Here is a 72,089-nt window from a genome sequence, read left to right as displayed (position 1 = left end):
TTGACAACAGTCACACAATATTGCACCTTAGATTACAGAACTTTATCGGCCAAAGTTCGAAGCTAAAATATTGCACATAGGAGGTTTTGTCCCGGCAGCGACGATATGCTGTTATTCTTCTGAGTTCTTCCTCTTCTTCTACCACTTTTCCCAGACTCTAGCGGAGTAGTGGGGGTGAAGTGTAGAGCAGATGTGAACTTCGCCCCTTTTTACGTCCACATGCCCTTTCTGATGCCAATCCAGTGTGGAGGGATATATTCACTATAGCATGTTTCCTTGGTTGTTTGTAGTGTGATATGGTGTGTGTGTGTGTGTGTGTGTGTGTGTGTGTGTGTGTGTGTAAGGAGGAGAGTGTCGTGATAAACACAAACAGCCAGTCCCCGACTCCGATGAATTGTCCCCGACCCGGCGAGGTATCGAACCGAAGGCCTGTAAGCTGACCGTTCAGACAAGGACGTGGACACCTAACATTATACTTATAACTTTTAAATAATAAAGGATTGTAATACACTGACTGACAGAGCAAATGCAACACCAAGAAGGAGTGGTTCGAAAGGGATGAAAGTTGGGGAAAAAACAGAGACGGTACGGACGAATAATTGATGTTTATTTCAAACCGATATGCAGGTTACACAATGCGCACGGCATCGACTCAGTAGAATGTAGGACCACCGCGAGCGGCGATGCACGCAGAAACACGTCGAGGTACAGGGTCAATAAGAGTGCGGATGGTGTCCTGAGGGATGGTTCTCCATTCTCTGTCAACCATTTGCCACAGTTGGTCGTCCGTACGAGGCTGGGGCAGAGTTTGTAAACGGCGTCCAATGAGATCCCACACGTGTTCGATTGGTGAGAGATCCGGAGAGTACGCTGGCCACGGAAGCATCTGTACACCTCGTAGAGCCTGTTGGGAGATGCGAGCAGTGTGTGGGCGGGCATTATCCTGCTGAAACAGAGCATTGGGCAGCCCCTGAAGGTACGGGAGTGCCACCGGCCGCAGCACATGCTGCACGTAGCGGTGGGCATTTAACGTGCCTTGAATGCGCACTAGAGGTGACGTGGAATCATACGCAATAGCGCCCCAAACCATGATGCCGCGTTGTCTAGCGGTAGGGCGCTCCACAGTTACTGCCGGATTTGACCTTTCTCCACGCCGACGCCACACTCGTCTGCTGTGACTATCACTGACAGAACAGAAGCGTGACTCATCGGAGAACACGACGTTCCCCCATTCCCTCATCCAAGTCGCTCTAGCCCGGCACCATGCCAGGCGTGCACGTCTATGCTGTGGAGTCAATGGTAGTCTTCTGAGCGGACGCCGGGAGTGCAGGCCTCCTTCAACCAATTGTTCTGGTCGATATTGGAACAGCCAGGGTGTCTTGCACATGCTGAAGAATGGCGGTTAACGTAGCGTGCGGGGCTGCCACCGCTTGGCGGCGGATGCGCCGATCCTCGCGTGCTGACGTCACTCCGGCTGCGCCTGGACCCCTCGCACGTGCCACATGTCCCTGCGCCAACCATCTTCGCCACAGGCGCTGCACCGTGGACACATCCCTATGGGTATCGGCTGCGATTTGACGAAGCGACCAACCTGCCCTTCTCAGCCCGATCACCATAGCCCTCGTAAAGTCGTCTGTCTGCTGGAAATGCCTCCCTTGACGGCGGCCTGGCATTCTTAGCTATACACGTGTCCTGTAGCACACGACAACACGTTCTACAATGACTGTCGGCTGAGAAATCACGGTACGAAGTGGGCCATTCGCCAACGCCGTGTCCCATTTATCGTTCGCTACGTGCGCAGCACAGCGGCGCATTTCACATCATGAGCATACCTCAGTGACGTCAGTCTACCCTGCAATTGGCATAAAGTTCTGACCACTCCTTCTTGGTGTTGCATTTGCTCTGTCAGTCAGTGTATATTAATTAATGAATTACACTTTTAAAAATACCCGTAAGGACTTTCACAGACTCCGTGGCTCAGGCGGCAGCGCGTCGGCCTCGTACCGCTGGGTACCGTTGTTCAAATCCCGGTCACTCCATGTGAGATTTGTGCTGGACAAAGCGGAGGAGGGGCAGGTTTTTCTACCGGTACTCCAGTTTTCCCTGTCATCTGTCATTTCAGCAACACTCTCCAATATAGTTTCATTTCATCTGTCAGTCATTAATCATTGCCCCAGAGGAGTGCGACAGGCCTCGGCAGCCGCAAAATGGGGGCTTCATTCATTCCATCCCTGACCCGGTCACTGACTGGAAAACAGGTTGTAGGTTTTCAAGGACTTTCAGGATACCCCATTATAAACGTTGACAAGGGTTCAACTGCTAACAAATTGCCAAAATGCTGCCAACATGTGAGTTAAAATATAATTGAAAATTGTTATTTTAGCAAGCATGATCCCTTCATTACACGGCTGGTAACAGAGAATGCAACCCGACAGTTTAATCATAAGTCGCTAACTTCACTGGTAAATTGGAGAGAGATGGTAATGTTTCTGCCTTAGAGCTTAACATTAGGCGATATCGACCGTATATTGCGTATCCCATAAACAGGGCCTCGAATGGTGAGGGTCGAGCTGAGTGGTTCAGAGGGCAGAGCACTGTTATTCTGCGTTTAAGTTGGCGAGTTCCATCGCAGCACAGTCCGATGTCACTTGAAGGAGAAACATCGTGTCGGTAGATTTATGGGCACTGAAAAGAACGAAATTCCGGCAACTCGGCCGTAAAAGTAATTATTAGGACACAGAACTATTATTATTTCGGTCTATTGTTATTATTAATTTCATTCATGGATGTCGTATCGGCCAACTGTGGACCACGTCATATCAACTGGTTACTTCTGACTTTGATGTCTGCCCAGTAGGCCTACTTTCGCATGCGTTCTCGGTGTCGTTCTTTCCTCTCCTGTGTCCGTGACTTTCCTATTTTTAATTTTGGCTTATCTCGGAAAACCTGGATGTCATTATGTGTGATTCCCACTTCTTCAAGGTCTCTATCCACCTCAATGAACCATGCCACTTTGGTTTTCTTCTGCTGAAAGAAGGTAATGATGCAGTTGGTCAGTCTTGTTTGATGCATTCGTCTCACATGCCTATATAAGGCGATTCTTCCTTATTCGGGCAAAAGGTTAAATTTCACAATGCTCTTCCTATCCATTATTTGCCTTAAGACTGGTCATGCCTCTCAGCCACATAGGAATATGCCGTCCGTCAGAACAATTTTCGTTGTATTCATTTTCGTAAGCTTATGTGTAAAGGAAAGTGAACCTTAAGCATATTATACTGTAGGAGTGCGTAAATAAGTCGTGCAAATATACATTCCTAGAGTGCGGTACGGTAAGGCTCATTTTCCAACACGTAACCAAAGGAAATTGATACGAAGAGCATTGTGAGATATGATCTTTTGCCCGGACAGCGACGAATTCTTCTTTTCCGGATGGTATCGGTAATTATTATCATTGTTGTCCGGCTCAATGGCTAAATGGTTAGCGTGCTGGCCTTTGGTCACAGGGGTCCCGGGTTCGATTCCTGGCAGGGTCGGGAATTTTAACCATAATTGTTTAATTACCCTGGCACGGGGACTGTCGTCTTCATCATCGTTTCATCCTCATCACGACACGTAGGTCGCCTACGGGAGTCAAATCAAAAGACCTGCACCTGGCGAGCCGAAATCCTCGGACACACCCCGGCACTAAAAGCCATACGCCATTACGTTATTATTATTATTATTATTATTATTATTATTATTATTATTATTATTATTATTATTATTGATTCGTTATGCCCAACTAAGGAGCGTGTGTGAACTTATTTAGCACAACGTTTCTTCTTGTCTTCCCAAAATATCTTCATCCTTTTGCTGTGCTTCTTTTCTTTTGTGTGTTCTTCCGTCCATCCAGTAGCTTTAGGTTTTTCAGCAAATTTGTATTTTTTTAATGAGATTTCTGAAATTTTTCTGTCTTGCAAGATTTCTTCATTTATACCAATTTCCTGAAGATTTTTGTTCATTTCTGTAGGCCTAAGCCAGTTGTGATTTCTTAGGTATAGGTCTACTGCGAGATTTAGGATTTTCTGCGTTAGTCTATTGTTATCCATCCTGATCAGGTGACCGAAGAATTCTAATATTTTTTTAATGGTGTCTGTGATTTTTCTGTTACTTGATAGATTTCCTGTGATTTCATTTTCATCCAAATACCATTTCCGCATTTAGGTCCTAGAATTTTCCTGAGAATTTTCCTCTGTTCTTTTTCGATGTTTTTTGTTTGTGAACTGCCACCAACTATCAGAGTTTCTGATTGTTTGAAAACTGTGTTGTATGGTCGTAATTTTGCGTTTTGGGATATAGTTTTGTTGTTGTACCTGCTCCAGATGATTGTGTATATTTTTTGTAATTTTGTATTTTTTTTTGTTTGCTTGCTGATTTATCCCGTTTGGTTGTATAATTTCACCTAGGTATTTGAATTTTTCTACTCGGAAGATTCCCCTTATGTAGTGATTAGAGGATGGTTGTTAAATACTGATTTTATACCTTCCATATACTTTGACATTTCATATCATCCCTGTTTTGTCAAAACGGCGAATGTGACAATGCCCTTCCTATCCATTATTTCCCCTAAGACTGGTCACACCGCCCAGCCACATATTGATAAGCATTCCATCAGAACAATTTTTTTAAGTTCATTTTCCTATGCGCGTGTGTAAAGGAATATGAACCTTAAATACATCACACTCTAGGAGAGCGCAAATGTCATTCCTTCAGTATGGTACAGTAAAGTTCATTTTCCTTTACACAAGCGCATAGGAAAATTAACTCAACGAAAATTGTTCTGATGGACCGCATATCAACATATGGCTGGAAGGCGTGACCAGACTTAAGGGAAATAATGGATAGGAAGAGCATTGTCACATTCGCCGTTTTGCCAGAAGAGAGACGATATGAAATTTGCAGACCCGTTCTTGACGCTATTTCATGAAGTTTATCTACGGACTGTAGAGCTTCTTGTTTGTTGTTGGAGAGGATTGCCCAAGTGATCTGCAAAGGCGAGGCAATCAAGGTGATTTTATTTAGAAGTCTACCAATATTGATCCCTTTAGTTTCATTATTATTATTATTATTATTATTATTATTATTATTATTATTATTATTATTATTATTATTATTACATACACCTTCATTGTAGACTTAACTGAGAGCCTCTTTCCACCATATAAGTGTTCGCGCCAATTCACTCCGCTTCCGTGCATTTTAAGACGGTAATAAACCAAATCCGTCCGCCTCTGTGGTGTAGTGGTTAGCGTGATTAGCTGCCACCCCCGGAGGCCCGGGTACGATTCCCGGCTCTGCCACGAAATTTGAAAAGTGGTACGAGGGCTGGAACGGGGTCCACTCAGCCTCGGGAGGTCAACTGAGTAGAGGTGGGTTCGATTCCCACCTCAGCCATCCTGGAAGTGGTTTTCCGTGGTTTTCCACTTCTCCTCCAGGCGAATGCCGGGATGGTACCTAACTTAAGGCCATGGCCGCTTCCTTCCCTCTTCCTTGCCTGTCCCTTCCAATCTTCCAATCCCTCCCCAAGGCCCCTGTTCAGCTTAGCAGGTGAGGCCGCCTGGGCGAGGTACTGGTCATACTCCCCAGTTGTATCCTCCGACCAAGAGTCTGAAGCTCCAGGACACTGCCCTTGAGGCGGTAGAGGTGGGATCCCTCGCTAAGTCCGAGGGAAAAACCGAACCTGGAGGATAAACAGATGATGATGATGAATAAACCAAATTCGCCTCTGTGGTGTAGTGGTTAGCGTGATTAGCTGCCACCCCCGGAGGTCCGGGTTCGATTCCCGGCTCTGCCACGAAATTTGAAAAGTGGTACGAGGGCTGGAACGGGGTCCACTCAGCCTCGGGAGGTCAACTGAGTAGAGGTGGGTTCGATTCCCACCTCAGCCATCCTTGAAGTGGTTTTCCGTGGTTTCCCACTTCACCTCCAGGCGAATGCCGGGATAGTACCTAACTTAAGGCCACGGCCGCTTCCTTCCCTCATCCTTGCCTATCCTTTCCAATCTTCCCATCCCCCTACAAGGCCCCTGTTCACCATAGCAGGTGAGGCCGCCTGGGCGAAGTACTGGTCATACTCCCCAGTTGTATCCTCCGACCAAGAGTCTGAAGCTCCAGGACACTGCCCTTGAGGCGGTAGAGGTGGGATCCCTCGCTGAGTCCGAGGGAAAAGCCGAACCTGGAGGGTAAACAGATGATGATGAATAAACCAAATCCTTAAAGAAAAGAAAATACATTTAACAGTATATAGGCCTACGTATACGAATGTTTGTGAGTGAATTCATGAGAAATTGCTTTACGCTGCGCTGATAGCGCAACGGTTAAGTCAACGGACTGCGGACTGCAGCAATGCAGGTTCGAATCTGCCTGTTTGCGGCCTTTTGTAACACAGGAATATTGTTTTATCAAGGAAATTTATTACAGTTTAATATTTTGTTAGTGAGTTCAGCCGCTTACAGTTTAAATGAATTGTTTCATCCGTACAACTGGTAAAACAGGGTAGGCGAAAGCAGTACCAGTTCGGCGCGCGCATGCGTCTATGTTTCGAAGATATGTCACTCATATTGACGAAGGAGGCAACTTGCATAATATTGTCGACCAGTAATGAAGTGAATGTGATAGAACTCTTGAGCAATAAGGGTTTGAACCTCGGCAATCCTTGCTAATAAAATTCCTTCTCAGAAGAGTACCAACATTTCATATCAGAAGAACAACGTACTGATGTGTGATATTTCAAGGAGACAGCTAAATAACAGACTGCAGCGCGATAACGTCTTTTTCACGCACACAACATAATGCAGTTACTTATCTAAACATTAATGGTGAAGTGTTGCTACATAACATTGGTTCTATTGTAGGTGACGGTGCGTGTCTATTTAGATTTATTTAGATCTATTTACATTTTCTATTCTACTCATTCTACGGCACAAAGAAGTTCGTGAAGCTATTGTTTCGTAAGTTGTCTCCATTTTGTCCGAAAATCATCTTGGTAATAACTAAGTTATTCCTCCTCAGAAGAGTGCCGACTTTTCGTGTCAGAAGATTCAACTTATGGTGGAACATGTGAGTTAACGACAGCAGGCAAAATATTTCCATTCCGCTTTGAAGTTTATCGTGATCAAAAGTAATAGTGGACATTAAGTGATGAAGCTAATACCGTAAAAATATTGCGATTTAGGGCCTACTGGTAATCTCCTTAACGGACATTTTGAAGAACTGTATATGAATGTCTGTGCAAAGAAACAAGTGCTTCATTCGTTGTTACAGAAGTTTCTGAAAAACGTCGTACTCGATACTCAAATGCTACGAGAAAAGTAAAATTTAAAATAGCAGCAGTCACATTTTTACAGAATAATCCTTCCGCACACATCATTGCTGCAAGTAAATACCAAATGAAAAATCCCGAAGTTCATTGAGCAGCAGCGGACACGTACCAGAAGAATAATCTCAATGTTTATAGAGCAGCGGCAGTCACGTACCAGAAGAATAACCCCAAGGTTCATAGAGCAGCGGCACCGACATACCAGAAAAATAATCCCGAGTTTCATAGAGCAGCGGCAGCTACACACCAGCAAAATAATCGCGAATATCACAGGACAATGTGAGCGATTTGAGCAACATCATCCTCGGGTCCGAAAAGAAAGACGATTGCGTCCATGTAAAATTAAGTTTCGTTTCGGGATATCTTACGATCCTGAAATTAATTAGGAAGATAACAGCTTGATAACCACTGGTACAATGATCCAAAAATGTCAATTCTGCAATGCTCTCAAGTGGAAAGATGAAACACCAGGCATGTGTTGCGATTCTGGCAAGGTTCAGCTGCCACCACACTAATCTCCACCTGAACCATTGTACAGTTACTAATGGGTGCCCATCCAGATCATAGTCATTTTTTGATTGAAAGAAAATATAGCAGCTGTTTTCAACTGACGTCCTTAGGTGCTAAGCAAGTAATCCAACCCAGCTTTATGCCAACTTTCAAAGTACAAGGTCAAATTTAGCATTCCATAGGCAGTCTATTGCCAAATGCTCATCAAGATCCTGGATTTTTGCAGATTTACTTTAATGAGACGGCTAATAAAATAAATGAAGCATTGCTTACATATTTTGATGCAGAAGCTATTTTTTTTTTTTTTTTGCTAGGGGCTTTACGTCGCATCGACACAGATAGGTCTTATGGCGACGATGGGATAGGAATGGCCTAGGAGTTGGAAGGAATCGGCCGTGGCCTTAACTAAGGTACAGCCCCAGCATTTGCCTGGTGTGAAAATGGGAAACCACGGAAAACCATCTTCAGGGCTGCCGATAGTGGGATTCGAACCTACTATCTCCCGGATGCAAGCTCACAGCCGCGCGCCTCTACGCGCACGGCCAACTCGCCCGGTTGATGCAGAAGAAATGGAGTATAAATCGGTCGACACGGTATTACAAACGGACGATGCTGTCAGTTATCCAGTAGAATTCCTAAATACTCTTAATCCTCCAGGATTCCCACCTCGCAAACTTCGTTTGAAAGTAGGAGCACCTGTAATGTTGTCATGTAACCTCAAACCACCTAAGTTGTGCAATGGCACTAGATTACGTGTGACGCGTTTAAAAAAATAATAGAAGCTGCTGTTATGACAGGGTGTTCTCCAGGAGAATTTCACTTAACAGCGAACTCGGAATACACGTGAAACTTTTCAATTCCGGCCGAAGCCGAGACGGGAAAACACATCGTTTACGTTCGTGTCTTACATTTATTACGAAAGTCGATGAACGCATAAGGTTGGTTCGTTGGACTTCAAAAGAAAATGGGAAATAAAATAATATAATGGGACATAACTCAACTATGACGCGAGCGAAGCCGCGGACAAAGCGCTAGTTACGGGATATAAGAACATTATGAGTGGCTGATGATTCCGTGTTTTGCATCTGACAAAACCCTCTTATTTTCTCTAATTCTTCTGACTGCTCTTGCCTTCAAATCGCGATATTAATCCTGCAAGTTAGGAACGGGATCAGAACCAGCACTAACCGGGCGGGAGGCTACTTTGCTAACCCGTAGACCACGGTGGCATCTTATGTACTGTATATTACACTTGAAGATCCCACAGATTAAATAACGCCTCGTATTTTACAAGACCACAATACAATTACTAACTTAACATGAGAGTTTATTCAAGATATTCTATTAAGATGATATAAGCATGATTTATAGTTGGTTTCTCTATTGATATTAACCAGTTCCCTTAATTTCAACTGAAGGTATGAGTGTACAATATTCCCGTGTTAATCCCTATAAATTGTTGTCGGCCCTAATGGACTACTAATATCTGTTATTGAGCATGCCGCAGTAAGCTTCTTATTTATATCTTTAATCTGGCCGCAGCACCGCCTTAGGAATGCCATACATTCAGCTCTGTGACGGCGAAGAATAACATCAAATGAATTGCATAACTGAAACGTGTGTTCGACTCTGATATATTATTTTCAAAGGACTCTTACAAGACAAATAATAGCATAACATATTGCAATTTTAATTTATGACATAAGGAGGATAGACGGGACTGGAAATATCACAGGCACTTCAGAATTAGCGATCTCAGTGTTTATAAACATAGGGAAGATGCTAAATTCACAGCATTAAAACAAAATTGGAATAAAGCAAAATTGGGATGTGACGCATTTGAGAATGATTTATCGTAGACAATACAGTATAATGAAGGGAGCCTCCACAGCTTAGGCGGCAGAGCGCTGGCCTCTCACCACTGGGTTCCGTGGTTCAAATTCCGGTCACTCCATGTGAGATTTGTGCTACGTGATATACAAGGCCTGGATATGCTGGCAAGCTGATGGGGTCGCGGCGAGTTTCAAAATACGCCGCTAGATATCTTCTTTATGGACTGACTTACACAATGCCCTTAAATGGGAAAGAACGCAAGTATGTTGATATTCACCTGATAAACTCACTAAAATGCTATAAAGAAGAAAAATATTTTCCAAAATTAAATCGTTTTAAATTACATATACTTGTTCCATAACTCATCATCATCATCATCTAAAGGCTTCGCCTTGTCGCTGCAACCATTGATCTCTTCTCTCTGCGATCCTTTTCATCTCTCCATAACCTTGGCATCCCATCATCTCAGCTACCTCTTCAATGATCTTCTTCCGTGGTTTCTCTCTGCCTTTCTTTCCCATCACCTTGCCTTCGAACAAGTTCTTTATGAAGTTATTATGCCGGAGAATGTGACCGAAAACTGATGCTTTTTTCCTTTTTATCGTTGTTATTAAATGTCTCTGGGTGTTTATTTCTCTAAGCACTGCTTCATTAGTTTTCTTCTCAATCCAGCTAGTTCTTGTCATTTTCCTCCATAGCCCCATTTCCACTGCCTCTAGTCGTTTCACGTCCTCCTTCAAGAGAGTCCATCCTTCACAGCCGTATAGCAGCACACTCCAAATGAACGTTTTGATAAATAGGCTAATTTCTTTTGTTCAGTATTTAAGGATTTATTAGTTAAGAGCTGCTTCTTCTCCTCAAAGGCTTTCTTACATAGGGAAATCCTTCTTTTTATTTCCACAGTGCATCTGTTGTCATCGGTAATAACTGATCCTAAGTAGCAGAACTTGTGCACCTGTTTTATTAAAATATTTCCAATTCTGAGCTGTGCCTCTGGCTTCATTTTAGATTTGCTTACAACCATAACATTAGTTTTATTTACATTAATGTTAAGTTGGAAATCTTTTAAGATGGATGTTAATTTGTTGAGCATGATCTGCATGTTCTTCTCATTGTCAGCCAGAAGTGCAATATCGTCGGCAAATCTAATACAGTGTACAGTTGTTCCATTTATTTTAATGCCAGGTGTTTTGGATTTTAAAATGTTCATGGCCTCTTCAATGTACAGAACACAGTTCCATAACTGTCGGTCTGAAATATTTTGAAGAATCGTTTACATTTTCAAGATGTTCTAGCCGCTCCATTAGTGCAGCGAAGGTAATTTTTGAATGTATTCCTGTGTGGCAGTTTTAAGTGACCATTTAATTAAAAGGTAACCATTAGGTGCTTTTCTATGTCACAAAACCTTTTTTTCAAAGTAGTCTTGTGACTTCCCCTCTCGGAGAACAATCATTGAACGAGAAATGCAACCATGCAAGCTAAGGGCGCCAATCTTTAAGTTGATGACTTAAAGATAAAAATTTATAATCAAGCTTGCACGGACTCTTATCACAGGGGTGGGGTGATAGTGCACTAATCATTAAGCCGGAGAATTAGAAATCAAAAGGCTAATTAAGGCAGATTGATTAAAGTGAACTAGAAAAATACTATTTATTATATTGAATATAAATGACGACGGTTTAACGAGAACTGAATTTAAAATAGGAAATGAATTTAACAAAAAGTTGAATGACTCTACTTCGCGAAAACTTGCAATATTTTTAACTCGCTTGCTCACCATGTAGTCATGTTCTGCTGGTCCTTGGAAAGCTTCCATCCTTGTAGCTGGAACATCACCGGTCGTCTTTGAGATCTCTTCATCTGCAGCTAAGTACCATTCCTGCCTTGCTAAGTGCACCGACCACTAATTTGGAAGATGGCTTCGACACTAACACTCCCTATTATGCTCTATCCCATATATTGAAGATGAGCCCTAAGTCATAGTTAGAAAAACCTCCTTGGGTTATGTGGAGAGGATACACAATTAATAATCCTTCCAACTTTACTGAAAATGTGCCCTGAAGTTTCATTTCTATCTAGTTTAATACTACCTATTGTCTTAGACTGGTACAAACCGGTCTAGTAGCCGAGCTGTACGTACTTCCTGATGAGAGTGGCTATACACCCCTCATTCAGAAATTCCTAAGTACCACGTCGTGGTAACGAAGTAATTAATGTAGAAGTGATAAACTATCACACTAGTCCACTATGGTACAACAACCATAAGACAAGTTCACGGACCTACAGCGATATACGAGATCGAAGAATCAAGAATCCAGAAGAATAATAATAATGAATGCAGAATCAAGAAGAATGAAGCCAAGAGCTCCAACACGCCCTTTTATAACCTTCTCTGGCTCTAATTACAGGTCGCTACACGTGGTCCAATCAGTTGACACGTCTCTCCCCACTCCAGATATTAGAGTTGATGGGTCTTAACCATGATATCAACTGTTCTTCTATTAGCCCTTTCACTCAGTATCCATGGCAACATGACGCTCCTTTGAAAATATAGGCGGTGATCAGTTTGAATTATTCTGGTCGAAATACGGTAGCTGTCGTTATAACGCTTGAACACGTGCTCGCTTTTCCCAGAATTTGATGTCTAAATTTGTCCTTCCTTCTTCCTCGGTGATGTGGCAAGATAGAGGAAATCTACTGCAAGTTAAATTTAAACGAATGTCGCAAGAATCTAAGTGAATATTAGGATATTCAGCCCTCGTTTACAAGTCGTAGTTACAAAGTAATGAAATGATAATGAGCAAATGATCAACCATGAATTATAATACAATTACATACCAAGATAAATATCATGACGTTAAATTCCTGAATTAATTACATATAATAAAATTAACATAATTACACTGTGACGTCTGGAACGTTACATACGCCCCCATGAGTTCTTAACAAATATCACATGAGTTGAGAACTCACACTCTTACTCCCACATTGACTTGAAATACCTCTATTACCTGCCCATTACGAGCGACATTATTTTCATACAATTAATTATATCTCACTGTTTCCATATCTCTCTTAGACTGCTTACCATTGCGAATGTCTGTTATTTCAGTTCATCTTGAGGTTTAGATACTAAATTATGCCCAACATGAGCAACTTTCCATTTTTTTTAAAAACAAGATTATCTTTGAGAATATAACATAATATATATACAATTCAGATTACAAACTCTCCCGAGTGTCTAATAGTCCTTTTACTCTCCATCTTTCCGACATTCTTTGCTAGATAGCAGTAACACGTTCTCTTCCAATCTTTTACATTAAAACCATGGAAAACAAATGATACAATCAATTTACACCTTAATCACTCTCTCGAATGTTTCAACCTTATCTTGAAGCAGGATGCAATACACTTCACACGAATACACACGCGATTTAAGCTCACGGTAAAATTATTGCAAGTTAGAAATGCACATACGGGAAATTTAATTATTTGCCATCGTCAGCTTTAATTAGCCTTCGGTAACATCTCAGAAAACAGATAAGATATAACATTTCATGGCGTCACATACAGAAAACAGATGATCTATCGTCAATGAACGAGCGTAAATCTACCGCTACACACAAACACCTCCCTTGTTTACAAACACAACTAGGAAATACCACCACAATTGAGACGTAAACTCATTCCGCTCGTAGTCTGACATAACAGGTAGCAACTTCCCCGAGTTACTGACCTATATCTCACAATCCGGTTCAGCCACCTCACACGACAGGTATCTCCGTAAACTACTAATGTTATATGAACCATTCACTACGCTCTCGCATTCAATACACAGACGTATTGATCCATCACACTTAGGCACGACAATTAAGGGATTAACGTATTGACTGTTTGATAATTCAATCACATCGTCTGCTAAGATAGCTTGAATTTGATCCTCTACGGCTATGTCATATTTGTGTGGTATCGGATACCGCGGTCCGCTAAATGGACTCTTATCCAGCACAGAAAAAGAATGCTCGTACAGATGGGTAACACCAGGTTTCTCAGAGAAAATCTCCATGTGTTCACATAACACTTCAAATAACTTGTCCTTCTGGACTTCATTTAACTGATTTCTACCTACGGCTTCTTTCAAGCCACATATTTTATCCTCATTAATCCACAACTGGCACAACTTCAGGCCCTCACTAGCCTCTTCATTAACTTTAGAAACCTCTCTCATTCTCCACACTGTACTAACTTCCGTTTTCCTTTGAATTTCCTCCTCAAACTTGACCTTGATATCCTCATTATTCCACCTCAAATTTAGCACTGCATCATAGTAATTTAACTGAGCCAATTTTAACGTTAACCAGTCAGATCCCAAGATAAGATCAAATATCAAATGCGGAATTACCAAACATATCTGAACGCTAATAAAATTATTAATACAGATCGGAACAGCTACTTGTTTACAAATTTGCTTAGACCTCTTTCCAACAGCCGTAATGATGAAAGTAGACTTAACAGGCATTTCCTCCAACTGAATACCCTGTTTCACTAATGACTCATACCACTGAGAACTAATACATGATATTTGGCTACCAGAATCAATCAAAACTTTAACCCACGCCCCCCAAACTTTCAATTTAACAACGGGATTGACTACTTTATTACTTGAATCTCCATTATTCTGCTCGGGTTCATACAACAAATCGTCTCTAACATCTAGGTCATATGGTAACACTTTCATGACAAGACACTTCGCTACCTTCGTACTAGGCTGGAATTCTGACCTAAGATTACAGCCTCTAGTTAGTTTAAAGGTTCCCTTTGTGTATTGACGTTGGACTCATTAGTACATTGCTCTGGCCCCCGTTGGGAATTTCCTGTCCTATATTCAAGTGCTCCGCTCCTACTGTTATGCTGAGGTCTGAAATGATTGCGAGCTTCGTGATTCTGTGTTCTTCCGTTATGTCTCATTCCGTTGTGATGACTAAAGCTCTGTATATTCTCCGTTCTACTCCTAAGGTTACCTAAAGCATCAAAACTGCCTAGTAGGTTCTCCATCTCCTGAATAGTACCAACTCTTTGCATGCAGGCCGCTTCTCTCACCCTGTCCGGAAAATGTCTCAAAAGTAGTCTTACTACATCAGACCCCTCGGTTATACCATCTAAGTTCTGACAAATCATGACATGGGCCAGGAAGTACTCGGTCATAGTGACTCCCTCATGCTGTTTGTACCTCCCAAATACCACCCTTTCTTTCTCCCGAGCTTGTATCGCTTCATTCCAGAATTTATCTCTAAACTTATTTCTGAATTCTTTCAGGTTCGTCATCGTTTGCCTATATACCATGAACCAAGACCGAGTTTCTCCTACAAAAGCATGGTCAATATTTTCCATAACGTCTTCCCAGTCCATAGACCCTTCCTCTAGACGCTTTTCAAATCGTTTTTCTATCATCTTAAGGAAATCTAGCGGGTTCGTTTGTTTCCCATTAAATTTTGGTAGTTCAATTTCCCTAATGTAGCTATTTCCTAGACATTGCTTTCCCGTGAAAACCTGTTTATCCTTTGCCACCTGTTTTAACTGATTTTCTGCTTTCTCCATCCGGCATTCTACATCTTTGTCTCTCCTATCAATTTCGCTCTCCAAATTAACCTGCTTCTCTTTCAATGTTCTAATTTCAATCTTATTCTCTTCAGCTATCGCAAACCTTTCTTCACTTGCCCGCGTCTCATCTTCTATTCTAAGCTTTACTGTGTCTATCTCTTGTTGGACGTGGTCTTTGAATACCCGTATTTCCCCTCTTTGAGTCTCAACTCTCTTATCAATACTAGTGACCTGCCTCATTACTTCCTCCCTAGTAGAGTTGTTTTCCTTCCCCATTAATTCCAACAACTCACTCCTCTGCTCTACAAATTTCTTTTCTACCTCTTGTTTGTTTTGATTAGTTATCTCTTTCTGTTCCTCTATCTGCTTGTTAAATCTTTCATTTTGTTTAAATAATTCTTGTAACTGTTTGCTATGTTCGTCCATCCTTTTATAAGCTTCTACCTTGTGTTCATTCAATGCCTTACTTAATTCTCGTTTAGTTTGTTCTACTTCATTTTTAATTTCTGATTTAGTTTGTTCTACTTCATTTTTAATTTCTGATTTAGTTTGTTCTACATCTGTTTTCAATCAATCAATCAATCAATCAATCAATCAATCAATCAATCAATCAATCAGTACTGATCTGCATTTAGGGCAGTCGCCCAGGTGGCAGATTCCCTATTTGTTGTTTTCCTAGCCTTTTCCTAAATGATTTCAAAGAAATTGGAAATTTATTGAACATCCCTCTTGGTAAGTTATTCCAATCCCTAACTCCCCTTCCTATAAATGAATATTTGCCCCAGTTTGTTCTCTTGAATTCTAACTTTATCTTCATATTGTGAACTTTCCTACTTTTATAAACGCCATTCAAACTTATTCGTCTACTAATGTCATTCCACGCCATCTCTCCGCTGACAGCCCGGAACATACCACTTAGTCGAGCAGCTCTTCTTCTTTCTCTCAATTCTTCCCAACCCAAACATTGCAACATTTTTGTAACGCTACTCTTTTGTCGGAAATCGCCCAGAACAAATCGAGCTGCTTTTCTTTGGATTTTTTCCAGTTCTTGAATCAGGTAATCCTGGTGAGGGTCCCATACACTGGAACCATACTCTAGTTGGGGTCTTACCAGAGACTTATATGCCCTCTCCTTTACATCCTTACTACAACCCCTAAACACCCTCATAACCATGTGCAGAGATCTGTACCCTTTATTTACAATCCCATTTATGTGATTACCCCAATGAAGATCTTTCCTTATATTAACACCTAGATACTTACAATGATCCCCAAAAGGAACTTTCACCCCATCAACGCAGTAATTAAAACTGAGAGGACTTTTCCTACTTGTAAAACTCACAACCTGACTTTTAACCCCGTTTATCAACATACCATTGCCTGCTGTCCATCTCACAACATTTTCGAGGTCACGTTGCAGTTGCTCACAATCTTGTAACTTATTTATCACTCTATAGAGAATAACATCATCCGCAAAAAGCCTTACCTCCGATTCCACTCCTTTACTCATATCATTTATATATATAAGAAAACATAAACATATAAGAAAACATAATTTGTTCCAATTCATTTTTTATTTCAGATTTACTGCCCTCTATCTTACTCAACATTAACTGCATCATTCCCATTAACTGATCATTATTATTACTTTCATTGTTAGTGTTTACTTCCGCTTCGCCCCCCATCCTACTATCATCTGACTCCATACTGACTTCTTTCTGCTTGCCTTCACTCTCCATACTACTTACACTTCTATCTTCAATTTCCTCTACTAGACTACACAACTCTTCCTCTGAACTCAATACGTTATTGCCTTTTATCGCCCGTCCACTGCGCAACATCCTCTCCTCTTTCGTCTGATCAGCCATGACCCTCCCCACAATCAAACACTCCTAATGCTACGTGGATATTCAAATTTTGCCCATAATACGAATTCTGATATCGTTACTGTCATTAACTGCTCCGTACTTAATGATTTTCTCGCCCTACGTTGGAGCGGCATTTATGTGACTTCCCCTCTCGGAGAACAATCATTGAACGAGAAATGCAACCATGCAAGCTAAGGGCGCCAATCTTTAAGTTGATGACTTAAAGATAAAAATTTATAATCAAGCTTGGACGGACTCTTATCACAGGGGTGGGGTGATAGTGCACTAATCATTAAGCCGGAGAATTAGAAATCAAAAGGCTAATTAAGGCAGATTGATTAAAGTGAACTAGAAAAATTCTATTTATTATATTGAATATAAATGACGACGGTTTAACGAGAACTGAATTTAAAATAGGAAATGAATTTAACAAAAAGTTGAATGACTCTACTTCGCGAAAACTTGCAATATTTTTAACTCGCTTGCTCACCATGTAGTCTTGTTCTGCTGGTCCTTGGAAAGCTTCCATCCTTGTAGCTGGAACATCACCGGTCGTCTTTGAGATCTCTTCATCTGCAGCTAAGTACCATTCCTGCCTTGCTAAGTGCACCGACCACTAATTTGGAAGATGGCTTCGACACTAACACTCCCAATTATGCTCTATCCCATATATTGGAGATGAGCCCTAAGTCATAGTTAGAAAAACCTCCTTGGGTTATGTGGAGAGGATACACAATTAATAATCCTTCCAACTTTACTGAAAATGTGCCCTGAAGTTTCATTTCTATCTAGTTTAATACTACCTATTGTCTTAGACTGGTACAAACCGGTCTAGTAGCCGAGCTGTACGTACTTCCTGATGAGAGTGGCTATACACCCCTCATTCAGAAATTCCTAAGTACCACGTCGTGGTAACGAAGTAATTAATGTAGAAGTGATAAACTATCACACTAGTCCACTATGGTACAACAACCATAAGACAAGTTCACGGACCTACAGCGATATATGAGATCGAAGAATCAAGAATCCAGAAGAATAATAATAATGAATGCAGAATCAAGAAGAATGAAGCCAAGAGCTCCAACACGCCCTTTTATAACCTTCTCTGGCTCTAATTACAGGTCGCTACACGTGGTCCAATCAGTTGACACGTCTCTCCCCACTCCAGATATTAGAGTTGATGGGTCTTAACCATGATATCAACTGTTCTTCTATTAGCCCTTTCACTCAGTATCCATGGCAACATGACGCTCCTTTGAAAATATAGGCGGTGATCAGTTTGAATTATTCTGGTCGAAATACGGTAGCTGTCGTTATAACGCTTGAACACGTGCTCGCTTTTCCCAGAATTTGATGTCTAAATTTGTCCTTCCTTCTTCCTCGGTGATGTGGCAAGATAGAGGAAATCTACTGCAAGTTAAATTTAAACGAATGTCGCAAGAATCTAAGTGAATATTAGGATATTCAGCCCTCGTTTACAAGTCGTAGTTACAAAGTAATGAAATGATAATGAGCAAATGATCAACCATGAATTATAATACAATTACATACCAAGATAAATATCATGACGTTAAATTCCTGAATTAATTACATATAATAAAATTAACATAATTACACTGTGACGTCTGGAACGTTACAGTCTCACCAAATTTGACGTTTTTCTTTCCGTACGGAACTAGCTGATCTACTTTCTTCTGTATTTTGTTGTGCTCACCTTCTTCTCAGATTTTAATTCTTTCGGTTCTGTCATAGCTTAGAAATTACTTTCTTATATCTATTAATTGACTTCCTCAGCAAGACAGATTTCCTTCTGTTTCTATTGAATTTAGCTCTTCGGGATATTTTGGAGTTGGAGTGGATAGCAGAATTGCTACTTTTGTCATGGGAGGTTGAGATGTTTCTACGTGGGTGAAGCTGCCATTGATTGAATTCTTTCTGGTTTAGATGAATCTAATCTGGGATAGGATCACTTATGCGTTTGGCACATATTTGCTTTTGAGTGGGGTAACCAGTAAATTTGGATGATATTTTATTTGAAAAAAGCCTATTTTCTGCGAGGCTAGCACTAAAGTCGGATTGAAGGAAATGCTTGCTATCCACTTTCGACGGTCTTGTTGGTAACCATTTAAAAACCAAGTTTTTTTGCATTACCTCGAAGCGGCAATTTCCCAGTTCTCTAGTAAGGTTGGATCAGTAAGAAACCGATGGAACGTCACATTTTTTCTTTCTTTCCACTGTTTAAAGTACATCTTGGAACGAAGCAGTACACCATTTTTAATACCGGTACTTTACTCACATTCCCATATTGTGGACGAAATATACATTACATGACTTGGCCCTACAATAATTATCCTAGTATTGACAGTAACACCACACTATTCGTCACTGCCATAAAATAAGTAAAGGTAGTCTTGGTGTTTTGGTTCATAAGTAGACGAAGAAACAACCTATTCATTTTTACTGCTTTCAACATTATCCACGCGTCACATATGGACGTATTTTAGTGCCTACAATATTATCTGTCTCAATTCAACACAATTCACTAGAGGCAATAACAAGTGGCCTGCCTTGTCCTATTCACGCTGTCAGCGCTAGCAAATATTTTCAATCTGTATAATATGTTACAGTCTAATTTTAATACTATACAACCACTTTTATTACAACTTTACCATTCTTTTAATATAACGACATTTTTAACCATTTAAATAAACTCAGGCCCCTGACCTTAAGCTTTGTGTATTTATAGCTGATGATTATCTCAAAGACGAATGAAACATGTCCTATTAACCAATGTACCTCATGAATATTTTATAAATAATTGAGTGCATTATTTTTGTATTGAATAGGTGGTAATAAAAAGTTTTAAACTTTAATACATTAATACGGTCTAATTATGAGATTTATCACATGTTATATGAATAAACTACAAATAAATAGTGACCGATGACCCTTTGAACAAGCATCATCATCAAACTACAAAATAACCAATCGGATCGAAGCCAACTTATAGACGGAAAAAGATGTAACATTATTAAAGTTGTAATTAAGGAAGGAAAAACGATAACAGGATGCATCAATAAGGGTTATATTATTCGTACAGCTATATCACGCCAAAATATACCATGAAAACCATTAATAAACTGTAAACATATCACTCATTTAATGCGAATCTTATACGAAGTTACGGCTCTAATTCACTGACAACAGCGCACAACCCTGAGATTTACCGGTAAGACTACAAACCTAACGTGTCCCGCTATTCTGGCCGAAAATCGCCCATTCTTCCAGGCCTTGTATATTACGTAGGCGACGGTTGAATAAAGCAGCGGCGGGACAGGCGTACTCCGGTTTTCCCTGTCAGCTTTCATTCCAGCAACACTCTCCAATATCGTTTCATTTCATCTGGCAGCCATTAATCATTGCTCCAGAGTAGTGTGGCAGGCTTCGGTAGGCGCTCGGCGCTAGATGGGGCTTCATTCATTCCATTCCTAACCCGGTCGAATGACTAGAAACAGGCTGTGGAATCTTAAGAGGATGTTTCACCTTGTCTATAATTTTACAAGTATCCGGGAGATAGTAGGTTCGAATCCCACTATCAGCAGCCCTGAAAATGGTTTTCCGTGGTTTCCCATTTTCACACCAGGCAAATGCTGGGGCTGTACCTTAATTAAGGCCACGGCCACTTCCTTCCCACTCCTAGGCCTTCCGTATCTCATCGTCGCCATAAGACCTCTATGTGTCGGTGCGACGTAAAGCAACTACAGTACCGGTCAGAAGTTTAGGACCACGTAAAGAAATCACGAAATGTCATCTAGAACCTAAAATTGTGCCACGAGATATCTGTAATTTTCTTTCTGGGCTCTCACATCTAATAGGATATATGTCGCCTTATTTCATTGAGTTAGTCCAAATAATGTGGAAGTTATGAATTTTTAACTCTTGGACGGTCACAACAAAAGATCAAAAATTTTGGTTATATAATGTACTGTACACTCTAATTGGTTGTAAGTATCACCGCCGAGATTTTTTGGTAGACTTACAGATAGGTGGGGGCCATTTTAGTATAAATATAAAACTTCCAAAAATATGCGGCACCTTTTTTTTTGCGTGTTTAATTTTTTTCGAACCAGGGCCAAAATGGTTGATTTTTCTTCGCCTTTGTCATGTATGGCCCAAGGTCTCAGGATGAGCTATCGGCATGAAACTTATCTGCCCTGATAGTTCCATTTGCACTTTGTGGATGGCAACCAAGAACACATTTCTGATGACGATAACTCACACTGAGACCTATGACAAGAACAAGGAAAAACTGACCATTTTAGAGCTGATTTGAAACAAAAAATAAAAGCACAAAAGTCGGTGGCGCATTTTTTCGGAATTTTTCTATTTATACTAAAATGACCCCCAACTACTGCTAAGTCTATAAAATAATCTTGTTGGTGATACTTGCAGCCGATTAGAGTATATAGTACAGAATATTTCCAAAAATGTTGACTTTTTGACGTGACCTTCCAACAGTTAAAAATTTATAACTTATACACTACTTGGCGTAAATCACTGAAATCAGGCGACGTATATCATATTAGATGCGAGAGCTCAGGAAAAAAAATACAGAGGTCTAGTAGCAAAATTTTAGGTTGTAGATGGAACTTCATGATTTTTTAATGTGGTCCTAAACTTTTGACCGGTACTGTAGCAAAAAAAGGAAGACCTGTCTGTGTCTATGCGACGTAAAGCAAACAAATAAATAAAACATGAGGGAGGAAGTAATAGAAGTGTACCTTTTTAGAAAGAACTACGTATTATTCAATATATTGAATAAAAATTTATGACAATACCGTTATTGTTTTTGTACGTCCTACTAACTGCTACTATTACGGTTTTTGGAGACACCAAAGTGCCGCAATTTAGTCCCACAGGAGTTCTCTTACTTTTAAGTACTGTAAATCTACCGACACGAGGCCGACGTATTTGAGCACCTTCAAATACCATCGGACTGAGCCAGGATCGAACCGGCCGAGTTGGGGTCAGCAGGCCAGCGCCTTAACCATCTGTGCCACTGAGCCCGGCAATCAAATATTTGATAGCAGTATAATGATAAATCGAAACTAAACTCTGTCATTTCGTAAACTGATATACCGTTGCCATCCTTTACCTCCATGTGCTGACGCTACCATGCTTCTCCTGGAACTTTGTAGTTAAACTAACCACGTGAGCCATTTCTCATTCCATAACATTTCCTTCAATTAAGTGCCTTAACTTGCTATTTTCTTCAATTTAACGAGCATTTTGTATAATTAAACCATGCAGCAGTGCTAACGTATTACATCTAATTGTTAGGCTAATATTTATTATTCATTCTTATATAATCACCACTTGTCATCTGTACGACGTCATCATTCACAATTAAAAGCTGTTTCCACTTGTTCTTCGTTTCTCAAAAGGAAAGCAGCGACCGTACAAGATGAATATCACCGGTTAAGAAATGTGAATGTTTGTTTTATTCACCTTATCATCATGAAATACAATCTTGGTGTTATTATGTTGTCAAGAGATGGATATCTCTCGGCTTGGCTCGCTCCTTAACTCTCAGAGACGTAACTCACAGTTAGCCAAAAGTTACTGCATAAGAAAGCACGGTCTCATCCAACGATACAGGCAGTTCACTCATGATATCATGTACTACAGATCTGTCTAAAACAAGTCGCAGAACACAATGTTATTAAAATCACAAGTCCAAAAAACTGCAAGCTAAGCAATCATCAGGTTCGTATTATAGCTCCCGATTAATGTAGTATAGGGAGCCTACTATTCTATAGGCGAATTGAGGAACTACATAGAACCACCAAGCTTTACACACGAAACGTTCGATTTTGTTGATTTATTTCTTTGTGAATAAAATGCGGCGAAGGATCTAGAAAAGTATTAAATAAGTGGGAAAAGGGGCAGACATTAAGAAAAGGTACGAAAAGGCACTTGCGTTGAGAAAAGGTGTAAAAATGTGCTACGAGAACAGAGGTAAGGGTCTTCATTTCATGTTTTCCTTGCAAGACAAGCTAATTCAGGCATTTTAATAACGAAAAGGAATGAAGGTGCAGCATATAAAATTCCTAGTTCTAGTCATCATTGGAATGAAGCAGCATTGTTTAATTTGAGGACAACTGCCTTCTATACAGTTTTCATTTAGATTTCTACTTGAATAAATTTACACTTAATTACCCTGTTATCAGTCGTATCTCATTTCATATTATATCGACGGTCTAGTTCTAATAATATGTATCTGAAAATGCTTTCCCTATCCATTATTTTCCTTAAGACCGGTCACACGTCTCAGCCACGTATGGACAACAATTTTCGTTGGGTTCACTTTCGCATGCCTTTGAGAAAAGGAAAATGAACCGTACCGTACTGTAGGAATGTTGTTTGCATGGCGCATTTAAGCCAAACCAAACCCCATGGCGCAACTGCCCCAAAGGGCGATGGCCTACCAAGCGACCGTTGCACAGCCCGAAGGCCTGCAGATTACGAGGTGACGTGTGGTCAGCACGAAGAATCCTCTCGGTTGTTATTCTTGGCTCTCGAGACAGGGGCCGCTATCTCACCGCCAGATAGCTGCTTAGGCTATCACGTAGGCTGAATGGACCTCGAACCAGCCCTCAGATCCAGGTAAAAATCCCTGGCCTGGCCGGGAATCGAGCCCGGGGCCTCCGGGTAAGAGGTAGGCATGCTACCAACCATGCGGCCGGCGTATTTAAGCACTCCTACAGCATAATGTATTTAAGGCCACTAGATTGCGTGCCAAAAACCTGGATTCAATTCCAGACCTCTTGGTGTTATTCGAAAGGAATAGGCTATGTGCCGACACCAAGTTTCACCTTCTCCCTACCCCATTATTATCATCCCATATCCAGAAGCGCACACCATCCATGGGAGTCAAAGAGAAAGACCTGCACCATGCGATCCGACCGTGTCCTCCCGGCACGATAAATAAATAAAAGTAAATAGTTATTGATTGAACTTGATATTAGCATAGTTTTCGATAATCCATATTTAAATTTTTCGTACCAGATAACACACGGCAGAGTACAGCAAACGATATTTCGACTTCACTCACGTTATTGGAACATATTTGAACAGAACTACAGTGCATGACATTAGTAGACGAACAAATCAGAGTGGTGTCTTTAAAAGTAGAAGATAAAGTTGTACTTCAAGAGGACAAATTGGGGCAAATATTCGTTTATAGGATGGGAAGTTTGGAATATCTTACCAAGGGAGATGTTCAATAAATTTCCAATATCTTTGAAATCATTCAAGAAAAGGCTAGAAAAACAACTGATAGGGAATTTGCCACCTGGGCGACTGCCCCAAATGCAGATCAGTAGTGATTGATTGATTGATTGATTGATTGATTGATTGATTGATTGATTGATTGATTGATTGAAGTAGTATACAGAACTGCATATCTTTGAACTGTTGAAACTCCCCGTAATCACCTAGAGCCACTCACTGTTTTTTTGTACAGTTTGGCCTTTGGCACCTGGAACCGTTTGAATTTTCTGCGTAAAAATTATTATTACCATCTGAGCCTCTGTGGCTCAGGCGGCCACGCCGGCCTCTCACCGCTGGGTTCCGTGGTTCAAATCTCGGTCACTCCATGTGAGATTTTTGTTGGACAAAGCGGAGGCGGGACAGGTTTCCCTGTCATCTTTCATTCAAGCAATATTATCCAATATCATTTCATTTCATCTGACAGTCATTAATCATTGCCCCAGAGGTGTGCGACAGACTTCGGCAGCCGGCAAAATTCCTATCCTCGCCTGTAGATGGGGCTTCGTTCATTCCATTCCTGACCTGGTCGAATGACTGGATACAGGCTGAGGATTTTCATTTTTCAATTATTATCATCTACGAAATGCAAGGAATCTGCTATTATTTAATTTCTCTCCTCAAGATATGTGGTTGGACCTAGTAATAGAGAATAGTTGGCAGCTATGAAAGCCAAAACACTTCGTACGGTGACCTTCAACAGGTTTTTTTCACTGTGTGAATAGAAAGAGTATCATCGTGTCAGAGGCGTTTAACAATATCGAGTTGGTGGCATAATATGAAGCTACAGAAGGCCATGTACCCCTTTCTTGTCAGTACTGGCTGGCGAGGTGCAGCATCAGAAGGAATCAGAAGAACATCCAGGACATCCTGATGTTTATCTCGACATAATACATTCACTGCAGAGGAAAATAAATGCACTTCGGTTAAAGAATTCACGTGAAACCGGATGGATTCTAGATGATTCAACGTTGACATTTGTACCAAACACAGCATTCCCAATGAACCGGGCACAAAAATGTGTGCTTTTATTGAATGAAACCCATATTGTTTTCCCGTTGATTTCTTCTGTAATTCTATAAGGAGAGATAAAAACGTTTCCATTCGACGGCCGGACAGTCCTGAATCGGGATGCCAATCAGGTAAAATTGCCGTGAGCATTGAGGCACTCATCTCACCGACGCACCAGGTTGAAGATCTCCGTGTCCTGCTGCGTGAAGAAGTCCGTAACCGCCTGCTGCACATCCTCTTCCGACAAGAAGCGTCGACCCTTCAAGGCTTCGAGGGGACCCGAAAGCGTGATAATCGCATGGAGAGAGATCAGGGCTGTAGCTATAGGGCGGGTGCTCGAGTACTCCACCGCCCGCTTGTTGTTGTCCGTAATGGACTTGACTGGCATCCCAGATTGACCGGCGTCTTGTGTCGAAACTGGACCCGCGCAGAACTTGGTGCACCATTCCACAAAGGTGGTTTTCGACAGACATGCTGCCCTATACACGGTCTTCATTCTCCGATGGATGTCTACCAGAGTTTGTCCTTCGGCAGCCCCGAACAGAATGACAGCACATTGGTCCTGTTTGGACGCATTTAGTAATAACGTCACCATAGTTCAAGTGGCCGCATTTAACGCACGCACCTCGGCACGATACGACTGCCACATTAATCCCTTTGCCTACATGTCCGTACTTATATACCCACATCGGAGTCGCGCTACGTTTCATGTCCGCTGCAACAACGCCCTCAAATGGAAACTTTTTGATTACGACTTATATTAACAGGATAGTTGTAATTAAGTCCACATAGTTTTTGCACAGTGTTGTCTCACTTCAAATTTGTTCACCTGTGGACTTGTGTAAGAAATTTGTTAAGGTTGTATTTTGAAGTTACGAGCTGCCTGGCCAAAGCGGTAAAGGCGTGCTCGGTTCACCCGGGAGGACGTGGGTTCAATTCTCTTACCTTACCGTACCGCACTCTAGGAATGTATGTTTGGATGACTTATTTACGCACTCCTACAGTATAATTGTCTGGCTCCATGGCTAAATGGTTAGCGTGCTGGCCTTTGGTCACAGGGGTCCCGAGTTCGATTCCCGGCAGGGTCGGGAATTTTAATAATCACTGGTTAACTTCTCTGGCACGGGGGCTGGGTGTATGTGTCGTCATCATCATCATTTCATCCTCATCATGACGCACAGTTCACCTACGGGAGTCAAATCGAAAGACCTGCACATGGTGAGCCGAACACGTCCTCGGACACTTCCGGCACTAAAAGACATAAACCATTTCATTTTACAGTATAATGAACTTAAGGTTCATTTTCCTTTACACGCTGGTATACGAAAATGAACACAACGAAAATTCTTCGGATGGACTGCATATCGATAGGCATATGTGGCTGGGAGGCATAACCAGTCTTAAGGAAAATACTGGATAGGAAGAGGATTGTGAGATATGACCTTTTGCCCGAACAGCGACAAATTATCGTAAGCAACAACCACTGAAGTGAACAGTTTACATTACTCGTTACGAAATTCCGATAACCATCTCACTCGTAAAGTAAAAGATCACTTCCCGTGGTTGTTCCGTAAATAACTATTATGCTATGATTAATTAATCAATTTATTTATTTTTTATTATGTTCATGACAGGGAGACTTCACCAATTACAATAGAAATAGAAGAAGGGTACTCCGGTTTTCCCTGTCATCTTTCATTCCAGCAGCACTCTCCAATATAATTTCATTCAATCTGTAATTCATTAAGCATTGCCCCAGAGGAGTGCGACAGGCTGCGGCAGCCGGCACAATTTCTATGTTCATTCCATTCCTGACCCGGTCAAATGAGTGGAAAGAGGCTGTGGATTTTTCATTTTATCTTAACACTATGAGCATGTATATTTTTTATTATGTTCATGACAGGAAGACTTCACCAATTACAATAGAAATAGAAGAAGGGTACTCCGGTTTTCCCTGTCATCTATGTCAGTTAAGTACAAATCTTTGACAATTATTACGCACAGAAATTTCACAGATGTACGAATATTAGCCATAATAATAATAATAATAATAATAATAATAATAATAATAATAATAATAATAATAATAATAATAATAATAATAATAATAATAACAATGACGAATAATTACCTGACAGTTACCAGTGAAACAGGAAATGTAAAGAAATAGAAATATATAAACAGACTAAACTATATTAAATTAAATAAACTATTTAATAAGCTAGTATTGATAATAGTGTTTCAAGCTACCGGAAAAGGTCAGTGTCACTGGACATATCTAACGTAGTATCTTCCTTTTTTTTTGTGCGGTCACACTCAATCTCCCCTGCTGATGTCCATTATTTTTTAAAATCGATCTTAGAAGTGGAAATTATATTTAGGAAATGGTACCACAAAGTCAAATTCATTGTATTTCATTGTCTTTGTATTAAATAATTCATTCTAGTAACAGGTAGACTTTCTCATAATAATGATGAGGAAGCAGTGCGGTGGAAAAGTTAACATTTTTGACAATGAAGAAGCTGAGGATTATCATGCTTCAATAACTTTGATATTCATGTTAAAAAATACTGGAGTGACGTCGAAATAAAGCAGTGTTCTTTATTTGAACCTATTTCTAATCTGTTCACTAACAAAACATTAGGGGGACTAATTTTTGTTTATCCTTGTACTATGAACTTGAGAATCTACATAGCCACACCAAATTTGTTTCACCCCTGGTCCCGCAGATGTTGTTTCAATGGATAATGTTCATTACTGCACTGAGTAGGTTGATGAATAACTCGATAGAATGACTCGACCTGGCTGCGGAGAGAGCTGGCAACTTGTGTCTGCCGATAAGAACCAGTAGGACAGCCAAGACAATATTAGTGGCTGGTCATATCAGCAGGAAGTCGTACATCCAGGACTCAATTTGTTCTGTCTATCTGATTAAGTCCTCTTCTCCGCATGGGGACGGAACTTGTAAAGTTAGAAGAGGGGAAGGACAGGAAAATTATTTCTGGGAACTTCTAAACTATCACCATACTCGCAGAGTAATGTATGCTATTGGACCGACAACTTACATTCTGTAAAATTGATAAGGATGAAAACTGGTAGTTAAATATGCAAGAAAACTGAACTTTATTTATGAACATACATGGATATATCAACTGGTTGGTATCTTCGGGTACTTGTTTATCTCGAGGGTAGAAGATATCTTTAATTATATGTTATGATTCCATTAAACCACGTAATTTCGAGATTGGCTCTTATCATAAATTATTTTCGAGTTGCTTTCTGTTAATCGTTATTCTTTTCCAGAGGTATAACGTCGCACTATCACTTTTAGGTCTTTAACGACGACGAAATTGGAAACGGCTAGGACCACCCTTAATAAATTAAGGTGTAGAATTTGCAGAGTGTAAATAGGAAACTACGGAAAAACCTTTCATATTTTGTGCAAAAAGGCCAATGTGAACCCATTGCAACAAGGAATATGCAATGATTTCCTTTCGTATTCCAGTTAAGCCAGCGCTTAGTTGTGTCTGGAATCTTCAAAACAAATACAGTCGACTCACTGAATTGTTCATGTGCAGATTCAAATGTTCTAAACAACGAGAATGTTTTTCGAAGGATATAATGCACCTGTGTGTGAAATTTCAGACGAATTGTTTTTTCACAGAATGTAATTACATTTAAAAGGGAAAATATTTTTCCCGATTTTTTCCAATTTTCTTGTGTTAGTGCACTTATTGCGCAGGTCATTTGTTTTATACATTTACTCACATATTAGCTTTTCTCAAATACAATGTTCCTTTTCTTTGGAATCATTTGCTTTATTAACTTGAAATTATTCCCGAACGCATGTCATGTCCTTTTAAACATTCTGTTTCAAAATCAAATTTCGAAGAAAATTTCGATTCAAAATATTAATAATGAAAAATTAAGCTAACTCGAAAAGTGATTGATTCCGATTGTTAAGGCAACTTATAAGAGAATAAATAATACAGAAGCCCAGGACGCAGGGTTTGTTGGTTAGCTTTTAGTGAAGAGATGAAATATTTATTTTAAAATGTTAATGGTTGTTAGCAACATATGATGTGTAATACACTATTTGTGCACACCATTTTAAAGGCAATTGATTTCTAAGTTAAGTCACGTCCGCCTCTGTGGTGTAGTGGTTAATATGATTAGCTGCAACCCCCGGAGGCCCGGGTTCGACTCCCGGCTCTGCCACGAAATTTGAAAAGTGGTACGAGGGCTGGAGCGAGGTCCACGCAGCCTCGGGAGGTCAGATGAGTCGAGGTGGGTTCGATTACCACCTCAGCCATCCTGGAAGAGGTTTTGCGTGGTTTGCCACTTCTCCTCCAGGCGAATGCCGGGATGGTACCTAACATAAGGTCACGGCCGCTTCCTTCCCTCCTCCTTGTCTATCCCTTGCGATCTTCCAATCCCCCACCAAGGCCCCTGTTCAGCATAGCAGGTGAGGCCGCCTGGGCGAGGTACTGGTCGTCCTCCCCAGTTTTATCCCTCAACCCAATGTCTCACGCTCCAGGACACTGCCCTTGAGGCGGTAGAGGAGGGATCCCTCGCTGATTCCGAGTGAAAAACCAACGCTGGAGGCTAAACAGATGAAGAAGAAGAAGAAGAAAAGAAGAAGAAGTAAAGTCACAATATTTAGTTAGATTGACTGGTAACTTCATTTGTTACGATTTTGTGCTAAATATTGGAATATCTGATTGATGCCCGCCTGGTGGCCATGATCGTTAAGGCGCTGAAGTCTAAACGGTCTTACACCGTGGTTATTCGGTTCGAGTCCCATTGGTCGTAAAATGTTTCACCACTAAAATGTTGCCCGGCAGGGTAACGGAGGTGATGGTATACAATTTCTAACCACTAGATTGCGTGCCAAAAGCCTGGATTAAATTCCATACCTTTCCGCAGTACTCATATGGAGTAAGAGCATATGACGCGCTTGATGGTGATTCGTCCGTCGGATGGAGACGTTAAGCCTTGCTCAGACCCCTTGCTGCTATTCGACAGGAGTAGGCTATGTGCCGGCACCGGACTTCCCATTCCCCGATTATCCCAAAATACAAGATCGAGCAAGATGTCTGTGCGGTTAGGGGTGCACGGGTGTAAGCTTGCGTTCGGGAGACAGTGGGTTCGAGAAAATCAAAAAACAAAATACAGGGTGGTGCTTTTCTGAAGATCCAACCAACCCCAAGACTGTTGTCTGAACAGAAAAGCTTCCCAAAGGGACATAATCGTGTGTTTCATTAATAGAATATAATGGATTCAGGGAAGATAGCCGTAATCTTATTAATAAGATAATTACCGGTATTTAAATAATTCAGGAGAAATCAGCTTCACTTAGAAATTAACAATTCAATTTAGATTAAGGCCACCACACTGAAAGTTGGGAATAATGTGGTTAAAACAACAATAACTCAAGAGAGAGCGGTAACCTAGAAGTGGCAGTGGCTGCGGTTTGTGCCAATTACTATTTAATTGACTGGACAAGAAGTAATTAATCAAGATTATTTCTGAGATTTCACTCACTGATAGAGTTCGTCTCGCTTCATAGGTCGGTGGCTTGCTCCGTTATGCCATTGTTTTATTTTTCATCATCCCATTTTTTTTCAAAGCAGAAGAACTTTTACGAGATAACGATCAAGATGCGTTCATGGCTCGTTCAAGATTTAAACGCTAGGCGCGCTGTGATTTGTGTGTTCGGCCACTGAGAACAATAGAAGGACTTGAAGGAGATACATGGATGCCTACACCAGCAACGCAGTTTTAAATAATATTCGCATAACATTCTGTACTTCTTGTAGAAAATGTATTGTTAGTCTCATGTTCCTGCTTTAACATGATTTCATGGTTAATACACACTGCTTGCTGTTAGTCGCTACTTATCTTGGCTTGATAAAGTAAGACAAAAATAACGATAAGATTAAGTTCTATATGGTAGAAGAAATATGTGAAACTCCTCATGGCAGAGTTGAATACTACACTCAGGAGGCTCATTCTGTATCTATGGGTTTTCACATCTAGCCTTCCGGGAAAAGGAGACAAGAACAAAATAAATCAGTAGGGCCTACAAGCATTTTAATTAATTTACTGGAAGCCAACTTTACACCCTATGCTAACTTATCAGGGGAGCTGGTAGTTAGAAGAGAAGTACAAAAGACTTACTAAGTCCGGCCGCGCGGTATAGGGGGCAACGCGTCCGCCTGTCATCCGACGGCCCTGGGTTCGATTCCCGGGTCAGGGTGTTTTAATTGTAATGATTAATATCCCTGGCTTGGGGAGTGGGTGTTTGTGACGTCCTTAATCTTCTTTTCCTCACACACAACATTCCACGCTACCACCATTCCAATTACACGCAGGTTCATACAATATGGTAATTTAATGGCGTTTGGCCTCCGGAGAGGCCTGGTGTGGGTCTTTTTCTGGTAGACGGCCTATCAGGCGACCTGCATGTCTGTAAAGATGAGGGTCCTACCTAGGATGATTTCTAATGCCGAATACGCCACACACACCCAGCCTCCGAGCCATTGGAACGAACCAATTAAGGTTAAAATCCCCGAGCCGGCCAGGAATCGAAGGCCAGCACGCTAAATATTTAGCCATGGAGCCGGACAAACAATATGGTATGAGTAGGCGCAAAAGATCCACATGGGTCGACGCCCCGAACAAATAGCATTAAAAAAAAGATTCGCCTAGCGAGTTGGCCGTGCAGTTAGGGGCGCGCAGCTGTGAGTTTACATTCGGGAGATTGTGGGTTCGAATCCGACTGTCGACAGCCACGATGATGGTTTTCCGTGGTTTTCTATGTTTACACAAGTCAAATGCTAGGGCTGTACCTTTAAGGCCACGGCCGCTTCCTTCAAACTCCTTGCCTTTTCCTATCCCATCGTCGACATAATACCTATCTACGTCGGTGCTACGTAAAGCAACTTGTAAAAAACAAAACAAAAAACAGAAAGATTATGCGTCCGAAACCCTTAAAAGGAATTATACTGCCCGAATGTTTATTCCTATTAAAAATGGAACTCTACTGAGCCCTACAGGACCCTATGGTTCCGGCCAGGCGAAAGCCGGTCTCGAACCCAGAGTACAGTAGTGAAAGAAATCTCACAAACGTGAGCTTGTGCACATAGTCTTACCTGAACACATATCCATGCTCGGCCGCACAATAGCGCACTTCTCAGGGATAACATGGGTGAACAAAAGGCAATATTAAGATAAAACACTAGGATATGTGACTAATCAGGTAAGAATCAGCTAAAATAAAAAAATCTAACAGAAAACATCGCTGCATTCAAAGTTTTACAATCAGGGATTTATTACATTAAAAAAACTATTTACAAATATAAGAGCTTTCAAAAATGCTTGGGGTAAAGATAATGTTGAGCCGATGACAACCAGTTCACTGCCTTCACGAAACAGCTGGGCTGTAACAAGCATGTTACAATTGTGTAAGTAATGAAATCTAGAAAAATGGATATCTGCTGAAATACACATCTAACAGTAATTCCCATAAAATTTACTATGCCTCGTACCATCGAACCCCGGTGCAAACAAATATAAACACATAATGTACCGTGTCCTGACTCGGTCTCGAACCCTGGTCCCATGAAGAGTAAGGCGTAGAATATACATATACAAACAATATAAAAAACCACAACCCACATGTCCAAGGGGTCAATATCAAACGGGCCAGTGTTAAAATTAAAGTAGAACAAACAGAACAAAAATCTCTCCCTGCGTTCAAAACATCAAGGTCGTCTTCTCCCCCTTACACACTCGACAAGCTGCAGACAGCCAAATAACCGAGTTTCAGGACTGTGACGTCAGACACACCAACCCTCACCCGCCAAGCACTCAACAAGCGGCAGTCCACATAATTTATGAGTCCAGCTGACTGCGTGCTTAAAAACCTCGCCTTTCAAAGCACCTCACGTAAACTGGCTGCTAAAAGCACTCTTTTAAATACACCTGGGCTATCCGCCCTCATCTCAATATCACCAGCAATATAACAAATCTTATTTCCGCCTCCCATGGGCTCAACCTTGATAATACAAAGGCACAAATCAGTAAGCTATAGTCACCTGGCCATAATAAGGCATCTCAAATGCATCCAATACACTCTCAAACTGTGCTGGGGCTTTCTCATATCAATTCATACAGTCAGCTATATGCATAATGCTCACATCTCTCAAACATTCGGACTCGCTCGCCCTGTCAGTAAAGCTAGGTGAATTACGGGGTAAATCCTGGTCTCAACTATACAGCCTACGTCTGCAGAGACAAATGCCTAAACGCGACACAATAAATAGTGCCTGCCTGTTTGACTAACCTACCATGACCAAGGGAGTTCGACCTGACCTATGAAGATAACACGTACGCTAATATAATACTATCGAAATTAAATATAAGCACGCCAACAAGGAATCTACAAACTATCATCTACCCTAATGTACGGGGTTCGAGCTTGAGGCCTAGCTCTGTATTACCAAGAATTTTCCTACCATAAACTAACCTGTTGGCTGACGGCCCCCCTATTCCTATCTAAATTTAAATGACATGCTTGAAACAGAATTGGAAAGCTCTGACCTTATATGATTGATGACATGACGGAGCGGCCCTTCCTGTGGACCACTGAATTTACCACATCATGACCAACTGCGACGCTTGCAGCAGATACTGGTGAACAATTGGAGACATTCTATCTTGCGTGAGTCCTTCGTAGAGCTCCTTAGATGGTTGGAAGATGTCCCCTTCGACGTCGCGCTGATCAGGTACGCCCAACGTTCCTGGATCAATTCCCAATGTCGTGCCGGCTTCAGCTCCCGTTGTGGCTTCCTCGCAATGATGATGTAGAAGCTCGTTCTGGCTTGATGCAGGGGTAATTCCTCGCAGATTCAGTAGTACTAGTTGTATGTGCAGCTCGAAGATAAAATGTTGTTCGCGGTGCCGACTTGTAGCATGACGACTTCGTTCAAGCAGCCTTACGGTCAAAGAATGAGGCTGATGTGCCAGGCGGCCTTGCATTTATAATCAGGTTAGCGTAGCCACGCCGCTTGATCGCGTGCAGGATACGCGCGCCCGCGACTCGAAGTTTTCCCGCACAAAGCACGTCAAGTACCCTACTTAACGAATGCATTTATGATTGCAGCCCTAATGCATATCAAAATTAAGCATAAATTATGCAGGTTGCAATTCTTGTATCAGATCCAATGCAACTCTTCCGTAACCAAAGATATTAATTTAATTCTTCCCTCCGAAGGTTAGTTTTGCCGGGATCCGGGAAGCGTCCCCAATCTTCATTAAGAGGCTTGGCTTGGGACATAACTCCCTTTAATGAGGTTCTGGAGATTTTCATAATGACGCTCTAGCTCTCTTCACACGAGAACGCTTCTTCTGGAATCTTTTATGAAATAGACTAGAAGACAATGACTTCATGGGTGGTCTTATGTAATCCTAATATCCAATACTAAAATCTATACTATTGATCCATGAACAGAATGGTTCACTACTTCGAATCAATTATTCATTAAATAGTTCTTACGCATTTTGTTTTCATCTCCAGCAGTTTCTCAGGGAAAATGCTTTCCCGTAAGAATTCTTCTTCTTTTTTCCTGGGGTGGCAGTTTATATGGATTTAGTCCATTTTCAGTAGCGGCGATTGGAAATTAGAAGTTGGGGTGGGGGTGTGGGTGGGGGGCGGCAAAACATGTACAGGCGACGTAAAGCAACTGGGTGTGTGGGACATAGCAGCAGGAGAGGGAGGGGGATATATTGGCCCCCATCGAAAACAAAGAAAAAAGCTACAAAATCGTTTTTTTGATGCTCTCTGAGCGAATTTCCACAGACAGGTAAAGACTGACAGTTTACCAACACCAGTGTTGAAATAATTGTTTCTTGAGATTTGGATACAACACTATACAATAAAACTTTCACCAAGGGAACAATATTACACGTGTAATAGAATTAAATAGATGTAAGGTGTGATTATTCAATAAAAAGATAATTTAATATTTGACTACTCACTAAGAAACTAACAGACAGTTAAGTGACTGCAGACTGACGAATGCGCGTGGCAAGTAGGTAAATCATACCTCAGCGACCATAGCCTTGGCAAAAAAAAAGAATCTCTACTACTTGCTGTGGCGCTGTACAAATCAGTTAGCCACGACGAACGACAGTTTTTGGTGTTTTTCTGCTAATAATTTTGTAATACGAAGTAATTAAAGAAAATAAATGACAGAATTAGCTGATAAGACAACAACAGGGCTTGTACATTTTAAAAATAATTCCTGTAATTCCTAATTTCAACCGGCTAACATGGACTAAAAATGTAATGTAAATGGTGCAAGTGGTTAGTGTGATTAGCTGTCACTCCGGAGGCTCGGGTTCGATTACCGGCTCTGCCACGAAATTTGAAAAGTGGAACGAGGACTGGAACGGGTCCATTTACTCGTAGCCTCGGGAGGTCAACTTAGTAGAGGGGGATTGGATTCCAACCTCAGACAGCCTCGAAGTGGTTTTCCGTGGTATGGTACCTGACTGAAGACCACGGCTGCTTCCATCTTTCTTCCTTGCCTATCTCTTCCAATCTTCTCATCCCCGCACAAGACCCCAATTCAGTATAGCAGGTGAGGCCACCTGGGCGAGATACTTGGCCCCCACCCCAGTTGTATCCCCCGACCCAAAGTCTCACGTTCCAGGACACTGCCCCTGAGGCGGTAGAAGTGGGATCCCTCGCTGGGTCCGGGAGAGAAACAAACCATATAAGTTAAACGGATAAAGAAATATAAATGAAGATGTGTATTAAGAACACAAATACCCAATTCCCGAGCTAGAGAAATTAACGAGATAAAATTAAAATTCTCAATCCGCGTAGGAATCGAATTCGAGGCCCTCTGAACCGACGACCAGTACGTCGGCCATTCATCCAAGTAGCCGGACTCTTTTGGTGAAAGCAAATTTGTGCAACTCAGCCATTAACGGTCCCAAGCCCGTATGAGAAAGGTGGAGGGGGAGGAGTAACACCTCGTTAAAAAAACCTTGTTTCACCTGTCCCGGGTGGTAGTACCTTGTGAGGGACCCATGCCAGGGTTACGGTGAAGACTTCAACGGCGTCGAAGGCGGAGATGAAGTCCCTTAGTACGGTGGAAACGGCGGAAGAGGCAACCCAAGATGCAGTGGCGGTTCCCAAATAGGGCGGCTGCCATCCGAGTAGTGAGCAGAAGAGGCTCATAAACGTGGTGAAGTCAGCTCTTCTGGAGGAGACAACCTTGATACTAAATTGGGGTAGGTCAGGCTCTTTAGCTGTGGTGGTAGCAACTGACCCCAAAATCAAATGACCTGGTCCTCCAGGTTGGGGGTTGTGTGTATGGCTAACAACCCCACCCTAAAAAAAACTTGCACAGTTACTGAAACCGGACAGATACCTCGTTGATGACCTTTGGCTTGGAAACAAGGATAAGTGTGGGCTTTTGGAATGTAAGAACGATGTTCGAGTCAGGGTAATTGGAACAAATCTCCAGAGAGATGGAACGATGTAAGGTGGCGATACTTGGATTGAGTGAAACACGATGGAATGGTTTCGGAGACTACAGGTTGAGAGATGGCAAGACACTTTTGTACTCGGGGAAAGAAGAAGAAAAATACCGTGAAAATCGGTATACTACTGACAAGGGAATCAAGGAGATGTCTCTTTTATTGGAAGCCGATCAGATCGGATCATCATAGCACGATTCAAGAAGCGAGTAAGAAATATATACCATGTCCAGCGTTATGCACCCATGGAACAAGCAAATGCCCTGGAAAAGGACAAATTCTATGGACAACTGGGGGAGGTACTAGCTAGTATTGAAAAAAAAAATGTGATGGAAGACCTTAATGCGAAGACTGGTAGTGAAAATGAAGGGTTAGAGCGAGTAATGGGAAAACAAGGGGTTGGGGTACAAAATGACAACTGTGAGCGTTTTATCTAAATGTGCGTAAATAACAGGCTGGTTATTGGAGGACCAATGTTCCCACACAAAATCTGCCATAAAATTACACGATTCTCACCAGATGGAAAGACACAAAATTAAATCGACCATTATTAAATTAGTCAGAAGAGAGAAGAGGGTTAAACGCCTTGATCAACCAATGCAGATACGAAGAAGAGTAACAACGCCTTAAGGAAAGGTATAACGAAGTTCATCGACAAGTGAAGAGATGCGCAAGGCTGATACAAGAAATCGGGTGGAACAGCTTGCAGAAAGGGCTCAAAAGGCAGCGGAAAAGGGTGACTCGAAAGAGCTGTATGGTATCACCAAACAGCTGTCCCGGAAACGTTTTAATAAATGTAAGTCAGTGAAGTCAAAAGAGGGTGAGCAATTGACTAACAGCGAGGAACAGTTGAAGCCATGGAGGGAATATTTCAGTGAAGTATACGATAGGACCTTGCTCCAACAACAGGAACAAGAGCAAGAGCAAGAGAAAGAGGAATTTGACCAACAGGAAATACCGGCATTGCAAATCAATACTCACCCTCCCAGCAAGAGTGAAATTATCAAGGGTCTTCAAAGCTGTAAGACTAACAAAGCACCTGATGTGGATAATGTGGTGGCGGAAATGCTGAAGGCAGACTATGAAGTAACGGCAAACATGTTACTACCATTGTTCCAAGAAATTTGGAACACAGAAATAATTCCGGAAGAGGAAGGGAATCCTTATCAAGTTGGCCAAGAAAGGAGACCTGATGAAATGCAGTAACTGGCGTGGCATCACACTTTTGTAGATGCATAGTAAATTATTCTCAAAAGTTGTTCTCGACCGTCTTAGAGTGCTAATTGGTAGTAAAGCTCAAGAGGGAAACGATGAAAATTATCAAAATACTCATTAAGTTGGAAACAGTATGTTAATAAAGGAGTTTTATCCTCTTCAGACAATGGGAACACATGTATACACCTCCGATTCTGAACTATTCGGTCAGTGGGAACCTTTGTCAGTAGGATTATTCAGAATTAATCGTCCTGATGGCTACGTGCGTGTTTGCGGATCCTCATAAACGGTGGATCACCTACTGTTTGAATGTGTTGCATTTGAAAGAAGAAGGCATGACTTGAACTCTCATTTGAATTATTGCAACATTGCATTATCAAAACCCCTGTAACATTTGTTTAAGAAGCCGTGCTGTTACAAATATTTTATTAACTTCATCCACTTCACTTTCCGTCGATTAGATACATGAATTCGTTTTCATTGTAAAACTGAATATGTATTTTAACTACAACCCTAGTATACTATGTAAAATAGGGTTCCAAACTGCTTTGGATATTCAATAATAATATAATAATAATAATAATAATAATAATAATAATAATAATAATAATAATAATAATAATAATAATAATAATAATAATAATAATAATAATAATAATAATAATAATATGCCCTATTTATGGTAATTTGGATTAAAGATTTCTTTTTTGCTATTTGCTATTTGCTTTACGTCGCAGTCGTGATCGAAGTCAATAGTTTTCGTGAGACCAGTCACAGTAAATTTCGCATTGGGTCTACTCGATATCATTACAGATAGGAATTTCTTTCAAATAACAACCTGATCATTTTCCATGAAGAGTATTCTTAAAATGTCCTGCTACGTGGCTAATCGGTTAGCGTGCTAGCGTTTGGTCTAGGGAGGTCTCAGGTTCTATTCCTGACCGGATAGGATATTTTAATTTTTTTTTTTTTTTGCTATTTGCTTTACGTCGCACCGACACAGATAGGTCTTAAGGCGACGATGGGATAGGAAAGGCCTAGGAATTGGAAGGAAGCGGCCGTGGCTTTAATTAAGGTACAGCCCCGGCATTTGCCTGGTGTGAAAATGGGAAACCACGGAAAACCATCTTCAGGGATGCTGACAGTGGGGCTCGAACCCACTATCTCCCGATTACTGGATACTGGCCGCACTTAAGCGACTGCAGCTATCGAGCTCGGTTTTTAATTTTTTTGGTTAATTCCGATGGTTCGGGGCCTAGGTATTTGTGTCGTCTTCAACATTAGAATTCATCATAGGTAGATCTGAACCAGGCCCCTCCGGAGCCATACGTTATTATTATTATTATTATTATTATTATTATTATTATTATTATTATTATTATTACCACCGGGCGAATTAGCCGTGCGTTTATCGGTGCGCAGCCGTGAGCTTGCATCCGGCAGATAGTGGGTTCGAACCCCACTGTCGGCAGCCCTGAAGGTGGTTTTCCATGGTTTCCCATTTTCACACCATGCAAATGTTAGGGCTGCACCTTAATTAAGGCCACAGCCACTTCGTTCCCACTTACAGGGCTTTCCTATCTCATCGTCGCCATAAGACTTATCTGTGTCTGTGCGACGTAAAGTAAGTTGTATATATATATTTGTATTAGAATCATACTTCGATGTAGGTGATAGTATTCGTAACGTTTCCCTCGGTCTTCCACCTTTTAGGAACAATAATTTCTTTTCGTGGGTCATTTGAGATATGGCGACTTGCATGATCATGCAGTGTGCTCCACGTAACCTTATTATCTGCTTTGTACAATCTCCAGTTGGCACCTAGGACATTCTCTACAACATTCATGAGATAAACATTTCCGTACCCTCGGCGGTTCATCTTGCTTTTGACTGTGGACCAAACATCACCTTCTCGCACCAGTAAGAATGGACGTCAATTTCGTAAGAGTTTCATGTGGAAACACTGTCGTGAAATCAGTTGTTGATCGCGTGGGGAAATAATTGAAATCACTTGTTGAACACGTGAAAAAAATGCAAAAATATGGACTATTCCATGTCGCAGGGGAGCAACGAGTCAAAACGTGTAATGTCCATCAATGCACATTTTTCAGGTGAATCGAAAAACTGATATTATTATTATTATTATTATTATTTATTTTCCACTAATTGTAGGTACAATTTATGGATGGTGAATGGAGAAAGGGCATACCCCCACATACACGAAAGTGCCTCCATCATCACTTGAAATTACAATATTCAAATATACAATTACATTCTACATAGTGTGCTTATATACAGTTACCGTATTTACGAGGCATATTTACATAGTACTTACAAGACCTGTTCAACATTCAAGTAATTCGACACACACACATAGTTACAACACCAAATTTCACTATGTGGTAAAAACCTGATGCCCTGCACCTCAATAAAATTTGCTTGGCATTCACATTTGCAGCAATTTAAAATGGAACAAGCATGTAGAGCCTTGACCTCTTCTCACTGATAGCTTATAACTTTGCACCGAGCTCGATAGCTGCAGTCGCTTAAGTGCGGCCAGTATCCTATATTCGGCAGATAGTGGGTTCGAATCGCACTGTCTGCAGTCCCGAAGATGGTTTTCTCTGGTTTCCTCATTTTCATACCTGGCCACGGCCGCTTCCTTCCCACTCCTGCCCTTTCCTGTCCCATCGTCACCATAAGACCTATCTGTGTCAGTGCGACGTAAAGCAACTTGTAAAAAACAATTAAAACTTTGTCTAATGTGGGAAGAACGATGGTGGCGGAGGTGGTGGGGCTTGGAGGGGGGGAGGAATCCTTACCTAAAATACCATTAAAACTGTTGTTCAGCTTCCAATTTAAAGAAAAAAAGTCCTTTTTTTAAGTGTCTGTCGTGCTTCTGCTCCAAGGTGTGTTTGAAAATAAAAACCACTGGTTAACTTATTGCAATCTTATTTCTTGTTGTCAAATTTACAATGCTCTTGCAACTCAGTTTTAGGTGCTTTGAAGTGTATTTGACACTTGTCCATGAACTAGTCAATTCCATTTCTTCTTGTGAACAAATGTCGCTGAATCGGTCTCCTCTCACCAATTCGATGCAATATCTCTCCATTTATGATTCGACCTACCCATCTCACCTTTATCATTCTTCTGTAACACCACATTTCAAAATATTCTAAACCACTTCCTTTCTGAGCTAGTTATTGTTCTTGATTCACTTTCATATAATGCCACACTTCATTGGAAATCAACTCTCTGATGATATTACTATTTGTTGGAAAACACAATTCCTATATCAAAGTTGGAAGTGAGCATATTTCTTTTCTTAAGAAAGGCATTCTTTCTCTGTACTTGTCTGCGCTTTATGACTCACTTATTTCTGCCACCGTTCGTTATTTTACTACCCAAATAACAATATTGATGTACTTCCTTTAAGACGTCACTTTCTGATAAAATATTTCGTGCATCATCCGACTTCCTTCGACTACACTCCATTACTTTTAGTTTAAAAATATTTATTTTATTAATAATTTCATCTCGTACTCTTTCTCCAAGACTGTGCCCATGCAATTCACCGATTTCTTCAGATCGTCTGCATACTCTGATGAAAAAGAGAGGGGGCGAACTGCAACCTTGCCCCTCTCATTTTTGGGTTGCCGATTCTTTTTCATAGCCCTCGATTCTCGTTATCTGATCCCGATCATCTTCAGAATTCCAAATTGCTTGGTTCACTCACCATTATCTAATGCATCTTTTTTATATCTACGAATATCATGTACGTGGGCTTGTTCTTCTTTATTAGATACTCTTCATGTGTTTCCACATTTCTTTTGAAGCCAAAATGATCTCAGTTTCAATATGATCACTGACGGCACCAGAACATCGCTGCATGCTCGCCGTTGTTACATAGGCTGTGCACTGCATGAAAAATGTGTGATTCTGAACAGGAATCCGGTACTTCCCTTTTTATGCTATTAATAGCAGGCACGGTTGTATAAAGACCCGGTCTAGAAAGCCAAGAAAAAACGGCCGAGAGGATTTGTCGTGCTGACCACACGACACCTCGTAATCTGCAGGCCTTCGGGCTGAGCAGCGGTCGCTTGGTAGGCCAAGGCCCTTCAAGGGCTGTAGTGCCATGGGGTTTGGTTTGGTTTGGTTGTATAAAGATGACCAGAATTTCATACTAAATACCTTATCCTTCAATAAAAATGGTACAGAAGTATTACACCGTGCTATTCAGGGTGTTAGGTGTATACGTGCAGATATTTATTGTAGCAATAGAGAACGATGTGACGAACCACTATATATCAAACTTTTAGTAATCCTCGGAAGTTATTTTCGAGAGCAAAGGGGTACGATGTTTTTAGAATAGGTAGTATGCCTTGTTCTTGTGAATGAATAGCTTTCCTTTGATAACAGGCAAGTCACGCGCCATCCCTGCCAAACTGGTTTCTGTTCTGTTTATGTTTAAGAGCAAATCTACTACTGTGACAGCTGAGCGCTCCCTATTCAATGCCACGAGATGTTACGTAATATACTTGCCAAACTGGTTTTATGTTTACGAGCAACTGACCTACGGTAACAGCTGAAGGCTACCAGTCTACAACATGTTACGTTACATTATCGCCAGACTGGTTTGTTGTTGTTAGTATTTAGTTTTCGTCTTAGGGGTTTCAGACAACACTAGTTATCGGTTTCGGACCCTGGAGATGTATTGAATTCTCAGCGTTAATACTGGTTCATTTGCTGTTACGTCCTTTAGGGGATAGGGATATCTGTGGTCGTCAGCCCTGTGATCTAGTGAGTATGGAAATGACCTGAAAACCTGTGTCGGTGCGCGACCTGTACGAGCGTGTGATATAATTATTGGTTGGGATACGCACGCCGGGACGTGAAATGCGGTACGATCCCCGTTGTGCATTGCGTAAAGGTAGAAGAAGGAAGACAGTTCCTTGCGCCAACGAACAAATGCATGGCATAGGATATCCATATGAGTAGAATCAGAATTGAATTATCGAAGCACATCGAACGTTTTGTTTCAAACGAAAAATGGACATATTATACAACTAAGTAAATTAAACGTACCTACATTTCGTGCTTCCTGCCTGGTTGAGTGGCTAAAACGGTTGAGGTGCCAGCCTTTTGACTCCAACTTCGCATGTTCGAACCTGGCCCCGTGCAGTGGTATTTGAAGGTGCTCAAATACGTCAGCCTCGTGTCGGTATATTTACTGGTACACCGAGCTCGATAGCTGCAGTCGCTTAAGTGCTACCAGTATCCAGTATTCGGGAGATAGTGGGTTCGTACCCCACTGTCGGTAGCCCTGAAGATAGTTTTCCGTGGTTTCCCATTTTCACACGAGGCAAATGCTGGGGCTGTACCTTAATTAAGGCTATGGTTGCTTCCTTCCCACTCCTAACCCTTACCTGCCCCGTCATCGCTATAATACCTATCTGTGTCGGTGCGACGTAAAGCAACTTGTCATTCGAGCCAAGACACCACTGTGGTTCAGAATATCCTCTGGTGCTTAAACATACGTTCACGGAGGTCATCTGAAGTGGTTACCTCAGTTCGGTATACTTTGTTTCTCATGTCCCCCCAGGCATAACAATCCACTGGAATAAGGGCTGGCCAATTGATAGTTCCACATCGTCCTGTCTACCGTTGAGGAAATGTCTGCACCATCGTGTAAAATCCACGTGGTTCGGCGTAGTCGAAGCGACACGTCCTCTGAAAGCTCCAGTAACGTACTGTATCTACTGTACAGGAGCAAGATAACATTAATAAAAAGATGTAACCGACCTCCAACTACACCCATCCTGATATTAATTAGAAGCGGTGCTGGAAACTGCCTTGTCCTATTGAATGGGGATATTCCACAGCTCATGAGTGGAATATAGTGGGTTCCAACCCCTCTGTCGGCAGCCCTAAAGGTGGTTTACCGTGGTTTTCCATGTTCACACCAGGCAAATGCTGGGGCTGTAACGTCATGAATGCCACGATCACTTCCTTTCCGATACTAGCCCTTTCCCGTCCCATCGTCACCATAAGGAAAGCTACACCGATCAAATTTATGCAAGTAAGGTGATTGGTACCGGTCTGAGTGTCTGAAACCGTTGAGGTCCTTATCTTCCGACCTCCAACATGGCAGGTTCAATCTTGGCTCAGTCTGATGATATTTGATGGGGCACACATACGTCAGTCTCGTGTCGTAGAATTACTGGCACGTAAATGAACTCCTGCGATATGAAATTTCGTCACCTCAGCGTCTCAGAAAACGGTATAAATAGTATGTGGGACGTAAAGCAAAATAACGCTAATAAAAAGACGATTGGTCAAAGAGACAGACTTCCCACTGCATCCATCCAGATATTAATTGAGAGCCGGTGCTAGAGGTTGCCTTGGTATACTAAATATTAAACACTCCTTCTATAAAAATTGCCTCATGTGTCACTAATACACTTGACAGAAATTCTGGATTGAGTGCTTGATCAATTAACCAGCGGCAGAAATCCAATCTTAAATCATCACCGAGCTTGATAGTAGCAGTCGCTAAAGTTCGAACAGTATCCAATATTCGGGATGTACTGGCTTCGAATCCCTCTGTCGGCAGCTTTAAAGATGATTTTCCGTGGTTTTTCATGTTCACACCAGGCAAATGCTGGGCTGTACCTTAATTAAGACCACGGTTGCTTCCTTCCCGATCCTAGTCCTTAGTTATATCTGTCGCCATAAAACCTATCTGTGTCGGTGCGACGCACCGATACAGATAGGTCTTATAGGACGATGGGATAGCAAAGGCCTAGGAGTTGGAAGGAGGCGGCCGTGGCCTTAATTAAGGTACAGCCCTAGCATTTGCCTGGTGTGAACATGAAAAACCACGGAAAACCATCTTCTGGGCTGCCGACAGTGGGATTCGAACCCATCATCTCCGGGATGCAAGCTCTCAGCCATGTTTCTCTAACCGCACGGCCAACTCGCACGGTAATAATAATAATAATAATAATAATAATAATATTTTTTGCTGCCGGGCAGAGTGGCTCAGACGGTTGAGGCGCTGGCCTTCTGACCCCAACTTGGCAGGCTCGATCTTGGCTCAGTCCGATGGTATTCGAAGATGCTCAAATAAGTCAGCCTCGTGTCGGTAGATTTACTGGCGCCTAAAAAAAGAACTCCTGCGATTCTAAATTACAGCACCTCAGCGCCTCCAGAAACAGTAAGAGTAGTTAGTGGGACGTAAAGCAAATAACATTACCGGTATTATTATTATCAGGTCATTAGGAGCTGAAAGGCAGGGAAGAAAATAGTAAAATATGCGTGGTGTAGGAGGAAACAAAATGAAATGTACTTCACCCGTGCCTACATCGCTCGCAGTAGTTTACTACAGGATAGTATGCGTAAGACCAGAACCAGGTCTCTTTGCGATGAGTCAGGTGTATCTTCGTATTGTGGTTAGCACTAGAGGACAAAGTGTGACAAACAGGTTTTGTGTATAAACATCAAACATGCACAGCAACAGACACACACACGCAATGTACCCAAACCAGTACAGTGTAGAATGAAGAACTGCCATGCTGTGTTCAAGGTCAATATCTAGCGTTTTAACAAGCACGTCTTCCGTGTGTTGTGTTCAGCTTGCGCCACGTACAAGGCAATCGCGAACTGAAACTCTAGATTTATAATTTTTGTTACCGGTACTTCAGTTTTTCTGCTCGGATTTATGAGAATATCGAACTATCGAGACTCAAAATACTACATCGATTGAGAACTGAATTCCAACTCAATACGCTGCAGAAATGGTGTATCATCTGACATACCAATGTGAAACACGTAGCAATTGTTCAAGTGACCTCCCTGGACAACTCTGCAGGCTTCACTTCTCCGTACCCGGCGAGTTGGCCATGCGGTTAGGAGCGCACAGCTGTGAGCTCGCATCCGGGAGATTGGGGCTTCGAACCCCAATGTCGGCAGCCCTGAAGATGGTTTTCCGTGGTTTCCCAAGTTCACACCAGGCATTGCGGGGGTTGAACCTTCATTAAGGCCACGACCACTTTCTTACCATTCCTAGGCCTTTCTTGTCCGATTGTCGCAATAAGACCTCTCTGTGTTGGTGGGACGTAAAGCAACTAACAAAAGAAAATCACTTCTCCGAATCCAGTCTTCCGTAATATCCATTGGAGATCTGGCGGGCCATTTGATGGGTCCATGTAGTTCTATTCGCCATAGACCAAAGGACTGATCCAAATGATCACGCAGTAAGCGGCTTATATCAGGTGGTGGACCATCGTGTAAAAACCACATGTTTCGTCGTAGTCGAAACGGAGCGTCCTCTGAAAGCTCTAATAACGTACCTATGAGGAACTCCAGGTAAGATACCCCTATGAACTGTGCAGGTAAGATGATGATAATAATGTCATTGGCTTTACGTCCCACTAACTACTTTTCACGGTTTTCGGAGACGCGGATTTGCAGGAATTTAGTACCATAGGAGTTCTTCACGTACCAGTCAATCTACTGACACAAGGCTGACGTATTTGAGCACCTTGTCAAGTCTGGACTCAGAAGGCCAGTGCCTCAACCGTCTGAGCCACTCAGCCCGGCAAGATGATTGGTGCAGCACTGCGTAAAGTGCTGGCCTTCTGAACCCAACTTGGGAGGCTTGGTCTTGGCTCAGTCCGGTGGTATTTGAAGGTGCTCAAATACGTCAGTCTCGTGTCTGTAGATTTATTTGCATTAAAAGATACTGCGATAAAAAAATTCTGGCATTTCAGCGTCTCCGAAAACCGTGAAAATTAGTTAGTGGAACGTAAAGATATTATTATTATTATTATTATTATTATTATTATTATTATTATTATTATTATTAGTAGTAGTAGTAGTAGTAGTAGTAGTAGTAGTAGTAATATTATTTTTACGGAAGTTCTAATTAAACGGGTCCATTACAGTCATCATTTTACCTATCGGTACTTGCTGTTCAGTAATAAGCCTTCCGTCCGCCTCTGTGGTGCAGTGGTTAGTGTGATTAGCTGCCACCCCCGAAGCTCGGGTTCGATTTCCAGCTCTGACAAGAAATTTGAAAAGTGGTACGAGGGCTGGAACGGGGTCCACTTAGCCCCGGGAGGTGAAATGAGTAGAGGTGGTCCGATTCCCACCTCAGCCATCCTGAAAGTTGTTTCCCGTAGTTCCCCCCTTCTCCAGGCAAATGCCGGGATGGTACCTAACTTAAGGCCACGGCCGCTTCCTTCCCTCTTCCTTGTCTATCCTTTCCAATCTTCCCATACCCCCGCAAGGCCCCTGTTCAGCATAGCAGGTGAGGCCGCCTGGGTGAGGTACTGGTCATTCTCCCCAGTTGTATCCCCGATCCAATGTCTCACGCTCCAGGACACTACCCTTGAGGCGGTAGAGGTGGGATCCCTTGCTGAGTCCCATGAAAAACCAACCCTGGAGGGTAAACAGATTAGGAAAAAGAAGAATAAGCCTTCTATTAGAAATGCCCGGCGGCAATTCCACAGTAGGTCTTTTTCCTTCGAACAATGTTCACGATGGATGCAACTACGGTTTTTGAAATTTGTCTCATTAATAACAATTTCACTGAATACTTATAGCCTTTTCTTTCAGTGTCCACCGTCCTTTCAATGACCTAAAAAGTTTATGAATAAGCATCGACAACCCGCATTGTCTATTGTCAGAAATTCATCGTAGACTGTCGCAATAACAGCACAGAAATGTTGCGCCCATATTTCATTTACTTATTAACCATTTCCTTTCATTTTGTCAGCTTGGATCACTGAGTAATGCCATTGACGTTTAAAAATCGCACACAAATACACAACACTTGATTCGCACGTATGTGCTTGTACGGATCTTCGACGTCACTGTAAGGATTCTGTGTACTTTTCACACAGAGTACCCTACACCGGTTTTCGAGTACAGCAAGTGACCTGGCACGTGAGTCATCCTCTTCTACTTGCCAAGCCTTTAGGGGAAGTGCACAACAACATGTGTTGGCTTGCGATAAGAAACAGGTTCAACAAGCTCGGCTACTGTACTTCCGCTACGCGTGGACAGAATGACATCACCGGCGTATCCTGCTACGGCCGTTCAAAACACATTAGGTCCTGAAATATTTGGCTCAGTTATGGGCAAACTAATAGGACAAGGTAAAAAGTACATAGCATATATTATGAGATGTATTTTTCTTAGCCGACTAGCTTAATATCTGCACGTATACACCTAACACCCTGTATAATCAAGTACTGTGTTATTAAAAGAGGTTTCCATGAAATTCTATTCATATTTTCAAATTCCATAATCGGTTTAAATTTTTTATGCACATCAAAATAGTACTGTTAATGTGTTTTTTTGTGCATATGCAAGGCGATTCTTCATCATCCTCAGCTTTCTGCTTCGAGCCGCCTAGCTCCTTTTCAGCAATTAATTCTAACACTATCGTTAATTTTATGGCAAAGTTATTATAACTAAAAGAAGGATATATGAATTGAATCGGTCATTATTAAAATGTCCTTCGTCCCTAATAAATTAGTGTTGAGGAACACACACTCAAAAAACTGTTTTTACGAAGGGCAATGAATTTTCGTTTAAATATGAATATGTATTATTTAGTGAAACGCTATTTTCACTTAGTATAAGCATTGCTGTCTGAATTATTATTAATTGAATTTCGGAAAGTGAGGGCCTTTCGACAATAAAATGCAAATTGTTCTACATTATAATGATAATACGAAAGAATTTGCATTAGTTTAGGGATATTTTAGCAAACTTTGAAAAATGAATAATGAGAAGGATACAAAATACATTTTTAACATTACATGGGATGATTTAAGCAAACTATGAAAAAATATTTTAATTCAAAACTTGTAACGTCTTCACAGAAAACAATAACACTACTTTGACTTTGTTCTGTGACTTGCATGTCCATTTTATTCTAAGTTCTTCACAACTAGTGATTTCACAATCTTTTCATAAAATGGTAACTGTTCATGGGGTTTTCAAAACATTTGATCTCTTTCCCATTATTTTCCGATGTTGGAAGGGGAGAAACTCAGAGGAAACATTTTGTAGGATGTGCTTTCTGTTTGGAAGTAAGAATGCTGTCCCTTGTATGTGCGAGATGGTCAGATCGCTTATCTGTAAGCAATGTGAAGAATTTCGCGGCCTGTAATGGCGATGTGTTGACGAGTGAAGGAGCTCTCTCTCATTCCATTCTGCCAGAGCGGCGTCCGTTCTCCTTGACTGGCTTATCTCGTCGTGTTGGTCCTGTTTCTTGAAGCGCTTGTTACGGTTATTTATCTGTTGTGATGGTAGCACTGGGGGTACAACAAGAGAGGAGGAAACTGCATTTGATTTGAATTGAAATTTGGAACGTGACTGGTAACGCGGCTTACGGACTCAATCTGTGTGTTCTGCGCCATCTCTCTCTTAACGATGTGTCAGACCGTGAGGTCTACCTCACTTAGTTCTAGCCGAACAGGGGTGTCCACCAGGCCGTGTTAGCTCCACAGCAATGTGACTGCGATAATAGTTGTGCGAACAGGGTTGCCTTTCAAACCACTCGTCGGACCACTTAGTTCTAGACGAATAGGGGTGTCCACCAGGCCGTGTTAGCTCCACAGCAATGTGACTGCGATAATAGTTGTGCGAACAGGGTTGCCCTTCAAACCACTCGTCAGACCACTTAGTTCTAGACGAACAGGGGTGTCCACCAGGCCGTGTTAGCTCCACAGCAATGTGATTGCGATAATAGTTGTGCGAACAGGGTTGCCCTTCAAACCACTCGTCAGACCACTTAGTTCTAGTCGAACAGGGGTGTCCACCAGGCCGTGTTAGCTCCACAACAATGTGACTGGGATAACAGTTGAGCGAACAGGGTTGTCCTTCAAACCGCTAGTCAGACCACTTAGTCCTAGCCGAACAGGGGTGTCCACCTGGCCGAGTTAGCTCCACAACTATGTGACTGGGATAATAGTTGTGCGAACAGGGTTGTCCTTCAAACCACCCGTCAGACCACTTAGTTTCAGACGAACATGGTGTCCACCAGGCCGTATTAGCTCCACAACAATGTGACCGGGATAATAGTGTTGCGAACAGCATTGTCCATCCAACCACTCGTCATAACACGGAGTCCTAGTCAAACAGGGGTAGCCTCAACGCTGTGTTTACTCGATAGAAAAATGGTAGGGTCGTACGATTGTAAACAGGGTTATCCACTGACAATGTCAACATGACGTAGTCTAGCGTACAGGGGTGTCCACACCATATATATCCACTAGCGCCCGCTCGCCGGACAAACACTCCAACAGTATTCATAGACGCCCGTCGACACGACACAATGACACGAGGCACTCCTGACTTCAAGGACGACAGAATTAACCCCACAACAGAAGAGAACAGAACAGAAACACACATTAAAACTCGAACCGTGCACCGCTTGACACTCAACTCTGTTCTGCATTCACTCGACTGTGTTCCTACTGAGCTCGCTAGGTCTGCCTTAAATAGGGAGCCCGGCTCCTTCACGAAAGTAGAGGTCTCCAGAGTTAAATAGATTCGAACTGATCTGGGTTTGCCTTCCAGGTGTTTTTAGTGCAGTCGGAGACCTTCAAGGAGAAAGCAGGGTGATGACAGGGAAGGGCTACCCTTGCGCTCCTGACTCGTTCCCTGTTAGTTGGCCGCGCGGTAGGCAACATCCTGCTATCCAGTGGTATTGGCCTGCAATACTTTTCAATACAGCAATAGTTACTTGATAAAATCACCATAAAGTTATTTTGGCTCACCAATGCAGTTTCAAGCTTGCATGGGTGCCGGCATCGCAGTTTATGTTAAAATTCTTACACCTTTACCGAACCACGATCGTTGACCTGCATAGTTAAGCTGTGTGCCGAGTGCTTCAGATACATACTCCGCAGTAGAATGGTTGTCTACTTGGTTAGCTGTAGGAGCGGATAGACGGAACGGCTACCCGCAGCAAAGCAGGGTCGAGAAATTGCCGAATATTGCATGGGCTATATACTATGTGGGAACTTAGTTTGCTAAAACACAGCGTGAAGATCCTGTGTGCATTGCTTATGGTACAATGAGAGCAGTATTTTGTGTGTATGTGTATAACAGGAAGAGAACTATTTTTGAGCATTTGTTATGAGGAAACATGCATCATTCTTCTTCTACCGCATTTCACACACCTGTGGTGTCGCATATGTGGAGATTTAGCATAGTTTTACGGACGGATGCCCTTCCTGACGCCAAACCTGTGTGAAATATTCATCATTATTAATACAAATTATGATTTACCTTTTATTTTCCTTTCTCTTCAAATACGCCTGCCAGATGCGTCAACCCCAGTATTTTCTGAAACAACCGCTTCATTAAAAGGAATCTTATTCTCCGTTACCGTTTAATATCACTGTGTTCCACATCGGAGATTTCTCAATTATTCCACAGGTGTAGGTAGGGGTAGCATGCCTGTCTCTTACCCGGAGGCCCCAGGTTCGATTCCCGGTCAGATCAGGGATTTTTACTAACATTCTTCTTTATATTGTATGCCTTCTTAGTGTAAAATTATACCCTGACATTATTTAAGGTGAAACGCGGTGTTCCGGTGTTTTAAAATACATTCCTCTAACCTTCCTGACAATTTTTCTTCTTTTTCCATTTTCAACTCAGTATTCGAAGAAATCTACGTATATAAAATAGCTTGTCCTGACTGACTGACTGATTCATCATCGCCGAGCCAAAACTACTGGACATAAAGAAATGAAATTTTTTATTTTAGATTCATATTAAGTTGTAGGTGCTCGCTGAGAGAGGATTTTTGGATATTCCGTCGCTAAGGGGGTGAAAAAGGGGTTGACATTTTAAAATGAGTGTATCTATATCTCAAAACTTTAAAAGTTTACAGATGTAAAATTTGGTATTTAGAATCTTCTTTAAAAATAAGGAAACACGTATTTTTTTGTTTTCATATAATCCCAATAGGAGGGATGAAAACGGTTAAAAAGGGGTTGAATGCCTTTAATCAGGATACCGGTACTTATATCTCAGAAACTGAAGATATTACAGACCTGAAAATTGGTACTTTTGATCTCTTTTAAAAATAAACAAACACGTATTTTTTTGTTTTTGGAAAATCCAATTAATTGAAGGGTGAAAAGGGGGTGAATTTTTAAAATGAGTGCATCTATATCTCAAAAGTGTTAACGTTTATAGATGTAAAAATTGGTATTTAGAATGTAATTTAAAAAATAAAGAAATACGTACTTTTGTTTTCGGAAAATCCCAATAGGAGGGCTGAAAAGGGGTGAAAATGGGTTGAATCCCTTTTATGAGGATACTTATATCTCAGAAACTTAAGATATTACAGACATGAAAATTGGTGTTTGGGATCTCCTTTAAAAATAAAGAAACACGTATTATTTGTTTTTGGATAATCCAATTAATGGGCGGGGGGGGGGGGGGGGTGAAAAGGTGAAAATTTTTAAAATGAATGTATCTACATCTCAAAACTTTTAAAGTTTATAGATGTTAAAATTGATATTTAGAATCTCCTTTAAAAATAAAGAAACACGTTTTTTCTCCGGAAAATTCCAATAGTAAGGGTGGAAAGGGTGAAAAATTGGTTGAATGCCTTTAATGAGGCTACTTATATTTCAGAACCTGTAGATATTACAGACCTGAAAATTGGTGTTTGGGATCTCCTTTAAAAATGAAGCAACATGTACTTTTTGTTTTTTGAAAATCCAATTAATGGGGGGTGAAAGGGGGTGAATTTTTTAAAATGAGTGTATCTATATCTCAAAATTTTTAAAGTTTATATATGTAAAAATTGGTATTTAGAATGCCATTTAAAAATAAAGAAACAAGTATATTTTGTTTTCGGAAAATCCCAATAGGAGGGGTGTAAAAGGGTGAATAATGGGTTGAATGCCTTTAATGAGGATACATATATCTCAGAAACTGAAGATATTACAGAACTGAAAATTTGTATATGGGATCTCCTTTAAAAATAATGAAACACTTATTTTTTGTTTTTGGAAAATCCAATTAATGGCGGTTAAACAGGAGTGACAAATTGGGGTGAATTTTTCGAAAGACTATATCTACAGAATATCTGAGAAACGTAAAATATTACAGACGTAAAAAGTGGGTATTTGGAATTTCCTGTAAATGTACAGAAACATAGGTGATTTGTTTTTGGAAACTCCCCTTAAGGGGAAATAAAAACGGGTGAAATTTTAAAATGAGAAATTCTACAGTATATCTCAAAAAAAAAACAAAAAAAAAAAAACAACATGTTACAGAGGTGAGACGTGGTATTTTTTATCTCTATTAAAAATAAAGAAACGTGTATTTTTAGTTCCTAGAAATACCACTTGGTTGTTGATTTCTTTTAATTAGGCTACTGATATCTCAAAAATGAAGATGTTACAGACGTTAAATTTGTTATTTGGAATCTGCTTTAAAAGTAAAGAAACACGTATTTTCGGAAAATCTAATGAAGGGTTGGGGGGGGGGGGGCGCTGGAAGAATAGAAAAATTAATTGATTTAATTGTAAGAGAATACATACATCTAATAAAACTAAAGTTGTTACAGACGTGCAAAATAGTATTTTGATTTCCTTCAAAAACAAAGAAAAATCCGTTTTGTGGGATACCATTTTGCGGGGCGGGAGTGAAAGGAGTTGAATTCCTTTCATGAGGACACGTAAATAAAAAACTGAAGAAGTTAGAGTCGTGATAATTGGTATTTATGAGATCCTTTACTATTAAAGAAACAAGTAATTTTTTGCCGGAAAATTTACTCAGGGGGCGAAGAGAGTGTGAAAGGAAGTGAAAAAGAGTGAATTATTTTTATGGGGATACTTATATCTCAAAACTGAAGGTAATAGACGTGAACATTTGTGTTTGGAATCTATTTAAACATAAAGAAACACGCCTTCTTTTAATTTTTTGTGGGGGGGGGGGGGGGTAAATAAACTTAACGGCGGTGGGGTGTAAAAGGAGGTGAGACCAATTGATTTAACTGTTCATAATGTAGTTATAAGGAGCCTCCGTTGCTCAGGCGGCGGCGCGCCGGCCTCTCACAGCTGGGTTCCGTGGTTCAAATCCCGGTCACTCCATGTGACATTCGTGCTGGACAAAACGTAGGCGGGACATGTTTTTCTCCGTTCACTCCGGTTTTCCCTGTCATCATTCATTCCAGCAACACTGTCCAATATTTCATTTCATTTGTCATTCATCGATCATTGCCCCAGAGGAGTGCTTCGGCAGGCGGCACAATTCCTATTGTCGCCGCTAAATGGGGCTTTATTCATTCCATTCCTGACCCTGTCGAATGACTGGAAACAGGCTGTAGATTTTCGATGTACCTATTCTGATCATAAACCGATCATTTCCTGGGTTCGATTTCAACAGCCATCTTTTCCTTTTCCTTCAGAAAACGTTCTTAGATTACAGTAGACTCTCCTGGCATGTAAATAAAAATTTAAACACATTGGAAATAAACTATATGAATGAGATTGACCGCCAAATTGTTCACCTCTATAATAAGGTCAATAATGCACGGAAGTATGTCATTCGTATCGCCAGAAATCCCGCACACTTGCCTACGCGCGGCAATGGTGCTGGTCACTTTGTCAACAATGACAATGGCAGCAGATGTAATTTACCGCCAAATAGCAGTCTTGGATCTTGCTGTGGGGTCCAGAACATCCAATAATAATAATAATAATAATAATAATAATAATAATAATAATAATAATAATAATAATAATAATAAAGTTCTGGACCACCGTCAAATTGTGCGGACCGCGCTGGAACGGGACCTGGCCTAGTAATGACTACGAGTACAGTCCGGCCGCGGGTTCAGTACCGCTAAGGCACCCAAGATGACACCACGCCGGATCTCCTTCGGGATTTGATCCATACTAAAAATGCTTACAGGAAAAGATGGCAAAGATTTAGGGACCCAATTGACCGCGTGGAATACCTGGACCTAGCCCGGGAAGTACGAAATTGATTGCTGGAAAGGAAGATTGGAAAATGTGAGGAACTGCGCCGTAATCTCTCAGAAAACGAGTGAGATCGCGAATTTCGGAGGATTATATATAAAACGTGAAGCATTCGATTATAAATTTCAGTATAATACCGTAGCGAAGCACGGGTATCTTGCTAGTATTACATAAAATGACAACACTCTCCTATATTTTCATTGTGTAGTAGGTAAGTGAGGCTAAATATAAATATATGGTAACAGAGAGAAGTGGAAGGAACACCGAAAAACTCCAAGTGGATGATTACACCTTTGAAGCAGTAGATAGCTTCAATATCTTGGCTCAGTAATAACATAAGTTGAGACAGATACGGTAAATCGTACTAAGGTGCCAGCAGATCCTACAGAGCACCGTACCTTCCTCTGAGAAAAAACTTAAGCACGAAATTAAAACTGACTCTCTACAAAACAATAATTAAACCGTGTAGGCTTTTGGGCTTATTCCGTGTCAGTATTTTCAAAGTTCGTACGTTCTTCGTCGCCAGATGCTTCATTCCAGGTTTGTCTATGCCATGCATCTGCCATGCCATATGTTACGTACACACGTTATGTGAACCGCTTAGACTGAATTTGATGGTTCGGTCAGCTTCCGCTTCGAACGCTATCGTTGTGCCACGTCCTGGGAGCCATCTGGTGGCGAATGAACGTACCATGACCACTTCTGTTATAACGTCTAAATTCAAAGAGTCATTGTTTAAGAAGCCTTTCTCGTGGAGAGTCAGATTTCTTCTGAGGACGCAGAGCACAGTTCTCTGTGAAACGTAAAGAATCTTACCTTATTTTCTTGACACGGCATAAGCCCAAAAGCCTACGGGCCGCGAAAGCATCATTTGCAACAATAATCATACATGGGAGTGAGGCATAGGTATTGACTGAGGCTGCAAAGAGGAGATTAAATGTGTGGGAAAGGAAAGTACTGAGGAAGATATTTGGACCGGTGAAGGAGGGAGATTTATGGAAAATCAGAACAAATGAAGAAATAAGATTATTGTGTAATGAGCCGGACTTGGTGACCTCAGTCCAAATGAGACGAATTGGATGGCTGGGGCAGGTGCAACGGATGGAGGAGGGAAGACTTCCATGAGAGGTACTGACAGGGCACCCTGGGGGCAGGAGAAGGAGAGTTCGGCCCAGGATGAGATGGCTGGAGGATATGGAGACTGATTTGAGGACTGTTGGCGTCAGGAGGAGGCGTAGGCGTGCTGAAGACTGGGACGACTGGAGAACTGTGGTCACGAAGGCTAAGGGCGTTAAAGGACCGTAGAGCCATGGAGTAAGTAAGTAAATGAGTAAGTTCTTCAAAATCTATGCTCTTGACTAAAATCAGTCATGGACAGGACCAGCATCGTAACGCGGTTGATCAGAAGGTAAAACCCTCACTTGTGCCAGGTCCACATTGGTAAATGTTTAAGTCCATTAGCGAACACATTTTTGATGCTAACATTTCAGAATTTCCAGCTTTCCTTAATCTTTATAGTACACCCTTCCGGGCCTCGAATGGATGACCCACGCATAAGAATGCCTCCACGTAACGGGATAAACACCTAAGGATGAGATTGGATTGAAGAGCGGGTCGAATTGCTTAACGAGCTTCGAACCGCTCCCCTTCCTACTTTCTGTGCTGGCCCGGAAGCCTGAGCACTTGGGGAGTGGTACGTTCGAAAGAAAGAAAAAAAACAAATACTTAAGATGGAGCCTTATGTATATAATATGAAAGTAGGATCTCTGGGTTCAAATGCCTACTGGATACTGCTTAGCACTGCTACAAATGACAAGAATCATAAAATAGGGGTTACGAATACTAATTTATTCAAATATGACATGTTAAAGAAATTGACACAGCTCTATACAATGAACTCTCCGCATATGGGAGGAAAAGAAAATAATGATCACTTTAAAATATGAATCGCCCATGGGCGCCGTCTGCATAACGGTGTTATTGAGGTTTTGCGATTGCTGTCGTTCATCTTTCCTCATTAGTTCATACCGTTCATGACATTTTTTTAATATTCTGTCGATCACACCGTGAGATGATCTGATGTCCCTACTCACATATTACTTCCTGTTCTTAGCACGAAAATAACCGGGGCCTACGCTACATAATTACCATATTAAAAGAAACATTTGCATGATACACAAACAAACACACATACCATTTAGCTAAACCCCCGGACTCCCTCATCTGTCACCAAGACCAGTCAACGCTGAACAAAGGTTCTGTTTGAACTCAAAAAAATATATATGCACATTAATTCTACACATACACACACACACACACACACACACACATATATATATATATATATATATATATATATATATATATATATACACACTTCATGCATAACGGAGAGCCATTCCTAGAAAGAAACAGCATGGTTATCACTGTCTCCGGCCCTAGGCACAAGCTTGGGGCAGCTCGCTCAAGGGCGCCATCATAATCCAGGGTCGAACTGGCCGAGTCCCGACCGAGAGGTACTGTGGATTTCTGAAAATCCCTAGACTAGCTACAGTCTCATATCACCGGATATCTGGGGGAGATCCCTGCTCATTTATTATATACCTTCAAAATCAGCGTGATAATATCATTGCCGGCAGTGTTTTAGTTGGACCAGTTAAACAACAGTAACTTACGGGGGAAGCCCATAGCCTCAAACCTTAACTATAATAGCACAGCGGGACCCGCTCTGTCGTAGGGACGAGGAGCAAATGCTCACAAAAAAGGGGAAGGTCATTCGCCACTCCAGCCATCACTCATTCATTAGCCACGGCAGATTCTTGACCCCTTTCAATTACCATGGCCAGCCGGGGCACATATCCATGGCCCACTTCATTTGTTTATTCGTATTATCGCAGAATTCCCATGAAATACTCTTTTATTCTCTCCCTTCTCATTATTATCGCTGAACGCTGACTGTGGGCACGATCACTTCTAACTCATCTCATCGTAAATTCCTCGGGCATCCGGCCCTCTTATTACGTCTCATATCGCGTATCTTCTTCCCTTGGGCATAGGGCTCTCATGACCCCTCAGTCCACTTTTTCCATACTCCTCGTTCCTCGCACAGGAAATATACATATGTTAAAATCTTTTGACCAAAGATTAGAGACTCCTGCCTCTGTGTCTCACCCCGACTATAGATTAAAAAAAACACTCCAAACCATTCTGGCCAATTAAAAAAGATCACGGGAGACTTACACATGGTCCCGAACAACTACCTAATAACACAGCATATACCTCTCTCGGTCGGGATTTCTTCTCTCTTGCTGTACATGCACTGATTATATGTGTAGGCTAGGCATGCATTGTCTGACTGACCCATGAGTTTCCCCGGCATATACGACAGCCACGTGGGACAGTAACTAACAACATTATGACATGGTTTTCCCTGCTCACCAGCATTATTGTTCCAGCCACCCCTAAGGGGAACTCAAATATTCTCCTAACCTTGTTCCCATATTTGCTAGGACATTCTACATATTACTAAAAATATAACCCTCACGATAAGCTAATCATTAAAAAAAATGAGTCGTCCGGGAATTTAGCTCCCTTGAATTTACTTCAACATTATAAAGATCAATAAAATTTCCATATTAGGACATGCATTATCTTACAACATTTTGATATTTACAAAAGAAAGCTAATCCTATCCCCGGTTACATTATCATGCTTAAGAAATTAGATTTGGACATCACTCATCTGTTTGGTGGCCGTTGTTTTTTCTTCCACGGGAGACCCATGGTGGAGTTTAGTGCTGCATGACCCCCGGGCTGGTGGCGGGCGTGCAGTCCTTCATCCCTGGTCCATACAAGTCCGACATCCTGGGGAACTCGTTCACAGCTGAAATCTTACAGTAATCCAAAATGGGTAACACTTCACCACTCGTCACACGGCCTCTATTTCCGGAGTTTACACCACGAATAAGCCGGTCTTTCAAATCACGGCGGGCGCGTTCACAGCCGGGATCGGGTGGCTCACGAGACTCGAGCATCCTGATTCAGAATAACACTTTGGGTGATACCAATTTATTAATATAACTGGCTCCTTTAAGCCGGCACTGTCCCAGACGTCTTCCGCTACTCGTTTGTAAATTATGCTCGCGGATTAACTAGTTTGACACGCGGCACAGAGACAATTCACCTAGGCTCGTTTGGCCTCCCGTTACACTTCACAGCGGCGATGGACACAATAACACTCTTAGTAAGCGGTCAATGGGTTCGGACTGTAAAACTGGAGCACCGCGGGACACAGTGTCCCTTCTCAACGACCCGCAAAGAACTGTCTTCTGCGATGGCCAGCCCGGCCTATATTATTTCCCCCGCCGGAAGCCTGGGGGCGTAAACGTTCACGGTTCATTAAAGACAAGAGCTCCTTTCATACCAAGAATTGAAGACATTTAAATAGTGCATCTTGTGGCCCTCTATCTCCTTTTTCATTTGAGCAAGGCGTGCTGGACCTACGATCGGCAGTCTTTATGCAATTTGCTTCCCGCCTTTGATTAATTCATAGCGTCCCTTCGGGGGTGGAGTCATCTTTTGAGCGCGACTGTTAGCTTGGGTGACGCTGTTGTATTCACATGTGTTAGCGATATGTTACATCTGGATAGCTGGTGACCTCATTTCTTCCCCTGAATAAATTATTACATATTTTTAGTCTGGGAAACGCAGACAATTCAGCTCTATTCATTGGTGTGTCTCACATAATTTTCCTATGTCTGGATCAAAATATCATCCCATTTTTACGCGCCAAAATCCGACGTTGGCACCCGTGACACGTGCATAAAAAACCGGAAGTTCCTTATGTTAGTTTGGAACTCTGGGAAGCTAAGCCACACCTCGGGGCGTATCTGACTACTCCAGCATCGCGTCCTCTTCTAGCTCTCTCTGCAAGTTGAGAGGGTATTTCCGCGGGGGCTTGGCTCATGCTCTGTCTTCCCTTTGTTTTCCAGGTGCTCTTTCGCGGGTTCCATTGTGGCCGGACGCCGCTCGATCCCCATCGCCCATACTGCTACCAATGACGCGACCTTTAGGAGTGATTTTAATGAAGTAGAAAGGCACCTATAATTCCAATGAGCTGTACAGGACCCTGTACGGTTTCAATAGCTTGTGAATGAATGTATAATACCGTACTTCTTCGTATTTTTATTTCGTACATCTTGATCATAGACTGTTATGCCTTTGAGCTTTCAGTCTGCAAGCCTGTGCGCATTTACTAAACTTCACAATCCTTTATTTTTAACTAGCTCTGTGGCCTTGTTTAGTTCCATTCCTCTTACTTTGAAATCGTTGGAAATTGGGTCTGTCCATCGTCATTTTACCTTCAGTGAAGAAGTCCATCTAACCCATTCACCTTGCATGATCCCATCATGGAAGCCGGGTTTTGAGTATCTCTTCAGCCTTCGTCTCCTCATTCCTAGTACCCTCCTGCCATTTTGCACAACTTGATTTTACCAGCGATCGTTATCATTTCTCATTCTCTACCTCTCAGACTAAAATCAGCATTTCGATCCATGAATACACTCTGGTTTAATTACCAATGTCTTATTTTGTGTGCTTGGAAATGCTTTCTTTTTTTTTTTTTTTTGCTAGCGGCTTTACGTCGCACCGACACAGATAGGTCTTATGGCGACGATGGGATAGGAAAGGCCTAGGAGTTGGAAGGAAGCAGCCGTGGCCTTAATTAAGGTACAGCCCCAGCATTTGCCTGGTGTGAAAATGGGAAACCACGGAAAACCATCTTCAGGGCTGCCGATAGTGGGATTCGAACCTACTATCTCCCGGATGCAAGCTCACAGCCGCACGCCTCTACGCGCACGGCCAACTCGCCCGGTAATGCTTTCTTTAAAACGACTCGATATGCTGATTCCATGTCACGAATTAGAACTGCTTAGCCGTTGGCAAATGCTAGGCAATCTATCTCCAATTTTCCTTTGGCTCATGTGATTGGCTGATTAATTTTGAGTATTTATTTCTTTTGATTCGTTTTGCCCCAGTAAGGAGCGCCTTTGAACTCATTATCACTTTTTTGTTTTATCTTCTTCTCTTCCCATTATCTCTTCACCCTCTCGCTGTGTTCCTTTTTACGTTGATCACTCCACCCTGAATTTAGTCGGCTGGACTTAACAGAAAATGTGTGTTTGTGAATTAAGTTTCTGAATTTTATTCTATCATGAGTGGTTTCTTCATTAATGCCAGTTTCATTTGGCTCTTCACTGATTTCCTTTAGCCAGTTATTGTGAATTTTTTCATTGATAAGGCTAAGTTTAAAATTTTCTTTGTGAGCCTGTTATTATCCATTCTCTATAAGTGACCATAAAATTGTAATCGCCGTTTGGTGATTGTATCTGTGATTTTTTCTTTAACTTGACAGATTTCATGTGATTTCTTTTTCTCCAAATTCCATTTCCGCCTTTTGATCATAAGATTCTTTTGATCATTTTCCTTTTTTGTTTTTCGGTCATCTTTATTCGAGATTTGCCACCAATTATACTCGCTTCAGAAGAATAAAGTGCTTCTGTTTTAACTACTGTGTTGTAATGTCGTAATTTTACCTTTTGGATGTAGTTCGTTTACTGTATTTTGTTGTGGGGAATAATAATAATAACAATAATAACTAAATTCTTTTCAGCTTATCCCAGATATTTCTGGGGTCGCTGGATTTGCCCAGGCTCCTATCATTTCTGGCTGAGGGTTTAAAGTCGGATGCCCTTCCTGACGCCAAGAGATTTTTCAGATGTAAATTGCAACCTAGCATCGACTGGGATTCGATCCTCGGCCATCAGGCCGTAAAGTCAGCTGCTAAGTCACTGATATAATTACGTCCCTAATAATAATAATATTCATAATAATAATAATAATAATAATAATAATAATAATAATAATAATAGTAATAAAATCAGTTGTTAAAATCGGGGTAACGGTATTTGGAGTTAGGTTTGATATATGATTCCATTGGCGTACCTTTTTTAATGCGCAACCAGGCGGTACATCCAGAGAGAGTAACTGATGTTTCTTAAGTCTTAACCATTGTTCAACGATCAGAAGTGGGTCTGGCAGGTTATCGTTATCTGAACGTCTAGGTTTACTGCAGCTCCTTAAATGGAAACGGATCCCAATTAATTGCGACAGGTGTGATGACAGTACGGCCGATGGACATCTCTGTTACTGGACACGTCGCTTCTTAACGGCAACCAATGTCCCTACAGTCGAGCCATGAGTCACTACATTTATCGGTGTCGCTTATTTAGCTGCATAAGGCGACCCGTCATCACAGAGGACGCCCATAGCCTGAGGGTATTACTTGTGCTACATCATTTACACCAACTTGTCCAGCTCCGTAGCTAACAAGTTTACAGGCTCAGTTTAGATCCAGCGGGCCTCCACAATATTCCGGCTGGAATGGGTATTTTATCCTTCATAGGTCATTTCCCATCACTCGAGGACTGGGCATTTGAGCCTTCCTTAACGTTAGATTTTAACCTAGATTGGGTCCCCATCCCCACTGGAGTAAGTCGCCCGTGGTGTATACATGAAAACGTTCACCTGGCCTCTCTGGAGGGCAAATGCCAAAATGCAAAATTGTTATGTATACTTATTCCTGCTATGTCTAAACTATCCTTCCTCCGTTCTCAATGAACCACAGATTTTTCTCAATCCTTTCCTTTTTCTCTATTTTTTCATTAGCTATATCCTATTAATGATTATTATTATTATTTTCGATTATGTCTATCTGAAGACCACGGAAAGTAACCCAGCGCATTTATCTTGACCCTTATGTCGTTACTTCCAATAGTTTTTCGCTTTGGAGTTTCCTCCTCTCTTGTGACCGTTACTCTTCTCCTTCTTGAAATTTTGTATCAGTCTTCTGAAAGTTATTCTCTCTTGCATTATATCGTCTGTTATTCCAATCTCTCTCAAATACTTTTTTCTCCTTGTATCCAGCTTTTTAAAACATGGTTAAACGCTCGTTTTGTCAATCTGCTGTTATAATTATTCCTCATTATGTGACCAAACAATTTAATTCTCCTCTTTCTGTTCGTGTGTGATATCCTTTCATTTTTTCTCCTTGTTATGTATCCTTATTCCTGCTATGTCTAAACTCTTCCTCCGTTCTCAATGGATCCCAGAGTTTCCTCAATCGTTTCCTTTCTCTCTATTTCACCGGTTTTCATAGATAACATTTATTCTGTGCCATATAGACTCTCTGGTTTAATTAGTGTTGATTTCGGTGTTCCTTGAGAGATCCTTCTTTAAGTAGGTGTCTTTAGTCAGTTGGGAAGCTATTTCCAGTTTTCTTGCCCTTGAGCTGTTTACTTCCTCAACGAGTTCATTAATCTGAATTAGTTCTCCTAAGCATTTCAATATATTAATCTTCTTGATTTTTCTGTACTCTGCTTTTAGTGCGGTGGGTGAATCTCTAATACTGGTAATGAATTTAGTATTCTCAAAAGATATCTGAAGTCCAACTTTTCCTGTTATTTCTTTCTTCCAGAGAGGATTGCTATTTTATTACCGAATGCCAAACAGTTTACACCAACCTTTTTGTGCTTTGAACCTATTCTTATCTCATGATGGAGTCCTCCTTTTTTTGAGTCTGTCTTTCCATAATTTTATTACGATTTTCCAGGGCGCTATTGAAAAGAATCCGGGAAAGCCCATCTCCCTACATGACACCGGTTTTAATTTCAAATTCATCTGAAGTCTCTACCATAAATTTCACGCTGGGCTTTGTTTCAGTGAGAATCTTGCTAATAATATATTGATTGATTTTATATCAACTCCAAATTCCTCTGAAATATTCAGTAGCAAATCTCTGTCTACTGAATCGTACGATGTTTAGAAGTCCACAAAAACTATGAGATAGATTTTGTTCTTTGTAACCCTGTCTCGTGTTATAGTTTTTCAGCTTTAGTATCTGCTCTGCACATGATCTTCCTTTTCTGAACCCACCTTGGTATTCTCCAATTTGTTTGTCTATTATGGGTTCAATTCTGTTATGAAGAGCATTTGACAATATTTTATATGTAACTGCTACTAGGGAGATTCCTCTATACTGTAATTGCTCACATCAATTTTGTCACCGTTCTTGTGTAACGGGGGTATCAGTGCGTTCTTTCAGTCACCAGGGATTTTCTCCGTTCGCCAAATTCCTTATATTAGGTTTGCAGTTCCTGTCTTGTTTAACTACCAGCTTCTTTCCACAATTCTGCGACAATAAAATCTTACTCTGCAGCCTTATTGTTTTTCAAACTCAGAATTTTGTCATATATTTCTTTCTCATCTATGAGTCCCAGTGTTTAATTTTTGTTTGCGGTTGACTGAATTCTAATCTTTCCCAGGTCCTTCGCAGTTCAGTAGTTTTTCAAAATAATGTACCAAAATTTCGCAATTGTCTTTGTTGTTTAGCGCGATTTTTTCCATTTTCATCTTTAAAACCGAGGCTTGGTAGTTGATACTTCGTTGTTTCCTCTTTCAATGTTTTTTCTTTTAAACTTTTGTATAGTGTTTAGTGAAATCTTCTTCAAGTTTTGTGAATCGACTTCTTTCGTATTTCTTATTGTTTTAAAAGATTTTTTACGTACTGTCTTGAAAGTTTGGAAATTCCCGTCAATTTTAGAGGAATGCCACCTTCTCCAGGCTGTCAGTCTCTCAGTTATGGTCACTTCACATTCTTCATTCCACCATGTATGCTTCTTTTCCCTCATCAAAGGGTACAGCTCCTGTGCAGCTCTAGTTCTTTTTTGTTCTCAGATCCTCCCAGTTCTTCGCACTGTCGTTTTCTATCTTCTCCTTGAATTTTTGTTTTACTTCCGGGTTGTTAACATTTCAAAACCAAATGTAGTTATCCTGATTGTTCTCTTATTGCGTCTATTTTGAGGGATGCTTCTTATGATCTTCAGGTAATGGTCGCCCTCAATGTTGGCTCGTTTCTTTTTACCTTGAGGTTTTGGATCTTCTTTTTGCTCTTGGCGGAACAGCTACGAGGTCAACTAGAACTTCCGTGAGGTATGGGTTTGGGGACCGCCAGATGCTTTTGTTTTCTACTCAGTTTTTTAAAGTAGATAGACATCAGTTTAGGTTTAAGAGCCTTGCATCGTTCGACACGGCTTATTCCATTTCTATTCGTTCCTTTTCTGTTCTTTTAAATCCTTTCCTTCGGAACATGTGCCTTGAAGTCACCATGTAACACCGTCTCTCAGGCCAGGATATTTGTATCGGAGAAGGTGAGAGGGTTGGCGGCCGTGGCCGACACTAGGAACTGTCCCGGCATTCGCTTTAGTTCAGGAGAACGGAAAACCATTCACAGGGCAGCCGACGGTGGGGAGCAGCTCCTCTCCGTCTCCCGAATACAGAGGCGTAGAGACACGGCACAGTCGTAGCCACCTCTCCTCTGCTCTGTTAGCCGGTCGGAGTACAGAGCTGTCCGACCGCGGATCAGCCCCTCTCTGTCTCCCGAATACAAAAATTTATGCGAAGGCTGTTCAGATGTCTAAAGATAGAGCATTTAAAGACACGTATATTTACATAATAAAATGATCTGAATTACAAAAGAATCACACGGCAAGAGGAGGATAGAAGTTTTGTAATTGAATTTTTTTTGCAAATTCGGCTATTTGATCAACTAAATTTCAAAACACTCTATAATATGGGATATCGTTAGAAAGCCCTTTCTTAGCCACAGACGACGGTACCACAACGGTTGCTCTTACAAATGAGTTATCACAATTTGCGATCGCAATTGCAAAAACTTTCTGGTTTGTATTTAAGTGTTTTACATGTACATTACAAATATGAACACAATATGTGCCATCGACAATTACACTGTACTTTACAGTCATGTACATGTTCAGGCACCGAGTTCAAAATATGGGTTGTTGGTAGCTCTTGACAAAAGATTACGAGAATGAGCATGTTCAAAGAGTATAAAGTGCCGAAAACAGAGTTGCTTATCACAGTAGGAACACTTCATGAATGCTTGCAATAAGCAGTCTTCCGAGCCACACGGCTTTTGAACATCAAAAATACGTTCGGTTAGTGACTGAAACCTCTCTGGTCTGAAGTCATCATATCCAGCTACAGTCCAGGAGTACCAAACAAAGTCAGTGAAGACTGGAGAACAGAACTGATTGTGTAGAATGCACATCAGCGACGAAATGGAATCCCTCGAAGAAGATGTGAACTGATAGTCGTTAAGGATAATGTGATCTTCAATCCGCTTCAGCACCGCCTTGAACTGTCGGAAGAAAAGCACATCAAGCGGCTGAATGTGAGGTGTGCACCCAGGAGGGATGGTCTTGACTGTATGCACCATATTGTGAGGTCGGATAGCATCGATATGTGTTCTGTCACGATATGTCCCGAGGGAATCAACCACAAGAAGAGACTCCTGTGCTGCATATGGGAAGTAGACATCTTGAAAGAATTGCGTCATGATTGGTTTCGTGATTAGGCCGGTCTTTGAAGCAACTTGAACAAGATTTTGTGATTTCAGCATGTGTTGCGCTACTCGAACTCCAAAGTGACCATTAGGTTCCTGGTAAATAAGCAGAAATGTGGGAAACACTTATCCACTTGCCGAAGTAATGGGTTGGATGGTGTAAGAACGAGTTGTTGCGTGATCACTCCCCACCGAACTTCTTACCGACTTCTCAACCTTGTAATGCAGAGTTCGCGATGAGTGAAGTTATTTTTCATATATCGCTTTGATTGGTATTATAAATCTGTATACGTTCCATGGTATTCATTAAAGACATTACCTCTTTGCGAAACTCGTCACATTGTTCCTTCACGTCACCATCTGTATTCCAGGCTTTAGTGGTTACACATTTTGTTATTGCCCGTGCACCAAGATGGTGTCTCTGTTTAAAACGTGCAACCCATCCATGGATAGATCCTGTGAATCGAGTCAGTCCTATTTCTCGAGCCTTTTCTAAAACCCAAGCAACGAATATCCCTGTCGTGACCATTAGCGCCTAGAACAGTTCTCGCCACCTTGAATTTTTCAGATACATAATCGTCAAGCAGGGGAAGTTTGAGCTCTGGACTAGCTTCTCATTTTCTACTACGTGACGTAAATATCGTATATGATGTACATCTTGCACCATACGATATCGTTTCTGTACGGTATTGAAGCTTAATCGTTTGGTTTTCCCAGAATCTTGGAATGAAATTATCTCCTTTGCCTTTTTAAAAGATACAGCACCCCACTTCTTCCTCTCCGGTGGGCTTAGTAGATACGCAGACGACTGGCTTCCATCACGTTTTATTAACGACTCTTCCTCACCGTCATGTTCTGGATCGTCCATAATGTTTTCACAATCAGATACGTCTTCCTCTGCTCATTCATATTCTTCGATATAGTCCATTGAATTTTCTTGATGTATATTATTACAGTTGTTTGCCACTGTTTCGTCTATCACATTGATTATGAATGCAGCTGCATTTCTCTCACTTACCGTAATTTCTCTGGATCTTCGTTTGTGTTTGTAATGGCTAACAGTTATACTCACTGTATTGGCAGGGTTCATTATCACACGATTGCGGTGACAGTGACTCGCTACGAAACTGGAAACACCACAAACAGAAGGAGCTTTATGAACGGTCGAAGGAGATACAACACAGACGGAGATCCCTATTATACTAGCTTCCTTGCTCTTATCCGGAATGTCTGTCTGGTTCCCCTAGATGTCGCATCGGCAACTGTGTCGGGTGACCTTGGACACGGCGCGGTCTATGTCGAACATAGCATACTCGTAAAATAACTAAAGTAGCTAGAGAAAACGTTTACGGTGTCTACAGTTCCTAAAGCCACGATATCATGTTAGATATGGTTTACTTTGAGCGGAATAGCGAATCTTCGTAACTTACAGTGTAATTGGTGATGGCACTTAAGTGTTGTAATCAGCACCTCTAACACATTCATACAAACCACAAATCACCTGCAATTGCGATCGCAAGTTGTGCTAACTCCCTTGTTAGGGACAAAACTTTGTGGGGGTCCAAAATTTAAAAAATTCTTAATTAACTTTACATCAATTTCTGAATGTAAACTCTGACCCTTCGGGTGTATGTCAATGAACAGCTGACATGATGGTACCATTGGGATATAGTAAGGGCAATTAGGTAGGAGTTGCAGGGTCTCTTATATAAACTAAAACCGTCGAAGCCGCGTTTTTACTCTCCGAGACGTAAGCTGCAGTATAGGAGGCGCTCGCATAGTTCTTGACCTTGCAAGGAGCCTACAGGTGTTCGACCTGGCGAGCATGAGCCGCCAGTCTGAATCTCAACTGTTAAAATGGTGAGACAGTTACCATTGAAACACCGTATTTTCGTATGTAAACGTTCTAGTCGTGTGAACAGTCATAACTCCCGCTATTGGTGTTTATGAAGTCCCTCATTATGATAGGAATATTAGTGTTTGGTGTGCTGTTAGTGCAAGACGAAAAATCGGATCTGCTTCGAGACGACAGTAAATGCAGAGAGGTATCAAGATGGCATTTTGACGCCGTTCTTCTATGTTAAAGGGAGAAGAAAAATCGCGTGAGTGGTTTCAGCATGATTTAGCTCTGCTCCTACAAGAAGATTCCCTTCTTACAATCTCGGAAGCGTTTGAAGACAGAGATCTATGCTGGTCTATTTCCCGCTCGTTCTCCAGATCGTACAGTGAGTGTGAATTTTACTTGAGGGGTAAACTGAAAGAAAAAGTGTATCGAACAAATCTTCACACTTTCGAGGAATTAAAAGAAAATATTACGAGTGAAATCAGAAACATTACTGTGGCAGAACTCACACGCATCTGCCAGAATATGGTTACCAGTTATTATGCCTGTATAACCCAGGAAGGTCGACACTTCAAGTACCTTTTATAAGGTATGATTCCATATAAGATTGTATACACGTTTAAAAGCAGGGCGGCCGCGCGCGACATAAACTCGGCCGAAGCAGCTGCGTTAGCGCAGATTACAAACACCGCGCGTTCGGTCTTAGTTTATATGAGAGATCCTATATTTTGTGCACGGATTTAGAAAATTAGCAAGTAGTTTCATTGAAAAGATGAATTCGAATAAGATTGAACTGTGCCCTCAGAACTCGTCTCAGATTTCAGCTTCACAGATGATAACCGCACGGAATCATACGACTTACATATACACATCCGCCAACAGGTACGGACGGAATTGTACGGAGAAGTACGAATTGCGCGTGCTTGGGCTGTACAATAATCATCCGTGTTTCTAAGAGACCAGCCGGTTAAGTTAGACGTTGTCACAGAAACCTGGCCGATCAGTTTCTCACCTGTCCCACACCCGTCTGTTTTTAAAGCAATAGTTAATGAAGTCACTAGGATTTAATTCCCACTGAATGATGTTGGAGAGATATTGGCCACTAATTTCTTCTCTGGACATAAATTTCGTATGCTATTTCTGTCCAAATGTTTCCCACAGAATTGGTTCAAATTTCCGTAGGCCAATGGAACATAGTCGTCGCATTTAAACACCCTCAATTACAACCTAAAATGGAGTAGGAATGATTTAAAAAAATATTTCCGTGCCATCAAAGCCGTGATCATCTATTCTTCTTATTGACAGGCGCGATGCCAAAATGAACCTTAAGTGCAGTATAGGCCTACTATAGGAGTGCGTAAATACGTTCTATGAGCACAGGCCACTGCAGGCACTATAGTGTGTACGAAAACCTACCCTATATTCTCGTGATCTGCCTTCAGGGAGAGTTACTTCGCATTGAGATCTTTATCAGAGAACAGTCTCAATGAAAAAAAGCATTGAGATTCATGAAGAATTCCACTGTGTTGCGGAAGGTGAAGTAACAGGCATATTGATATAATTGCCATCAATCGTAGACAGAACGCAGAAATCAGTGAGCCCAAGATTATGTTTGAAGACTCTCTTTTCCAGCCAGTTGACGTAGATAAAAAAAACGGGAATATGTACTGTATGTGCCAACAATATCATACTTCCAGAGAGCCTACAGCTTCAGGAGCATACAAATAAGAGGGCAGCTTCTGAGTGCTAGAGGAACCATTCCCTGAAAATTTGTCGAATGGCGGCAATCGTACAGACTGGACCGAAATATAGAAGAAAAAATTGTTACCACAGTTAACTTATACAATTCTCGGCCGCAATGATGCAGAACCATTTGTAGTTAAAACACAATATTTAATTTCCTCCCGGCAAAATTAAAGAAGCGATGTTATTCAAAAGCTCATATATGTTTCTTTTACGAAACCAATATCAATTACTTTCAAAGAACTTGTGAGCTATTCTGTATCCTTTGGAAAACACACACTACAGTGTGATACGGTAAGTTTTATTTTCCATTGCACATTAGCATAGGAAAGTAAAGCAAAGCAAAGTCACCTCCGTACAGGCCATGAAAGCCCTTGGAGGAGTGGAAGGTAAAGGCTTCCACCATTGTTAACCTCGTTATGTGATGGGGTAGAGTGATTAGCCCTACGCCCGGCCGCCTTTGCCCCCAGGAATTAACCTGTACCCATTTTTGGTGTAGGCTGAGTGAACCTCAGGGCCATATGCACATCCGGAAGTGGAAATCTCGTTTCTTAAATTTTACGACTTCCTGACGGGGATTCGCACCCCCGTCCTTCCGGGCGAACCGAGCACTCCTTTACCGCCTCGGCCGGGCAGCCCCTTAGGAAAGTCAACACAACGAAAATTGTTTTGATGGATTGCATATTCATATGTGGCCAGGAGCCGTGACCAATCTTAAGGAAAATTATGGATAGGAAGAGCATTGTGGCAAAGGAGGTTTTGTTTCTTCAACGATAATAGCCGTAAATAACAAAAATTGTTTAATAATTTCCTATCATTTGTATTTTATGCACTTTTACCTTACGAATAAAAAGAACAGAGTTATTTTCGATTGTTACAATATTCATAAACATCCAAAATATCTCTACAAATATTTGTTCCATATCAAACATGTAGCCTACATGACTATTATTGTGGTACATTACCTATAATGGAATATTTTGTAAATTTTGGGTGACTTTCTAAGAGTTTGTTTACCCTTTAGACTCGTTTCTTGATACGGGATCGGGGATGAGATAAGATGAAACTTATGGCATGTTTTTACGGCCGCATGCCCTTCCTGATACCAACTGCAGTTGAGGAGCAAATGAAGATGAAATTAATGATGGTGAATGAAACTGGGTAAGTAGATGGAAGGAATCGGCTTTGGCCTATGAATACGAACTATCCTGGCATTTTCCCGGAAGTGAAAATGGGAAAACATAGAAAACCATTCTCAGGACAGCCAACAGTGGTGTTCGAACCCACGCCTCTCACGAATGCAGAGCTTGGCTACATGGCCGTAGCGCGTTAATACTCGCGGTCACTCCGATCGGTAATATCGAAGTATCTACGTTATAATTACGTTTCGCTATATGTAAGGGATTATTTTAAGATATTATCCGCAAAATCCGTATTAATTTCTTTGCGGTTGCTTTGAATTACTGTACTACGCTACTCGAATATAATTTTTCACATGAATATGCCTTATGACTGGAGGTCATCCGAAAATTTGTGTAACGTAACCCGACAAAATGTGTGAGGGAAGTGATGTCACATTAGTCGTTACCGTTGGTGGCCAAAGATACTGCGGCCACAAGTTAAGTTCCTTTGAATAAGAGTTGCAGTTTTGCTTGATATAACATTGAGTTTCATTTATTGAAACACACATTCATGATCATTAGCTTTTCGCAAATGGAAACGCTT

This window comes from Anabrus simplex, chromosome 7 (assembly GCF_040414725.1).
Source record: "Anabrus simplex isolate iqAnaSimp1 chromosome 7, ASM4041472v1, whole genome shotgun sequence".
NCBI lineage: Eukaryota > Metazoa > Arthropoda > Insecta > Orthoptera > Tettigoniidae > Anabrus > Anabrus simplex.
The sequence above is the reverse complement of the archived record's forward strand: the minus strand, read 5'-3'. Positions refer to the sequence as shown.